Source organism: Chelonoidis abingdonii, chromosome 13 (assembly GCF_003597395.2).
Source record: "Chelonoidis abingdonii isolate Lonesome George chromosome 13, CheloAbing_2.0, whole genome shotgun sequence".
Taxonomy (NCBI): Eukaryota; Metazoa; Chordata; order Testudines; family Testudinidae; genus Chelonoidis; species Chelonoidis abingdonii.
The window spans coordinates 3,250,111-3,304,748 of NC_133781.1; the positions used below are offsets into that span (position 1 = coordinate 3,250,111).

Consider the following 54,638-nt stretch of genomic DNA (forward strand, 5'->3'; position numbering starts at 1 on the left):
CTTTTAGGTCGATTAAAGTTTAAACATGGAAGGACTCTTGTTTGCTGAGGCCTAAAACCAGGAAGGCTCCATACCCTTGCGGCCTTCCACCCTCCTGAGTTACTTAGGGTTATGCTTTGTGACACCAACAGTGAGAGACCTTGTCAAAGGCTTTCTGCAAGTCTAAGTACACTATATCTGGGGGATCACCCTTGTCCACATGCTTGTTGACCCCCTCAAAGAATTCTACTAGACTGGTGAGGCACAATTTCCCCAACAAATTGTGTTCATCTATGTGTCTGATAATTCTGTTCTTCACTATAGTGTCAAGAAATTTGCCTGGTACTGAGGTTAGGCTTCCTGGCCTGTAATTGCCAGGATTGCCTCTGAAGCCTTTAAAAAAAATGTATGTTAATAAGCTATCCTTCATTCATTCACAGAAGCAGATTTAAATGATAGGTTACATACCACAGTTAGTAGTTCTGCAATTTCACATTTGGGTTCCTTCAGAACGCTTGAGTGAATACCATCTGGTCCTGGTGACTTATTATTGTTTAATTTATCAATTAAATATAATAAATAATAATAATAAACAATAATAATATCCCTTTTCCCTTCATTCCTGAGAAAGAAAGGACTGAGTTTTATAGACTGATAGAGTCCAAGACCAAAAGGGACCATTGTGATCATTTAGTCTGATGTCCTTTATAACACAGTCATAGAAACTTAATCAGTGAGTCCTACACCTAGCCCAAAGCTTGTGATTGAGCTAAAGCATATCTTTTGGAAAGAGACCTCCAACCTCAATTCATGCTGGGATTTTAAAAATTTGCCCAGCTTCCTTAGAAATCCCAAGCTTCAAATGAATCCAAATCGGATGTCTTTCTAAGGCCTTGTCTACACACAAATACTGTACTACCTAAACTACACCCGTATAGTGAAAGTGACACACCACTCCCCTAGTGTGGAAACAGTTAAATCAATAGATTATTCTTGTATTTGACGAGGATAAAGCAGTACTCATCTAACTGTGTCTACACTAGGGGTTGAGATGATATAACTAGAAAAATCACTCCTAACTGAAATAGTTAAGCCCATACAAAACCTGTGTGATCAGACCTAAGAAATACAATAAAGAGAGCCAAAGTCTGATCTTTCTAAAGTGTCTAGTTTGCAACTGGTAAGGTTCCAGAGCTTGGCAAAGATTATTAGTTTGGTGTCACCTTTAACCATCAATTTTTTTCTGCTGACTGGGAAAGACATGTATGGGGAGACTGTAGCTCTCTATTGGTTGCACTTTGTTTGGGGTATTGTTTTACTTATAAAAAAGCAGCATTCTGGGTGATTTAGGTTGGAGTAGATTCGAGAGCAACAACACATGCTCTGTTGCCAGTGTGTTTCATTGTTTCTTTTGTAGGAAAAAAAGAAGTTTGTTAAACTAAGCAAAAATGTATTTATGAGTGACAGGGGATGGATCATTTGATGATTACCCGTTCTGTTCATTCCCTCTGGGGCACCTGGCATTGGCCACTGTCAGAAGACAGGCTACTGAGCTAGGTGGACCTTTGGTCTGACCCAGTATGGCTGTTCTTATGTTCTCAACCATGAAAACTTAAAAAAATTTCAAACGCCTTCCATTTCCAAAGTAGATTCATTTTTTCCTGAAGTTTTCCATAGATTTTGTTTTCACTCAAATGTTGTTCTTTTCCAACACTGGTCAATCACAGAAACTGAAAATATTTCCATTCTTGGAATAACCCAACAAACGATGTGACCAAGCTAGCCAATCGAAACTGGCAATCTGAAAACCAGAAATGGCTGTGGATAGCCAAAAAATAGCCAGAGTTATGCCAGCTGGTGCTACAAGCCATTTTTGGAAGGGATATTGAACCTCTTGCTCCAGAGTTTGGGCCTATCTTTAGCTATTAGAGACCAGGATGAAATCGAAATTAGGGGGCAAATTATCCCATGTCTGCCACTGTGAAGTTCTTACACTTTCCTCTGAAGCAGCTGCCGCTGCTTATTATCAGAGATGGGATATGGGCTAAATGGGTTGCGGATGGTTCTGATCCAGTCTGGTGCCTGATACCTATGTTTCTATGCCAAACAAATCCTCTGCCCATCCAGAAAGTGGGGGGAAAAGTCAAGGAAATCTTAGTGGGTTTTGCCAAAACATAATTCTTTTTTTTTTTTTTTTGGGGGGGGGGGGAGAATGCAGCCTTTCTCACCCAAATTTTTGAGTACAAACTTTCAACCACCTCGTCTTGCCAATTTTTCTCACAAGTCTCATGACACTTGGTGTTTTCTTAAGCTCCTTTCCCATTCACCTCCTCCCTGAATGCCAGGTGTCAGGTGAGAAGCTTTAGGAAAATAGTTTATTTCATGCTGTGCAGGGGCAGAAAAACGTTTCACTGCACAACTGTTACAGGCTCACAACCTGGAAGACAAATAAACAGAACCCAACATTAATTATTTTGAAAATGTCTTGATCTCTAAGCCAATGTCATGATTTTTGGGGGAGCTGGCTCATGACTTTTGACTGCTTTGGGTTAGCAGTATTGCAGCTGTGATACTGATATGTACATAGGCCTGGCTCACCCATTCCAATGGAAATTGCAATAGGAGCAGGTGGACAACTCCTGGAGGCTCTCCTTGCAGAGTTGTCCTCTGAGCATTCTGTTGGAGGACACAGCCAAGAACTCTTTGATGGTGCCAATCTTCAAGGAAATTCTGTATGGACACAAGAGTGACTCTGAATCCATTCAAGGGTTTCGTCAAAGAAGCTATGACCTTGATTCCGTCACAAAAGGCCAGTGATATGTCATTTAATATTAGGACTGGCCCTAAACTCCAAATTAACCTTAACTAAGAATTTCACATGCAACGAAAAACTTTTCTTTGGTTTGAAATTTGTTGTGAAGCTTTTTTTTTTTAATGGGAAAAACATGGAAACAAAATGAACACTTTGGGTTTGTCTCAAATTTTTCTGTTTATAATAATCCACACACACAAAAATACAAAACTTGTTCACTTTGTTTCACATTGAAAAGGTTTGGTGGTGTTTTCAATTTGCAGAACAGGCTTATTCCTGGTTTACACTGGGGTGAGCGAGAAATTGGCCCTAGAGACATTACTCCTGGTTTACACCAGGGCGAGTGAGAAGAGAATGGGGCCTAGAGATTCCAGTGGGGTTACTCCTGATTTACACCAGGGTGAGGGGAGGGGAATAAGCCCCAGGGACTCCAGTGGGGTTACTCCTGGTTTACATGAGGTGAGCAGGAGAGGAATTGGCCCTGGTGACTCCAATGGGATTACTCCTGATTTATACCAGATGAGTGAGGGGGAATTGGCCCTGGTGACGCTAATGGGAGTTACTCCTGATTTACACCAGGGTTAATTAGAGGGGAATCGGTCCCTACATCTGCACACAGATACTGTGTCTGCCAGACTGAGTTGCCCAACTCTGTGAAAGACAGTGCTTTAACTGCGGCCAAGTTGCCCAGGTAGAGTTGGGCCCGCCGGAGAGCTGGTTAAATGACCCATTGGAAGTGCAACACTGCAGGGTCATTCCCTACTACTCCAGCCCCCTGGCTGGGGACCGCGGTGAGAGCCCTGTGATTCCAGCATCCCTGCAGATGACATTGATAGGGGCTTGATCCTCCTTGGAGAATAGCTTCAACCCCTCTCTGTATCTATCTCACACACTCTTCCCTTGGGCTTTTCTGCTGCTCGCTGCTCACTAGCTCCCGCATGCTCACCAGCTGCCTGTCGGGCCTCAGGTGTCTATGCTGGGTGGTTTCGCCACACTGGGGACATTTGTCTCTCACTCCTTCCAGCACTGGCTGATGCAGGAGCAGCGGAAGATGTGGCCACAGTGTCTAAAACAACTGGATCTTGGAAATACTCCAGATAGATGGCGCACGCAGCCTCGTTTTGGAGACAACCTGACAGGCCGATAGAAGCGTCACTGCTTTCCTAAGGGCAGCATGCAGTTGAAGTTCAATTTCTTACTCAGAGGTGGGGGTGGGAGGGGGAGGGGATGGGAGTCAGCACATGCTCTAAGCCAGTGGCCCTCAACCTTTCCAGACAACTGGGCCCCTTTCAGGAGGCTGATTTGTCTTGTGTTCCCCTAAGGTTCACCTCACTTAAAAACTTCAGCTTTGGCCCTGGGTGGCAGAGTTGTCTTTGGCTTATTGCCCTGGGCCCCAGTGAGTGTAACGCTGGAACGGGCGAACCCGTTAAACAAACTCGCCGACAGTTTGAGAACCGCTGATCTAGTACATAGAGCAGTGTAAACAAATCATTGTCTGTATGAAATTTTAGTTTGTACTCACTTTGCTAGTGCTTTTCATGTAGCCTGCTGTAAATCTAGGCAAATATCTAGATGGGTTGATGTACCCCTGGAACACGTCCTGGGTTCTTTCTCTGGCTCTGGGAGGGGAGCAGGATCTAGTGGGTTAGAGGCGGGGGCTGGGAGCGAGGACTCCTGGATTCTATCCCTGGCTTGGAGAGAGGAGTGGGGTCTAGTAGGATAGAGGTGGGGTGCTGAGAATCAGGACTCCTGGGTTGTGTTCCTGGCTCTGGGGGAGGGGAATGGCATCTAGTGGGTTAGAGCAGGAGGGGCTGGGAGCCAGGACTCCTGGGTTCTATTGGTGGGATGGGTGGGGGAGGGGGGAAGGAATGTGAGCTAGTTAATAAAAGTGGGGGAAGGAGATGAAGCAGCCTGGGTTTCTCTATCACTGATTATAACCTAGGCCCTTATTTTCAATAGACAGAGAGCAGCTCTCATTGCACCAGCGAGCTCCCCAGTACATTGCTATAGTCACACCAGTGCAAATTCCCCTAGGGCAGCCAAGTCCGCAGAGAGCAGGTACTGGCTTAGCTTCTCCAGGGTCCAAGAACGTCTCCTTTAGCTCTGCTCTCTTCTTTGGCACGTGGCAACAAGGGGCTCCAATAAAGCTGCCTCCACAAGGTTAGGGACAAACAGATAAAAAGGTCAAGTTTATTTATTTACAGGCTCTAACGCTACCGCTTGGGCTATTTACAGAGGATACAAAAGTAGAGCAAAATGGAAACAGGCTCAGAAAACAAACCGCAACACTCATAAAAACACTCCAAAGGGCCGACACCTAAGTAAAATACAGGACTATCAAAATGAAACTCGTTTGCTTCTATAACCATCAACCAGCTCAGCATCTAGGATCCTAGCCCTGGAGACAGGTTGTTCCCATCATCCCTCACCCAGGCAAATCCACAACACGGCCTGCCTCTGCTGTCCCGGAGGGACACGAGAGCATTTAGGGCGAATACTGAGACCATGTCGACATGGGAGAGATTTCCTGGCATGGCTATTCCACTCTGGTCTAGTTTAGCTATTCCATCCTAACTCCCCCAGGTGGAATAATTTCAGAATAATTACATGGAGTGCTGACTCCAGAGTAAAGTCACTTTTTATTTAACAATAGTGTGTCCACACTGGAGAGTTATTCTAGAAAAGCTATTGTACAATAGTTATTGCACTACAGCTACGCTGGTCATTTCCCCTCCCCCATAGACAAACCCTCTGCTGTCCTTCAGCCAAGATGCTGCCCAGCCGAACCACTAACTGCAGTATTGCTCTCAAGAGCAGCTTTTCAGAGAGCAAGGATGGTCCAGTGGTTAGATCACTGACTTGGGACTCCCCAGCTCTTGGTTCAGGTCCCTTCTCTACCACCGCCTTTCTGCGTGACCTTGGGAAAATCACTTAGGCCTGGGCTATGCTACCAATTTTTCCAGCAAAGCTTTGTCAGTTGGGAGAGAAACAAAATCATGTCCCCAGAGCTGTGCCGGCAAAACCCCCATGTAGCCACAGCTTACCCTGGCCAATGAGCCCTTTTGTTGGCATACCTTGTGTCATTCAGGGAAGTGGTTTAACTATACCAGGAAAACAGCTGTCTCCCCACGGGGTGGTGGGGACTCAGCCGGGATACTAGAGTGATGTATGTAGTGTGGTCTGTGTCCTAGCGTCTCTGTGCCTCTGTTCTCCATCTGTAACATGGGCATGTTAGCATTTACCTACCTCACAGGGGCGCGAGATGCTACAATGACAAAAGGGTTAGACAGAGTTTAAACAGGCCTCTTCTTACTGCATCATCATTCCCCATGTCTTTACTTTTTCCCCACTTTATACTCCTGATTACATGACGAAGGGATATAGCGTTTACAGGCTCAAAGTGCAGAGCAGATGTTATGCAATTCACCCTCACAGACCCAATGCAAGGTGAGTGGGTACCACTGTTATCCTCCCCATGTTACAGATGGGGAAACTGTGGCACAAGAAGGCAACAATGACTAACTCCACCCGAGACAGAGATTTCCAGCAGAGCGAGGATTGGAAACCAGGGCTTCCCCGGGCCCACCCGTGTGCAGTCCCCTCCAGACCAGACCAGACCAACCCTCTCTTATGCTTCTCATCTGGCTCGTGCATCATCTCCAGAGCTGAGTCCAGTTGCAGACTCACTGTCGGTCTTGACGATACAAAAAGAGCCTAGCTCCACACTCAGTTCCCAAGCTGAGTTTGTCGGACTGGGATTTAAAAGCAGGATCTTTCGACTTCTCCATTGAGGAGTCACTGAGAGACAACAAACCCAATACAATTTTGCAGTCACTTCCCCAAGTTAGACCTGCACTTCAGCTGCTTCTTTGTTCCCCTCAAGAGAACAGGCATAGTACATTTCTTTGGCAGTGCACGTGGCCAGAAATCTTTGTCACCTGCCTATTCATTTTCATCCCTCAGTTTTCATTTCCATAGCCCCACTGGTCTAGTTTTCCGATAGCCCCAGGACAAATTTATGGCGCTGCCAATTCCAAGATGTTAAAAAATCAAGAGCCAAGCTCCAAAAATCGTCAGACTGATTTAAAAAATCAAGAGGTTCTGTTTAAAAAAAAAATCAATTTAGGGATTTTTATTTTGCTTTCAGTTCACATTTGGGTCCAATTTTCAAGTTTTTCTCTTCAACCACAAAGGCTAGAAACTGTTTTAAATGAAAGCTCAGATTCACCCCTAATCACATGCCTCCAGGAGCTGGGGCTTAAAGGAAAACATCAAATGTCACAAGACTCATACTAAACTTGTGAGAGTTGGCAACCCTATGTTTAGTATCATTCAGCCCCATTTTCACAGCAACTCATCGGTGTGCGAAGTCATTGTATTATCACTGTATTGGAATAGCAATGCTACAAGGAGCCTGACACCAGCTCTGCTGAAAAAGTTTAACTAGGGAATAGGGTTTTTTGGTCTTGACATGGTATTTCAGTAATGCTGCCTACAGAGGTGTCACAATCTCTGCCATTCACTTTAGTGAGTTAAAACCTGCTCATGCCCTAGAAATGGAGGAACTGCCACACTGGATTAGGATCCACATAGTCCCGTACCCAGTCTCTCACAGTGGCCAGTGTCAGCAGCTTTAGATGAAGGTGCATTTATACAATTCCCTTCCCCAGGGGGAATTTTGTTCCTTACCTCCATCAGCCAGGGCCTGGTTCGTGCCCAGTGGCAGGAGCGTTATAACATGCCCGCATTTTTCGCCTTGGTCGTGGAATGGCAGAGCTTGTTACCTGCAGCAGGCCTGACTTTTCTGAAGTGACTATTGATTTTGGTTGCCTCCATTTTTGGAAGCATGACTTGAGACCCTTTCCGGGGACTGCTTTTCAGAGAGTGGGGGCTCAGCACCTTTCTGAAAACCAGGCCACTTTCAAAGGCGTCTTAAGCCACTTTGGAAAATGTAGCCCATTCACAACTAAAGTTTTTATGAAACACTTACTACTCAGCCCATTGCCACAGTAATACCAGTGGGAATGAGTTCCACAGGTTAATTACACACCGGGTGCAACTACTTTTTCTCTTTTATCATCTTTTAATAGGTGGCTTTTAAATTCCACCATGTGCTCCCTATAGTGGTTGTGTTATGGGAATGGCATGAAGGAAGGGGAGCACCCACTGTACTGTTCAGTCTTTCCATCATGCCACCTCCCCTCTACACTAAGTCCTGACCTTTATAAATCTATCCAAGACCCTGATATTCTTCTTTGCCCTTCTGCATCACATCTCTGTTTGTGCCATACCCTTTCTCCTGTGGGTAGAAGACAGTTGGCTGCAGTACCCAATAAGAGGGGTGGGTTGACACTTTAGGGAGTGGCCTTAGAGGCTGGCATTTTCAAAGGCAAGTGGCGTTGACCAAGCTGCCTAGTCTTCCCATTAATTTCAGCAAGAGCAGACTCAGGGAATCATTTCAGAAACCACCTCTATTACGTTTCCAGTGATACGCTCAGTACAGCCTTCTGTCTCCTTCGGCTGGATGCGGTTCAGAGCATGCTGTTCTGTGTCAGGTGCTCCCAATGGTATTGCAGCAGTAACACATCTGCTTCCAAAAAGCCTTCTTCATAGTGTACCAGTCTTTGGTACACCCCACCCTAACAGGCTCACCACTTTAGCTCCCCCACTCTGCCCACTTTAGCACCCCTGCAACAGGTCTGTTGCTCTAGGTAGCCGCCTCATAGACAGAGTTGGTTCATGGTTTGGGCATACCTCACACCTCTAGCTGCAGACAAATGTATTCCCATTCAGACCTGGTGCCTCTTTGTTGCCCATTCTTTGAAATGTCACTGGAGCATTTATTATTCCAAAGGGAAGCAATAGCAGGCAAACTGACCAGTGTTTCCAAGGGCTGACTGTGCCATGGAGCCCTTGGCAGATACGGTACCAATCTATCATCCCATCGGCCTTTCCGATTGGTTCAGCTTTCAGACTCTCAGATCCCTGTGACATGCCCTCAAACTGTCCACGAAGAGATACATCTCACAGTTTTTCTAGGGAGATGCCTCTGACAGCTTCTCAGAGTCACTGGCATGGAAACCCTGCATACAATTTGTACCAGCCCCTTTACTGAGCAGGCAGAAGCATCTGCACTATGCTTCCATCACCAGCAGAACAGCTCTCATTGTAGCACAAGAGCTTGTTCTAGCATCAGCCTTATGCGCTTCCCCAGAAACAGTGGTGACAGGTGAAAAACATGTTTCTTCTTTTAATTTGCACCATTCACAAACTTCCTTGAAGGCACATAACAAACCCACCCCAGATCAGGCATCCTTCAGCAGTGTGTTTACAGAATAATTGTTTAAAGCTGTGGAGGTTATTCTTCATCTTTCGCTATCACCCTCAGGTGAAAGACCAACGGATGCTGTAACAGTCTCTATGCTCATGACTGCAACAGCCCTGTGGCTCTTCCTGACAATGCCATCCCCTGAGATCTTGCTCCTTGTCAATGTAACATTCCTTCTGGTATTGATACTTCTCTGGTTCTTGCGGGTTCACTCCAAGTGTAACATTTCCAGTTCCAGCTGCAATACCACACACTGGTGTCCCACCAAAAAATACCCCATCCTTATTGCTGAACAAGATCATGAGTCTGAATCTTTTGGTCTTCTAGTTCACACACGAAGTTGAGTCTCAGGTTGTACAAAGGCCTCTGTTATGTAGGTATACCTCTCCTGATGCAGTTCCTTCTTGATATCCCATGTCTTTCCACCTGTCTTTCTATTTAACAGGTCTAAGTGTCTGTCTTCAAAGCATCCTGTCATCGTGGAACCCAAGGTACTAGCACAAAATTAAAGGCTGCAAATAATTTAACATCTAAGTTTAATGTTTGTCACTTAATCAGGTTAATTGATTTTATGGTTCCTCACCATATGCATGAAATCAAACTTCAAACCAAAAACAACAAAGGTTTTCTTCTGTCACTTCAAGTGTCTATTTCTTTAAAACAAGGAACCTCCTGGACCAAGTACCTCTGAATATTCAAACGGAACTCTAGATCAGCTGGCACTTGCATTCCGGTTCCAAGTTTCCCATCTTGATGATGCAAAACCCATTCATAGACTTTGTGGGAAGACTGTTTTTTTCACTGGGCTGGGGGTATTTATATTCTGAAGCGTCAAACCCCACTCTGTCAGAAACAGATGCTCCAAGCAAAAACCCAAATTTGAAAATGCTTGGGGATTCCAAATCTCATTTTCCTTTTCTTTCATGACCCAAGAAAAAGCTAGGATCATCCCAAAACACAAGAGTCCAAATGAAGCCTGGTTCTTTAGTCAGCTGTACAGTACAGTTTTCTGGGGCTTTTTATGGGAGGGTTAAAAACATATATTTAAGCCCAAATTGTTAGACCTCAGTGCCTAAACTGTTAGATATTAGACAGATGTTTAATGCACTACTGGAAGGCACTCAGATACTATGGTGATGAAAGTGGTATAAAAAACACTCAGATAGAATACTATCAGAGGGGTAGCCGTGTTAGTCTGTATCCACAAAAACAACGAGGAGTCTGGTGGCACCTTAAAGACTACCAGATTTATTTGGGCATAAAATTTTGTAAGTAAAAAACCCACTTTACTAGAATAGAATTCTCAGTTGGAGTTTTTCACTGCCTTCAGGTCAATGATACATTGACGCATCTAAATGAAATCTGCCTTGTTCTCAGGGGCACTGGGCATCCATAAAGACTATCAGTGTCAAGGAGAAGCAGCAGTATTTCATTTATTACTATCACGGGTGTAATACTTGGGGCCCCAGTCATGGGCCAGGAGCACAGCAGTTCTGAAAAATTAGGTCACTCATTTAGGCTGGAGTTTTCCAAAGATGTAATGATGTATGCAGTGTTGTTGTAGCCGTGTCGGTCCCAGGATGTTAGAAAGACAAGGTCTGTGAGGTAATATCTTTTATTGGACAAACTTCTGCTGGAGATAGACAAGCTTTCGAGCCACGTGGAGCTCTCCTTCAGGTGTGTGAAAGGTACTCTGGGGAAGTCTACACTGAAAACTCTGCATTGGCACAGCTGTAGCGCTTCAATGAAGACGTTCTACGCTGACAAGAGAGAACTCTCTCAGTGGCACAGTTAATCCACGACGCCAACATAGCACTGCTTACACTGGCACTTAGGTCAGTGTAACACCACTTGGGGTGTAAGCAATGTAGTTATACCAAAGTAATTCTGTGGTGCAGACCAGGGCTCAGAGTGTCACAGCTAAATACAAGATCAAACAGATAGTTCAGCATAAGAAATAAGCCCTTATTCTAAGGGACCATTCAAGGCAGAGTGTGACTAACGCCCTTGTAGTCACAGAACAAAAAGGGGGTTAATGGGTTACATAAATATAATAAGTCATAAATCCAGTGTCTTTATTAAGACCATGATTTTAAGTGTCTAGCAAAGTTATGAATTTAAACTCCCAGGCTCATGTTTTGAAGGTGTTCAGCAGGTCAGATATGGGGGGATTACTTTGTGACAAGTCTTCACACACTGGTGATAGAGTTGTTGTCTTTTATAATTTTTCTGTGTGAATTCATTTGAGAACAAAGTGATTGCCTGGCCACTACAACTATGTCGCTTAGGGGTGTGGATCATTCACACCCGAGTGATGTAGTTGATACCAAGTAATTCTGCAGTGTAGACCCAGTCTAAGTTTCCCAGATCTGAAGAAGAGCTCTATGTAGTTTATAAGCATGTCTCTCACCAACAGAAGTTGGTCCAATAAAAGATATTACCTCTCCCACCTTGGCTCTCTAATGATTTAATAAGTTAATCTGCATGCTTGCAAACACTTTGCACGTCATCATAAACTGCAGCTTCTGGCGAACAGAATCTTGGGAATCATTAAAAAAGGGGTAGATAATAAGAGAGAAAATATCATATTGCCACTATATAAATACATGATAAGCCCACATTTTGAATACTGCGTGCAGATGTGGTCACTTCATCTCAAAAAAGATATATTGGAAATGGAAAAGATTCAGAAAAGAGCAATAAAAATGATTAGGGGTATGGAACAGTTGCCATACAAGGAGAGATTAATAAAACTGGGACTTTTCAGCTCGGAAAAGAGATGACTAAGGGGGAATATGATAAGAGGTCTATAAAATCATGACTGGTGTGGAGAAAGTAAATAAGGAAGTGTTATTTACTCCTTCTCATAATACGAGAACTAGGGGTCACCAAATGAAATAAGCAGTAGGTTTAAAACAACAAAAGGAATTATTTTTTCACACAACGCACAGTCAACCAGTGGAACTCTTTGCCAGAGGATGTTGTGAAGGCCAAGACTATAACAGGGTTCAAAAAAGAACTAAATAAATTCATGGAAGATAGGTCCATCAATTGCTATTGGCCAGGATGGACAGGGATGGTGGTCCTAGCCTCTGTTTGTCGGAAGCTGGGAATGGGCAACCAGGGGATGGATCATTTGATGATTACCTCTTCTGTTCATTCCCTCTGGGGCACCTGGCATTGGCCACTGTTGGAAGACAGAATACTGGGCTAAATGGACCATTGGTCTGACCCAGTACGGCCATTCTTATGTTCTTATCTTCTAACACTGCTGTGCCCCCAGCAATGATGGGGCAAGACATGGGGCTACACAAACCTTGGAAAGCTGCAGGGAGATGGGTGGGTAGTTGAGTGTGGAGAGAGCGTCTCGGTGCTGTCTGAAGGGTGCTGACAACGCTGGGGAGGATGGCTGCTGAAGTGTCAGGGCTGCTGTCTGGGAAGCAGCCAGGGGATCACGTGGCTTGTACTGATCTCCTCATATTCCATCCCTGCCAGCTGGGCCCACTGCTGCTGCCTTCTGCTTTTCCCATGCGTTCCTTCCCTGCTGGGATCCAGTGCCAGGGGGCAGCGAAAGGCAAGTCAGGGAGGTGCCTTGCCTGCTCACATGTGGCAGAAAGAGGGAGCTGAAGGCAAACACTTGGGCGGGTTGTGCATGAAATTCCAGCTGGGATGTGGGAATACATGACAGCAGTTGCAAAATGCAAGGGTGATTTGGGATATGCTGGACACTTGGCGTTTGGATACATCAGCCTAAATGTGGATTTAAGTAGCCTCAAGTATTTGCAGCTACTTGCTACCACACTGATTCTTTCATTTCTTAAATGGTCTGGGGCTGAAGGGGAATCTCTCTTTGGGTATCAAGTAGTGTGCTGGGAGGGTGGGTAAGTCGGGATCTGTCCTACCAGACTCCCTCCTTCTTCATTACAGTACAGCAGGTGTTTAAAACACAGCATTCTCCTCTACCAATAACAGGAAAATAGATTTTTAAAAAAATATTTACAGAGTCTAAAACTATCACCGGTGTATTTACAAGGTTACAAAAATTTTAAAAAAGAAAAATCGAAACAGACTTGGAAAACAGTGTCGCAAGAGCAGTCAGAGATAGTAATTGATCCAAGATGGAACCAGAAATAGGGGACAAGCCAAATGAAATTAGTTTGAGTGATAACTGTTACCTATCTTTTCACTGAGGATCCTAACTAGAGGCAGTTGAAAAACAGGGTGGAACGGGAGGGGAAGCAAAAAAATAAAAATAAAAATGTCAGGTCCAGTTTTCAAAATTTCAAAATTCTAAAATTTGCCCAGAAGTTTTGAAAGTCCAGACAATGTTGGCCATGCTCTAGAGATGTTCAAACAGAAGAAGGGGGGAAAAAAAGGAGGGGGGGAGATTCACAATCAGTGTTGGAAAATTAATTTCTTGTCTTTTCTTTCTCATCAAAATTCAAAAGGTCAGCATAATTTTTCATCAAAATGTGACAAACGTTGACCAGCTCTAATTCTAACCTTCCCTCACCAACCTATGCTTGGTCTACAGGTACAGAGATGCCAGCCCTCCAGTAGCCCACGCAGTCAGAGGCTCAGCTTGCTAGGCTGTTGTGTCTCTGGACACTTGAACTCTGCAGGGTAGGGACTGAATTGTTCATTCCACTCTCTGGAGGAGAATGGGACTTTGCTGCTGCTCTCAGCACAGAATGCTTCCAGTCTCGGCCTATTTGCCTTTCCATTCTGGCCTGGGCCTCCTAAGATTCCTTTTACAACAGCACCGTGATACCTGTGTGGATCACGCAGAGTGAAGATGGAGAGCATCAGAGATGGAGATGGCTCAGCTACCGCCTTGCCCAGAGAGGGGCCAAAGCTGGTGACGAGCCCGGGAGAGGTCTGGTCCAGCGCTGCAGGGCTGAATAAGGATGTCGTCCAGCTGAATCGGAGGGGCCACTGGTACAGGCATTGGGGACGTGGAAAGAAGTGGAGGAACTAGGAGTGCCTGAAGGAAAGGCCAAAAGGATGGTAAGGAGAGAGGAGGTGGATGGCATGAATGCCGAAGGAAGAGAAGGACTGGGGAAAGGAGAAAGACAAGACCAGCTTCATAGTCATGGCCCCACTGCAGTATCACCAGCCTCATGACTTTGCAGGCCCCAGAACTATCAGGAAGTTGGCTTAAAAATACTAAATTCAGCGTTGGGATTATTTGCCTTCTTGTGTCTGAGTCGCCAGGGATCATGTTTTCCTGCCTTTCTCTGCAACCAGGAGAACGAAAAACTTTCAAACCTGAAGGTCTCATGAAAATCCCCTGGCTCCAGGAACTGAGGCTTTAGGGAAAATGGCAAATATCACGAGACTCACCATGAAACTGCAAGAGACTTAGCAGTGCTGGTGGGGATGGGGGGGCGGGAGGGCGTGGGGACAATGGGAGTGTTGGAGAGAAAGGCGAGATTCATGGGGTACCAGGAGGGGGAGAGTTGAGATTATGTGGTGCCAGGTGGGAGATTGGAGGGGGACAGGCAAGATTCATGGGGAATAAGGAGGGAGACAGGCAAGAATTAGGGGGAGCAAGCAGGAACAGTGAAGCTGCGGGGGGTGGTTAGTTTATCAGTGATGAGGCCGGGGCGCTGGATGGAGCAGGCGAGGGGAAGGAAGGGTGGGGGAAGCCACGGGATGGGAAGGACAAGGCCCAGGGCAGATCCAGCGGGTTGTTGGAGAGGGCGGGGATGGAGATGGGTGAGGGGGAGGAAGGGAAAGAGGGTAGGACGGGGAGGGGGGCAGAGGAGGTGCCCAGCGGGGAGGAGAAGGAGGCAGAGGAGAAGGCAGAGGAGGCCTGCAGGGGGTTGCTGGCGGCAGCAGCAGCGGAGTTCTTGGTGGCGGAGAGCAGTGAGGGCCTGTCGCCAGCATGGGTGCGCTGGTGCCGGTTGAGGTGGGAGCTGCGGCTGAAACACTTCCCGCACTCGGGGCACTTGTAGGGTTTCTCGCCAGTGTGCACACGCTGGTGGATGGTGAGCTCCGAGCGCTGGATGAAGCTCTTGCCACACTCAGAGCACTGGTAGGGCTTCTCGCCCAGGTGGGTGCGCTGGTGGGTGATGAGGTTGGAGTTGCGCTTGAATCCCTTCCCGCACTCAGGGCAGCGGTAGGGCTTCTCTCCAGTGTGCATGCGACGGTGGATGGTCAGGTCCGATTTCTGGATGAAGCCCTTTCCACAGTCGGGGCAGGCGTAGGGCTTCTCACCCGTGTGGATCCGCTGGTGTTTCACCAGGGCCGAGCGCTGCCCGAAGCCCTTCCCGCAGTCTGTGCACTTGAATGGCTTCTCCGCTGGTGGTGGCGGGGGCTTCCCCGCTGCCAGGCTCTTCCCACAGTCCATACACTGCTGGGCGCGCAGCCTGGGGTGCAGCACAGGGGCTGAGATGCCACCCAGGCTCTTTCCGCAATCAGTGCATTTGTGGGGCTTCCCTCCAGCTGCTGCCTGGGCCTTGGGGCCAGCGCCGCAAGCCACATAGCTCTTCCCGCAGTCTGTACACTGGTGGGGCCTCTCGCTGGCATGCACCCGCTGATGTTTGATCAGCGCCGCGCTCTGGCTGAAGCAGCGTCCACAGTCAGAGCACTTGAAGAGTTTGCCGTGCTGGTGGGCGGCCAGGAAGCCCTTGAGGTGCTCGGGGCAGCGGTAGGAGGCCTGCTCAGCAGCATGGATCTTCTGGTGCCGGTCCAGGTGGGAGCTGACGCTGAAACTCTTGCCGCAGTCGGGGCAGGTGTAGGGCCGCTCGCCGGTGTGGACGCGCTGGTGCCGCTCCAGGTCAGAGCGCTGGATGAAGCGCTTGCCGCAATCGCCACACTGGAAGGGGCGCTCGCCGGTGTGGATGCGCTGGTGCTGGGTCAGGTTGGAGCTCCGGCTGAAGCGCTTGCCACAGTCACCACACTGGTAGGGCCGCTCGCCGCTGTGGGTCTTGCGGTGCTTGGAGAGTGAGGCCCGCTGGGCAAAGCACTTCCCGCACTCCGGACACTGGTGTGCAGCCACCGCCTCCTCCTCGTCTTCCTCCTCAGCCTGGCAGGCCCGGTGACGGGCTGACGGGCCACCGCCACAGCCCTTGCTTCCTCCGCAGGCATGGTGGCGGCGCTGTTCCCCCAGGTGGGTGCGCCGGTGCCGGTCCAGGTGGGAACTGACACTGAAGCACTTGCCACACTGGCCGCACTGGTAGGGGCGTTCGCCGGTGTGGACACGCTGGTGCCGCTCCAGGTCCGACTTCTGGATGAAGCTCTTGCCGCAGTCGACACAGTGGAAGGGGCGCTCACCGGTGTGGATGCGCTGGTGCTGTGTCAGGTTGGAGCCGCGGCTAAAGCACTTGCCGCAGTCGTCGCAGCGGTAGGGCTTCTCCCCCGTGTGGATCTTCTGGTGCTTGGCCAGGATGGATCGCTGGCGGAAGCAGCGCCCACACTCCCCGCACTGGTGCGGCTTCTCAGGCGTCTGCACCCGCTGTGCTGCCCGCCCGCAGCCGTAGTCCTTCCCGCATTCAGTGCAGACACCTGCCCTCTGCTGCTGCTGCGACAGTGGGGGCTCTTTCCCCTTCTTGAGACTGGCGCGACGAGTGGCTTTGCCCTCTTGCTTCCCCAGCACGGGGCTCTTCTGCTGCAGTGGCTGCCCTTCCGACCGGCACTGGCTCCCGCTGGCTTTACCCTGATCAGGGCCCTCGGTTTTTCCTGGCAAGGCCTCGGGTGACTCGGCCTTCTCAGAGCCTTCCTGTGGGGGAGTCTCCTCCTCGTTGTCACTTGGCGCCCCGTCACCTGCTGGCAAACCCAGACACAAGTCAGTCCCTGCACTGAGGGGGAAGGGAGATCAGCCAAGGTGGGGATCAGCCCAGAGAGCTGCTGGGGAGATGGAAAATTCAGGATCTGAATCCCACTCCTCCCCAGCCCTTCCCCAGTGGAGAAAGAGGAGGGGACCTACTCTGCATCCATACCCCATTCAAGCTCTCAAGGGGAGGGGACTACTCCTAGGTGTTGTGGGAAACTGTGAGTGATGGCTGCCAGGAGGATCCAACAGCTGTTGGGAACAATCCTGACCTGAGTGAGATGTGGCAGAACTGGTGGTGGTGGTGGGAGGGTGATGGGGGAACCACCCATTCTGCCTTCGTTTATTCTGCACCTCAGTTGTCTACAGCTGCCTGCTCACTCTCACTTAAAACCATCTCTCCCTGCCTTGAGCTGGGACGGTGCCCACCCGCTTCTCTGTCCTGTCTCCAATCCCCACTCACCTTCTCCTGGTCTGCAGGACCACCCAACCCAGCCCCTGCCCTCATCTCGCTTCATACCACCTCATTCCCCTAGACAGAGCTGCACAGACACCAAACCTTCCACTTTCCACAATGGCTTAAAGCAAAGGTGGAGATTCCAGGCTAAGTAGCCTTGAAGTCGTAGGGAGAAAATTCGCTCTTATGCGACCATGGTGGGGGACACAGTTAAGGATGATTGCAACACGGTTTTGATTTCAAACTAATTCTCAAACCACTCTGAAATCCAGACGAACAGTGAGATCAGCTTGAAAACTGGCATTCCAGCTAGGGGTGCCACCTTTCTAATTGCTGGTAACTGGATCCCTGAGGCCTTGCCTCTGCCCCACCCATTCCCCAAAAGGCCCCACCCTTGCTCCACCCAGGAGCGGCGCCAGGGTTTTTGGCGCCCTAGGCGGGGGTCCGTCCACGCTTTCTGTCGTTAGCGGCAATTCTGCGGTGGGGGGGTCCTTCCGCGCTCCCCATTGTTGGCGGCAATTCTGCGGCGGGGGGGTCCGTCCGCGGCTCCCGGTCTTCGGGGCACATTGGCGGCGGGTCCCGGAGCGAGAGAAAGGCCCGCCGTAGAATTGCCGCCAAAGATCAGGAGCATGGAAGGACCCCCCGCTGCCGAATTGCCGCTGAGGGTGGCAAAATGCCGACCCCCCAAATCCTAGTGCCCTAGGCAACCGCCTAGGTCACCTAAATGGAAGCGCCGGCCCTGGCTCCACCTCATCCCTCGTGGCCCCATCTCCTTCCCTGCCTCATTCTCCAAGGCCTTTCCCCCATCTCTCCCTCCTCTCCCCTGTCGATTGGTGGATCGTGGCCACCTCTCACCTCAGCTGGGCTCCCTCTGCTTCGGGGCTAGGACAGGAGTTGCTGCAGCCTGACATGGAGCTTGTCTGCAGGTAGGAGGCAGCCCCAGCTGAGCAGGAGTTGACACAGGTTAATGACCCAACGCTGCCCCCCAGCCCCAGACACTGCCAGGTCCCCTTTTCTTGACCAGACTTTCAGTTGAAAACTGGGCACCCATATGGCACTTGGACACAGAAGCCAAAAACCAGACTGTCCAGGTAAAACCTGAATGGGTGCCAACCCTAACGACAGCTCAGGGATCATGTTTTCCTGCCTTTCTCTGCAACCAGGAGGACGAAAAACTTTCAAACCTGAAGGTCTCATGAAAATCCCCTGGCTCCAGGAACTGAGGCTTTAAGGAAAACGGCAAATATCATGGAACTCACCATGAAACTGCAAGAGACTTGGCAGTGCTGGTGGGGATGGTGACAAATTTGGAGTCATTGGGTCCAAGGGTTCCCGAGAGACAGAGCTCCCCCGGAATTCCCTGTTTGTCAAACATTACCTTTCTCAGAACAGGCACAACAGAAATGCAGCACAACGAATAAGCTGCCAAAACCAGTTGCTACAAAGCTCTTAGGCAGTGGCTCTCAAACTTTTGTACTGGTGACCCCTTTCATATAGCAAGCCTCTGAGTGCAACCCCCCTTATACATTAAAATCACTTTTGAATATATTTAACACCATTATAAATGTTGGAGGCAAAGCAGGGTTTGGGCTGGAGGCTGACAGTTCACGACCCTCCATGTAATAACCTCGTGACCCCCTGAGGGGTCCCAACCCCCAGTGTGAGAAAACCTGCTCTTAGCTATGCTTCCAGGAGGGGAGGAATGAATCACTGCAGAGCTCACAGAAAGAGAAGCTACTTTACAGAGGAGCCTGTAGCCTAAGGGGAGGGGCCACGGGCTAAGAGCCGGAAGGCTAGGCGGTCAAGTCTCCATTGGCTGCTGTTAATATTTCTGTGTGCTTCAGAGCTGTTATTGCCAAGGGCTCACAACCTTAATCAGAGATGGCAGAAGCTTCCTAACAATGGAGGGGGTTTCCCCTTCCCCCAGCCCTGCACCCACACCGCCTCTTCCCCCCAAAACCCTGCCCCCTCCCTGCATCCTTGTCCTTACACTGGTAAAAAAGTGGGAGGGCTATTAAAAGGGCTTTTTAAAGTGTGTATGTGGGGGGGCATAGCCCCTGACCTTAACCCGAGGGGAGATAACAATCGTTAACCTAATTTTACAGCTATGATTGCTGAGTTTGCACAAGGTCACTTCAAGCAGAGTTGGGAAAAGAACCCAGGTCTCTAATACAGCAGCCGACCTGATTCGAGGCCTGTCTACACGGCGCTGCAGGGCAGACTACGGGGACGTCAACTGCAGAGCGCATCAAAATTTTGCATTCTAACTCCCCCACGTAGACCCTGCTGGTGCAAACTAAGAAGTGTGCACTCATGTAATCCCGTTCCAGAACAGACAGCAATAACGTGGACTAGGTACCTTTTAGCTCGCTCAAGCATAGGGCACAGTGAAATATTTCAGTGCCCTCTGCAACTTGCACCCCTGTAATCAGGACTGTGGCCCATGCAGACAGGCCCTCAGACACACTGCCATTTAGAAGGAATATGCCAAACCTATGTGCTGGACTATTCTCTCTGTAGCCACTTCTCTCCCGATTAGTTCACACCCTCTGCCAGAGTCCAGAGCTTCTGACTCCCAGCCCTGCAGCACTGCCTGGCACGCATCCAGTAAGCCTGTCAGCACATCTGGAGATGCCACGCAAATTATGTAATTAACTGATTTGAATATTTGATTAACGTATTTGAATCCTATCACCATCAAAGCTATCAACTCTATGTTTCTACTGTCTCTGAAATGTCCATTTCTTCCCAGCTCTAAATATATAAATTCTATCAATAAGATAATTCCTCCTCAGTTCAGAAAGCTCTCAGCCACTCCTCCCACACACCCCCAACCCCGTCACAACTTTCCTCAAATTCCACTTTGTTCTGCTGCTCCTCCCCTCGCATCCCCACAAATCTCCTCAAATCCTGCCTTGTTCCCCTGTCCCTCCCCTCATATCCCCTGAAATCTCCTCACATCCACTTGTTCCCCTGCCCCTCCCCCCGCATCCCCACAAATCTCCTCAAATCCTCCCTTGTTCCCCTGCCCTCCTCTCAGACCCCCAAATCTCCTCAAATCCCCTGTCTCTGCTCCAGACCCTGCCTGCGATAGTTCCGAGACTGCAGCTTCTGACTCTGGTTTGTCCTGAACTTTGCTACTGGGTGACTGATGCCTGACCCTGATCTCCTGGTAACCTGGCCCTGTCTCCCTCCTGATACCTGACTCTCAGTTTGCTCTGTGGCCCGTCTCAGACTCTGACCTTCCAGTAGCTGACTTGGCCTGACTACTGCTCTGTTCACTAGGCCTGATTGCCCTCATCCCTGCCATGACAGTATGCTCAGACCATTTTTGCCTCTCCCCAACATCCATCCAACCCCTTCACAGATGATGAAAGGGGCTGGCCACCCTCCAATCAGCCACTCCCCCCCCGATGGCCTGGGACCTGCAGGATCAAGGCACCTCTCTGCAGGCGGAGGACCTCGCACTACAGACCCACTCTGTGCAGCGTGCCCTCAATGCACAGACCCTATGTGAGCAGCTAGCGCACTCACAGGGAGAAGCAGTGACACTCTGTGCCCAAACAAACCACCTATCACCTGAACCAGGCCCCACAGCGCCACTGTGTGAACAGTTCGATGGGGATCTTCGGAAATTCTGGGATTTTCTGGACCTATGCAGGTTGCTGTTCCTGATCCGCCCAAGAGTACCCACAGACCAGACTAAGGTGAGGCTAGTCTTCAGCCTGCTCTCTGGCAAAGTGCTCCATTGGGCTTCCCCGCTGTTGGTGCGGAACGGCCCTGCACTCTCCGACTGGGATGCCTTCCTGCAAGCCTTCGTGACCCTCTTTGATATGCACAGCAGAGTCTGCCCTCAAGAAGCTTTGCCAGGGGCAAGAGCTGGCCACCTCCTACACCTCACATTTCCGACGGCTCAGGGCTGATGTTGAATGGAAGGAGGCAGCCCAACTTTACCAGTTCCACTGGGGACTCAATGATGGGGTCAAAGACTAACTAGCCCATGTCGAAAACTGATGCACCTAGGTGCCTTTATTGACCTAGCCCTGCACATTGGCTCTTGGCTGTGAGAACGGAAGGAGGAAAGGGACAGGATACAGAGGGACCTAGACAAATTAGAGGACAGGGCCAAAAGAAATCTGATGAGGTTCAACAAGGACAAGTGCAGAGTCCAACACTTAGGACAGAAGAATCCCATACACCGCTACAGGCTGGGGACCGAATGGGTAGGAAGCAGTGCTGCAGAAAATGACCTAGGGGTTACAGTGGATGAGAAGCTGGATATTAGTCAACAGGGTGCCCTTGTTGCCAAGAAGACTAATGGCATTTTGGGCTGTATAAGTAGAGGCATTGCCAGAAGATCGAGGGACATGATCATTCAGCATTGGTGAGGCCTCATCTGGAGTACTGTGTCCAGTTTTGGGCCCCACACTACAAGAAAAATGTGGAAAAATTGGAAAGAATCCAGCGGAGGGCAATAAAAATGATTAGGGAGCTGGAGCATATGACTTATGAGGAGAGGGTGAGGGAACTGGGATTGTTTAGTCTGCAGAAGAGAAAAGAGTGAGGGGGATTTGATAGCTGCTTTCAACTACCTGAAAGGGGGTTCCAAAGAGGATGGATCTAGACTGTTCTCAGTGGTACCTGATGACAGAACAAGGAGTAATGGTCTCAAGTTGCAGTGGGGGAGGTTTAGGTTGGATATTAGGAAAAACTTTTTCACTAGGAGGGTGGTGCAGCACTGGAATGGGTTACCTCGGAAGGTGGTGGAATCTCCTTCCTTAGAGGTTTTTAAGGTCAGGCTTGACAAAGCCCTGGCTGGGATGATTTAGCTGGGGATTGGTCTTGCTTTAAGCAGGGGGTTGGACTAGATGACCTCCTGAGATCCCTTCCAATCCTGATATTCTATGATTCTATGAAAGGTATGTGGCCCGAAACTCCACATCTGCCCTCCACACCGAGGCCTGAAGAACTGAGTCCTGAACCCATGTGGATTGACCTAAGTCACCGACGTCTGATCCCGGAGAAGAGTGAGTGTCAACAACAGCTGAACCTCTGTTTTCACTTGGGGGGAGGGCGGGGAATGACCAGGACACACCCTTGCCTCCTGCCCAGCTCAGAATAACTTGGGAAATGGACCAGCCCAGGCCCAGTGTGTGTGTGTGAACTCCATGATCCGGAACCAACCCCATCCTCTAGTAGAACCCCACCTGGGAACCATGGTGCCTCTCCGTGTTTCCAGTTGCTACTGAGGTTGCAGGTCTTGGGGCAAGCACAGTAGGTCTCCCCATAGCTAGCGATGATAGACTCCAGGGCTGCTGCCAACTTTATAGCTGCTGAAGCAGCCAAAAGCCTCTAGGTCCACCCAAAACCCACATCAGACCTTGTGGAGATGACTGATGGGTCACCTTGATTGTTGGGATAATTCTTGGTATTCCTTGGTTGGAGCAGCATGACGCATGTATCTCCTGGTAGTGGAGGAACATCAGCTTCTCCTTCGAATATGGTCAGAAAGCATGTCTCCAATGATGCAACCAACCCCAAAATGACCCGTACCTGGGCCTCAGGATGGGAGGAGACTCTCAGAATCAGAACACTGGATGGTGGGATTACCCAGATGTGAGTGGCAACAGGCCAGAACCTCAGGCTCCCTGACAAGTACTGCAACTACCTGGATGTGTTCGAAAAGAAAAATGCAGACTCACTACCCTCACACAGAGACTTTGACTGCCTGATAGACCCATATGGCAGGGTAAAGGTGCCCCACTGGCAGATATACTCCATATCTGATCCAGAGCTGGAGTCGCTATGTGTGTATATCCAGGAGAATCTCACCAACGGCTTCATTTGGTGATCCACCTCTCCAGTGGGGGCATCAGCCCTCTTTGTGAAGAAGGATGGGTCACTACACTTCTGCGTAGACTATTGTGCACAGAACCAAGTGACTATTCATAACCAGTACCCTTTACTCCTTATTCTGGAATTGCTGGACTGCCCGAAGACCACCAGGATCTTCACAAAACTAGACCGTGGGGGAGGGGCATACAATCTAGAGCACATAAGACCTGGAGCCGAATGGAAGACCACTTTTTGTACCCAATATGGGCACTTTGAATACTTGGTGATGTCATTTGGCTTAACCAGTGCTCCTACAACATTTCAGCATTTTGTGAACGATGTGTTCAGGGATCTCCTAGACCAGTATGTGATTACCTACCTTGTCCATAAACTGGTATTTCCTGAGAACCTGGAGCAGAACTGCCACCGTGTCCTAGGGAGACTATGGAAGTATGGTTTGTAGGCCAAACTGGAAAAGTGCACCTCCAACCAAACCACCAATTGATTTTTGCGATGCATCATCTTTCCAGAGGGAATTAGGATGGATCCACAGAAGGTGGAAGCCATTTGCAACTGGACAGCACCCCGAACTCTCTGGGAACTTTGGCGCTTCCTGGGCTTTGCAAATTTTTATAGGAGATTCATCACTAATGTCTCTTCTCACTTAACTTCCCTCCTCCGCAAAGCTGTGTGATTTGCTTAGTCATCCAAAGCCCAGCTCGCTTTTGACCAGCTAAAGGCTGCCTTCACCATGGCCCCAATCCCAGCACACCGTGACCCAACTCATCCATCGGTAGCGGAAACAGATGCATCTAACGTGGGGCATGGGGTGAATCATAGAATATTAGGATTGGAAGGGAACTCAGGGTCATCTAATCCAACCCCCTGCTCAAACCAGGACTAACCCCCAGATTTTTACCCCAGTTCCCCAAATGGCTCCCTGAAGGATTGAACTCACAACCCTGGTCTTAGCAGGCCAATGCTCAAATCACTGAGATATCCTTCCCTCGCAGCAACTCAGACCCCCCATCAGTTCTGCACAGTTGTGCAATCTATTCCTGAAAATTTACCCCTGCTGAGATGAAGTATGGACAAACAGCTGCTTACCATAAAAACTTTATTTGAAGAATGGCAGCACGCAGTACAGGTCTTCACCGACCATAAGAACCTCCAGCACCTTCCCAACGCCTGAACATTGAACCAGAGGCAGTTAAGTTGGGCCTTGTTCTTTTTTCTTGGTTTGAATTTACAATCACCTACTGCCAGGAAAGCAAAATGGGAAAGCCAATGCTCTGTCACAGAAGTGGGAATTCTACCGGGGAATTGAAGAACTGACTTCTGAACCTCCCTACCTCCTCAAGCCTGGTAACTTTGCTAATGCCACAATTCAGCAAGACCTTCTCTCCCACATCCAGTCCTCCGTGAAAGAAGACCTGCTTGCCCAAGGGACATAGCCCATGGCACTGTGGCTAAGGTGCACCATGAGGGATGAGATAACGTACTTCGACAAGCACATATATGTGCCCCCAAAATGCCCCTGACTGAAGCTGTAATGGCTGTGCCATGACACTCCAATGGCAGCTCACTTTGACCGCTGGAAGACCTCAGAATGGTTGCCCATTTTTTCTGGTAGCCCTGCATGTGGATGGAGGTCCAGGCAAACGTGGACTCCTTTGAGTGCTGTGCACATACCAAGATACCCTGAACCAGAGCCCTTGGTGCCTTAGTACCCCTGGAGACTCCAGCTCGTCTTTGGTCAGCCATCAGCCCAGGTTTTACTGTGGAGTTCCCTCTGTCAGATGGCACACCATAGTCTAAACGGGTGTGGACTGCCTGACCAAAATGGCCCACTTCATCTCCTGCAACCAGCTGCCCTCTGCTGAGGCTATGGCCCAACTCCTACTCCACGGACTTTGAGCCACATTGTTTCCGATCAATGCCCAGAGTTCCCCACTTGCTCCTGGTGTGAATCGTTCAGGGTACTGGACATCCGCATATCCACCTTCACTGCATACCACCCCCAAATAGAAGGAAAAACTGAACAGGTGAACTAAATACTGAAGGATTACTTGAGGTGCCTTGTAAATTATCATTAAGATAACTGGTCTATGCTCCTGCCTTATGAAGAGTGTTCTTACAACAATGCTGACAATGCCTCCACAGGATGGGACCCCTTCCTTTGCTAATTACAGGTTCCAATCCAGCGTTACCAGCAGCCTCCCCAACCCCAGTCACCACCAACTGGGTCCAACAGACCCATCTCATTCAGGAAGAGCTCAAGAACCACCTAGAAGTGGCTAAGGTGGCCTACAAGAGGCATGCAGACCATCAGTGACAAGAAGCTCCAGTATTTACAGTAGGCCAGAAGGTGTGGCTTGCCACCATACACCTCCAGATCAGGCAACCCACTTGCAAATTGGACCACCAGCTCCTTGGACCCTTCCCAACATGCCAGCAAATTAACCACCATTAATTTCAAACTCCAGCTTCCCCAGTCTCTCAAAACACACTCAGTTTTCCATGTCTACCTTCTGAAGCCCAACACTGAGCTTGAATCACACCACTGCCTTCACCAGTTGAAATCCAGGGTCATGAGGAATGTGAAGTGCATGCTTTCCTCAACTCTCAATGGACACCTGTATTATCTGGAATGGCTATGGCCCCGAAGAACGCATTTGGGAGCCTGCCTCCCATGTCTACAGCCCTGATGCGATAGAAGAAATCCACAAGGCTCACCCAGACATGCCTGTGCCGGCACCATGATAAAGGGTTGGAATCTGGGTCCAGGGGGTTCTGGGCCACTGACACCTCTGTGTCATCACAGGAGGCTTAAATAGGGCTCCCATATGAGAACCATGTGAGGCTGTGCTCAGCGGTATGTACCGCCCAGCAGGATGGCAGTGGGGGCCCCTCACAACTCCCTAACTGGCAGATAACCAGTACTTAAACTAGGAAGCCATGAAGGGGAGCTGTCTGAGCAACAACACAGACTGCCTGTCTGTTTCTGCTCCAGACCATGCCTGCGATAGACCCTAGGCTCCGGTTTCTGACCCTGTCTTGTCCTTGACTTTGCTGCTCAACGGCTGTCTGTAACCTGGTGCCTGACCCCGATCTCCTGGTAACCTGACCAGGTCTGCTTCCAGACACCTGACTCTCAATTTGCTCTCTGGCCCGTCTTGGACTCTGCCTGACACTTGCTCTGACCACTAGGTCTGACTGCCCTCTTTCAAGTCATGACAAGTCCCTTCTGGCCTTGCACTCTATGAATTTAAAGCTATTCCAAAATAACTCCATTTACACATAAGCCCAGAGTGTGTCTGCATAGGGGTTCACATTAGTTTAATTAAACCAGTTTAAAACCAATTTAGTGCAACTTTGCTGTTTTGATATGGCTTAATTTTTGCCACATGGGCTCATTTTAGAGCACTGGATCTCAGAAATCCCTTGATCAATTTCCTTCAAATTTTCCCCACTCACCCAACAATTTTCAGGCTCATCTGACTTTATCTGTATGGAGATTTTACAGAGAAAGACAAAATTCTGGCCAGATCATCTGCTGGTAGAAATCAGTGTAAGCTCACATCCAGTCAAGGGAGGTATGCCAGCTGGGGATCTGTCCTTAGAACAGGGACTTACCTACAGGTTAAATATTGTGATGGGGCAAGGCCAGATGGCTACAGTAAAGTACTGAGAAACAGGTATGTTAGCCCCAGGCTAAACAAATCCCTAGTACCCTGGTAACCAAATGGCAGTTGCTCCAGGTTAATCAAGGCACCTGGAGCCAATTAAGATCTTTCTAGAAGGCAGTAGAGATAGCTACTTTAATTAGAACACCTGCAGCCAATCAAGGCAGGCTAATCAGGGCACCTGGGTTTAAAAAGGAGCTCACTCCAGTCAGGCAGGGAGGAGCCAGAGGAGAAGGAGCGTGTGTGAGGAGCTGGGAGCAAGAAGGCAAGGAGCTGAGAGTGAGAGAGTGTACTGCTGGAGGATTGAGAAGGACAAGCGTTATCAGACACCAGGAGGAAGGTCCTGTGGTGAGGATAAAGAAGGTGTTTGGAGGAGGCCATGGGGAAGTAGCCCAGGGAGTTGTAGCTGTCATGCAGCTGTTACAGGAGGCACTATAGACAGCTGCAATCCACAGGGCCCTGGGCTGGAACCCGGAGTAGAGGGCGGGCCCGGGTTCTCCCCAAACCTCCCAACTCCTGATCAGACACAGGAGGAGCTGACCCAGACTGTGGGTTCCACAAGAGGGGAAGATCACTGAGGTGAACAAATCCGCCAATAAGCGCAGGACCCACCAAGGTAGAGGAGGAACTTTGTCACAATATTTAATAACCACACACCTCAATGCTGGAGGAATAGGATCATGAACCCAGGTCGTTCTGCTCCACAAACATAGGCCTTGCCCCCGTGAACTAAAGGGGAACTCCCCCTAGCTGTAGCAGTAGTAGGTCTCTTATTTTCTCTGTCGGCCCAGCCACTAGAGCAGTGGTTTCCAAACTTTAACAACATGTGAACCCCTTTCACTAAAATGTCAAGTCTCGTGAACCCCCTCCTAAAAATGAATATTTCAAGGTATTTTCTCCTTTACCTGAGTATAAGTTATAAAAGCAGTGATCTTGTAAATATCAAATTTGTTTTTATGACATGTTTATTACATACTCTTTATTATTAATTGTTATTTATCATTACAAAATTTTTATTACATTATGAAAATGGCACCACTCTTGCAAGATCTCCCTTTTGTAGCTTGTATCACTTTGAATAAGCCTATTTTAAGACAAGGCTCCTATGTTTCATCAAGGAGTATCAGATGTGAAACAGCATGAAGGTATTTAAGAAGTTGACTCAAAGAATTCCTCCTACACAAGCATTCAGGTCTTGAGCAGTCCAGCCAAACAATGCATGTTACAACAAAGCTTAAATTTGTTCTTCATAATAATTTTAAAAACAATATTAGCTGCCTATTTAATTTTAAAAACAGCAAAAAATATCCATCTCCCTTTCCATTACACATAAGGAGCCTTGAAGTTTAAATCTCCTCAGTGTGATAGATATGCTTGCTTTGATCTGCTTAGCTCTTGGAAGTCCAGGCGCTACAGGCTGCTGGTCCCATGCTGCCTGGGGTCCCTAGGGACAGCTCTGTCCGCCATTAGGGAATTTTTCCCTGAGAACCCCCTGTAACATTTCACAAACCCCAGTTTGGGAACCACTGCACTAGAGTATAACACCACTCAGGTACAAATGCACATACACAGCATCTTTCTTCTCTCCATGCCACAGGCACCTCCCTCCATCCTCTCCATTAATGCTCCCTGCCCCCCCATCTGCCACTGACCTCCATCCTTGGGACTCCTTGTGGCTTTCTTGCGAGCCTTGCGCTTGCCCTCCTGGCTCTGCTCCCTCACCAGCTCCCGCAGCATCTTCTCCACCTGGCTCCGGCCGGCGGTCTGCAGGATGAGACCCAGTTGCCGACGCAAGTCAGGGGTCATTCCTCCTTCACTGGGCCCAGCCGTGGCTGAGTTCTGCACCTGGGCTGGCTCCAGCTGGCCCTGCTCTGACTCCATCTCTATACCTGAAAGGGAACCAGGCTATCAGCATGCTGCTCTGATGTGAGGGAAAGTGAAGTAGCCTAGAGGGATCTGTGTATAAATTAGGAGTAATGCACTTGGGTTGCTGAGACTGATTCCCTGTGTGAATGAGGAGTGTTCTCCATGGACCGCCCCTTGATTTACCCTGAGGAGCACTTCTGTAGTGTGAAGAATGCACAGGCATGTTCCTACCCTACCCAGAACAACTTACCGGACACCAATCCTCTCCTCCTGTGGGACTCAGCAAAAGCGGTTATCCGGGGCCAGCTGATCGCAATCTCCTCCGCTAAGGGAAACACAGATTGGACTAGCGTTAGAAGGACAGCCCAGACATCAGAAGTGCTTAGATACGAGGGCAAAAACCCCAACCCAGATTAATAGATGACATGGGTAAAGGAGACAGAGACAGGTGGTTAGGTTAGATTTTCATGATTTTAAGGCCAGACGAGACCTTTATGGCCATCTAGTCTGATCTCATATATCACACAGACCAGAAAACCTCTCATATCTTGAGAGAGCCCATATCTTGTGGATGAGCTAGAACAACTCTTTAGAAAGAGAGCTAAGGTACTTACACAGCCCCCATTATCAGAACATCTGAGCATCCCTCAGCCTTCGCTGCTCTCATCCACACAACACCCCTGTGAGGTAACACAATGCTATTATCCCCATGTTACAAATGGGAAACTAGGGCACAGAGAGAATAAGTCCCTAGGAAAAAATCTGTAGGAGAGCAGGGAACTGAATATGGATCTTCAGAGTCCCAGCCTAACACCCTGCCTGCTGGACCATCAACAGACAGCCAAGCTTCATTCACAGACCCCAAGAAGTAGAGACTTCACCCCAGCCCTATGTTACTGTTCCCTTCTTTGTTGAAAATATGCCCCTTATTTTCCATTCGGACTTATCTAGCCTCAGTTTCCAGCTGCTGGATCTCTGCCTGCCTTTGTCTGCTAGATCAAGGAGCCCGTCTGCTGTCAGAAATCTCCTTCTCAGATTGGTATTGATAAACCACGATCAAGTGACCCTCTTCACTTTGGTTATCAGCTACACAGAGGAAGCTCTAGAAAGCTGAGTAGGGAACTCAGAATGGCAAGATCTAAGCTTAATCCTGTGCTCTCTGAATTCGATGGAAAAATCCCCACTGATGCAGGAACAGACTTCTAGAAAATATGAGAGTCTGAAGAACTTAGCCCAGCTACTTGGATTCTTCCATGGCTTCCTACCAGCCATGCTAATGGAGGAAGCTGATGTAGCGCCCTTTTTCCAGAAGCAGGAAAATCAAGAGGCTCCCTTCTGGCCCTGGAATCTGTGAGTCTAGGATGAATGGGCTGGTTACAGGCTGATCACATCCATTAGCTCTGGTTTTATCATGCAGGCCAGGACAGCTGCTCCTAGTGACTGTAATAAGGAGTGTGGCTGCCTAATGGATAGTCCACTGGACTGGGACTTGGGAGACCCAGGTTCTATGCACAACTCCAGCCAACTGGCTAACCTTGAGTGAGTCACTGCCTTGTTCCATGCCTCAGTTTCCCCAATTGTTAAAGGGGATAAAAATAGTGACATCCTTTGGCAAATGCTTTGAGAACTCCTGTTGAAAAGTGTGCTGTATCAAATTACATCAATTTTCCCTGCTCTCTCTGGTTGCTTAGTGGCTCTCATACAACATCCTCTGCGACGCTGAACAGTCATCAGATCAGGTGGAGTAGCCATGCCCAGAGCTATGCAGCACAGGCACCTCGGACGCAGCAATACCCTTTTCCTTATGTAATGTGGCTCCTGAGTGGTTAACCCAAATGGTCCATTCCCCCTCTCGCCACCACGGCTGTCAAAATAGCCAACGGCCCTCCCCGTGGTGTGTGACATCAGTGGGCCATCCCAGATCAAAGAGTCCTCACGGCAGCTGAAGAAAACAGCTCTAGCTTTTAGCATCCAGGTCAGCAAGGCATTTAAGTAGGTGCCAAACTTTAAGTGCATGAGTAGGATTCCAATAGGATATTCATGTTCTGAGAACCACGCACACGCTTAAATACCTGGCCTTACTTATGTGCTTCAACAAGGATTTAGGGGCTGAATTTTAACATGGTGATTTTAAAGAGGTGGGCGGTGTTATCTCCTATTTCCAAATACTAAAATTTAATGGCAGGCGACTATCATTCCCAAAACAAACAGCCTGAGATCTGGACTCACAGCTCAGTATGTTCATTGGTTTGCTAGGACATATGACCACCTCTGAGATGGCCTTCATTCCCTAGCTACCTTTACTTATCCCTCCTTCTGTAGGGTACAGGAATTGGGTGACATGCCTTTAAATTGCTTGTGAGTGCTCACAAACATGAAACTGGATTAATCACACATGTGGCTATTTCATGGTGTTGCTAGAGGGCAGAGTTAAGGTTGTTTGGGTGACTTAGCTGTGCATATCCATACCTCAATGTGTGTGCTGGATTTCTTTTTAAGTTTAACCTTAACTGAACCTCCTGGAATTATAATGTTTGGTTTTGGGGATAACATCCTTGTAATGTATCTTACCCTCAATTCCTGGTATGTACGATTATCAACCATAACTTCATCTGGATGTAGGTTTTAATCACACCTTGACACAGAATTGTGGTTCAGAATCTCAGTATTCATTTAGATAAAAACAAATATTGAGTTCCTTATGACTGCGGAGAGCCCGGAGCAAATGAGCCCTCAGCTACTTCACTCATTTGGATCAGGGCTAGGTGGACGCCTTCATTCTGTGGTTGTGACGATGGTATTTTCTCCAAGACAGCACAGAGTTCAGCATCTGGCTGCAGCCGGATACTGTTTTCTGTTTCCCTCCCCTGCCGGGATCTGTCGGCAGCTGCCTCTTGCTCTCTAGTTTTCACTGCAAAAGACAGTGAATTGGGTTACAGCACAGGAGACTGGGAACTGGAGCTGGAGTCCTTCTTGCAGCCATGAAGAGGAGGGGGAGTGAAAATTGAAGGGTAGTAAGTGAGGCAGCGGGGAGAGATATGCCTCTGAAGCTGTCAGCACCTCCCTCTTTCCCTGGCACAGGTGAGGAAGAAGGGGTCTCTTAATTGCATTATCTAGATAACATCATGGGAGTGGAGCTGGGCTGCTTGGAGAGCACAGCAAAGAAATTCATCCTTGGAAATTACTGTCAAAAATAACCAATGGTCTCATTGATTTTAGTCTCACTTCGGTTGCTGGGTTGAGTGTGCAAGTGCCAGGCAGTACTGGCAGCCAGTGATACACAGAAGCTCAAACTACGATCTGATGGTCCCAGTTGGTCAAACTCTGTGACTCTAAAGGGATACCACCCAGTTCCTAGCCACTTCCCCTTCTAACTGAATAGCCCCATGATTTTTTGTTAGAGTTGAAAGAAAGCGAATGATTTTATAAGGCAGACAAGGAGACATAGTCTAGCTTTATGCTTAAAGGCATTTGCTGCGATTTCAGAGACCAGGGTTTCATTCCCAGCTCTGCCTCTGACCCTTTCTATAAATTGCCTTACTGTTTGGTGCCTCAGTTTCCCCATTTGATAATAATTCTTGTCTATTTAGCTCTTCAGGGAGGGACTACCTCTTACTGTGTGTCTGTGCAGCGACCAGCATGACAGGGCCCTGACCTCAGTCACGTTGTGTCCGTGCAGTGCCTGGTGCAACGGGAACCTGACCTCGGTCACTGTATGTCTGTGCAGCACCCAGCGTGACAGGGCCCTGACCTCAGTCTCTGTGTGTCTATGTAGCGCTCAGCATGACAGGGCCCCAATCTTGGTTACTATGTGTCTGTTCAGCGCCCAGCGCAACAGGGCCCTGATCTCGATCACTGTGTGTCTGTGCAGCGCCTGGTGCGACGGGGCTCTGATCTCTGTCACTGTGTGTCTGTGCAGCGCCTGGTGCGACGGGGCTCTGATCTCTGTCACTGTGTGTCTGTGCAGCGCCTGGTGCGACGGGGCTCTGATCTCTGTCACTGTGTGTCTGTGCAGCGCCTGGTGCGACGGGGCTCTGATCGCGGTCACTATCTGTCTGTGCAGCGCCCGGCGTGACGGGGCCCTGATTATGAGCCTCTGTACTATAAAAAATGATGTGGGTATAAAAAGCCTTGGGTAGGATTTCAAATAAACACCTCTGCCACTCACACCTGCATAAAACTACAGCTGCCAAACGTGGAGAGGTTAAAATCTGCAGCTTGAGAAAGGGCTGTTGGTATCCGGGGTAAGGTCACGGAAAGCCACAGTCTTCAAGGCCCCTGGCTCTCAGCCCCTGTTGAGAATGAACGTTTAATGAAAAGCAGCTGGGTCTGGAATCTGGCTAGAAGGCTGAGTTGGAGCAGCTGCCTTTTTGTCTTGACCTACATTTCGGCCTCTTCAGAAGTGTCATGCTGCTCCTGTGCAGGTCGGACAGCTCCAGGCTGCTCTCTGGGGCTACACAAATGCAACTTCAAGAGGCCAGATCCCCAGCTGGTGTGACTTAAAACAACTCCATTGAAGTCAAAGGCCTGATGCTGATTTACAACTGAGGAGTATGCGGCCTCAGTGGCTTACTCTTGACATACCCCAGGGGGAGCAAGAGGGGAATGAAGCCCAGTGGGAATTTTCTGTAATATTTTTATGAAGCCTCAGTGTGCCTCACTGTCCCTCTGTACATTGCTTCGCTCCCCAGTGGGTGCCAAAGGATTAATGCTGCTCCTGGAATGGCATAGAAGGCGTGTGCATGTCACCACCCAGTCTGGGGTGAAAATGCATATGGTCATTAAAGAACGGTCTGAAACTGACTCAAATCAGAGGATCCAGCAAGACAAAGGAATGCCCCAACCACTGAACAATGAACAGCAAGAAAACCCAGGCCAACAGAGCAGGAGAACATGGTGTCAGGTGACTGGAAGGAGGCAGCTCTTTGTGGGGGTCAGGAGAAGGAGCCAGGGATGGGGTTCATTCACAGCTTGGCTGGCCCATCACGGCACTGCTTTGGCCAGCATGGACCCAGCTCTTTGTGCTGCCCTAAGGACTTCCACATTCTGTACCTAGGGGATTAATAAACTGATACCTTGCTTTGCAAAGGCTGCTTGTGTCGCTGCCAATATACACTGAGCATTGCATCCTGAAGGGGCACTGTACAGGCCTCCTGCAGGAATCAAGCTGGGCTGGATTCACTGCCAGGAGCCCTGAAGAGAGACAGGGAGCACTCGTGCCAATGCTCCAGTCTGGGAGCCCTGGAGGACCCAGCGGCGCTGTGCAGGTCCTTGGGGCCCAGCCCACTAATGGGGTCACTCCCAGGGGACCGGTGAGAGGCTGGGGCATAGACCAGACTGTGTGATAGCAAGGGACATGATGGTGGCCATAGATGTGGGCGGGAGGGGGGGATGATAGCAGGCTTCAAATACTTGAAAGGCTGCCCTGAAAGGGTGGAGGAAAAGTTGTTCTCTCTTGCCACAGAGGGCAGGAAAAGAGACATTGAATTATAGAATATCAGGGTTGGAAGGGATCTCAGGGGGTCATCTAGTCCAACCCTCTGCTCAAAGCAGGACCTATCCTCACACAGATTTTTGCCCCAGATCCCTAAATGGCCCCTCAAGGACTGAACTCACAAGCCTAGGTTTAGCAGGCCAATGCTCAAACCACTGATACCCTCCCCACAATGGGTTCAAACTGCAGCGAAGCAGCTTTACATTAAATCTCTGCACAAACTTCCTCACTATAAGAACAGAAGGACAATGGCACAGACTGCCTAGGGAGGTCGTGGAAGCTCCTTCACTGGAGGTTTTCAAATGGAGGCTGGATAGTCAACTCTCTTGGATGGTTTAGATACAACAAATCCTGCATCTTGGCAAAGGGTTAGGCTGGATGACCCCTTGTGGTCCCTTGTGACCATATGGCTCTATGATTCTACGATACCAAGTGACTCCAGTGTAGGTACCCCAGGGTGGGGGAGAGGCAAGCCAGGCTCATGAGATGATCAGATGTTCTTATCTGCTGACATCTGCACAAAATGCTCCATTCTTTGGTTGTCACCGTACGGACTGTGGCTGCACCATGTTTGGCGAAAGGCCTGACTCTGTTGACACTCTTCACGCTGGCTGCCTGTTCACTGCTACGGACATTCGTCTGCTTTAGTACATGCAATTACATGCTTTTTCCTACTTGGGAGCCTAACATCAGGCTCCTAAATCCCCATTTCGAGTCCTAAATGGGCAGCCTTATTGTCACTCACTTCTCTTTCTCTTGCCCATCACCAAATCCAGACAGGTGTGTTTAGAGTCCACACGGATTTAGAAGCCTCACTTTGTATCTCCGGGTTTCAACATTAAGGCTAAAGTGCTGCTCTTACACCTTGTGGGCCAGCTCCCCAGCTGGGATTAATGGGCCAGAGCTCCACTGGAGTCAATGGGGCCAGATTCCCAGCTGCTGTCCCTCAGCCAAAGCTCTGTTGGAGTCAATGGGGCCAGATCCCAGCTGGGGTCAATGGGCCGTAGCTCCATTGGGTCAGTGGGGCCAGATCCCCAACTAGTGTAAATCAGTGTTGCCTCATTGACTTGAATGGATTATGCTGATTTGCACAAGCTGTGTATTGGGTGTGTGGTCATGGCTTATCCACTGGGAAAGCCAGGCATCTGTGGTACTGTGCCCCCATAAGAAAATCAGGGATTTACACCCCAGAGATGAAATAACAGCTAAGGCAGAGAACAAATCATAAGGCACTACTAGCCTATTGATTGTTAGTGTGTTCTAGTATAATGTCGATCCCCCAGCCGCAATCAGGACCACATCGTGCAGGATGCTGCCTAGACACAGACACACGGTGAGACATAGTCCCTGCCCGGAAGAGTGGATCCTCTAATTAGAGAGGACAAAGGATGGGAGAAGAAACAGAGTCACAGAGAAGGATCAGGATGTGCCCAGGGTCCCACAGCAGGGCCCAGAAAAGAATCCAGGTGCCCTCAATCCCAGCCTATCTCCTCTGGGCCCAGGTCCTCTCTGAAGAGGCAGCTTGTTCTGGGAAGATGTATATAAAAATGAACCTGGAAATGCAGCTCTGCTGCCCCATGGAAGGCCCTGGGCAAGCAGAGCTCAGCACTGCTGCTGTGGGAGGACATGGAGAGGGGACCTCCTGGTCCCCACAGGTTTTGGAGACGATGGGGCTGACCAAGGGACCAGGGAAGGGCCCTGAGCAGAAGCCGAGCCGGGCACTTCCTATGCCTCCTGGAAAGTAGCATGGGCAGGATCCTTACCCAGCGAGATCACGTTCTCGTAGTTCTCCTGCATGGCGAACCTGCAGGGGGCCCTGCGGTGAGACGTGACCCTCGGTGGAATACACAGCCGCCTCCTCAAAGGTCACCAGCTCCTGAAACAGTCAGAGACCCCCCTGAGTCAGAACCTGCTGCCCCAGCCACAACCCCCAGCCCAGTCACAGTTCCCCTCTACTAGGGGCGATCCCTACTGCACAGTGACATGGTGGCATGACCACATTCATTCCTCTGCCAAACCACTGCCTCGTCCACATCCCCGGTCTGCTCCTTTGCATTGTTTCCCCCACCCCGGTCGCTATACTGGGACACAGCGAACAGGAAAGGCATGCACAGACTGACAGTGATGAAATGGGAATGTTCTGCAAGATTCTCATGGCTGTTTCCCTCTGTACTTTGCATCACTTCTCAGTAGTTGGGAGGGGATGAAGTTTGCTCTCAGGGCAGGACTAAGAGACTCAGGTATTAGTGTGAGTCGTTATGGACTGCATGGGTCATTAAAAGGCCTACCCATCACAATGGAAAACACGAGAAAACGATGGCAAATCCTAATGGGCAGCACATCGACACCTCACAACCAGCCATCCAGAGAAAAGAGTTGGACCGAGCCTCGCAGCAGGACTAGGAGTTGACCAGCAGGGCATGGAGCAGGGTGTTCTGGGAGAAGCTAACTTTGCTTTTCCGTGCTAACTTCAGGACTTCCAGGGCTGTGTTCAGGGGACTAACCAATCCTGCTCTGGTTTTAAAATACTGCTTGGGTGTCACTGCAAATCCTGCATGAGGTGCGCTGGGCCCTGCAGAGTGGACAGAGACGAAGCCCTGGCTGGGATGATTTAGCTGGGAATTGGTCCTGCTTTGAGCAGGGGGTTGGACTAGATGACCTCCTGAGGTCTCTTCCAACCCTGATCTTCTATGAGTCTATGACAGGTCTCTGCCCTGGAGCCTGGCTCATCTGCATTCGGGTGTGCAGCAGGGAGGCTGGAGCCCAGCGGCTCAGCCTGGGAGGAAGTAAGACTCTGAAGGATGAGTGGGACCTCCTGGGGTCTGGCCACTGAAGGGTTCCTACAAGGGACTGTTGAAAAGCTGGGGCGTAGCACTGGTCCCCTAGATCTGTGACACCAAGTACAGCAGCTAAGGCACTAGGGCGTATGGCAGGGCTGAGGGGTGGTGCTCGGGATGCAGCAAAGGGAAGCTGTGGAGACAGCCAGCTGTAATTGTAGGCGAAAGAGGAGGCTGGTAAGAGTCAAGGGCTGCCTTGTAGAGCTTCCTCCAGTGAGGCAGAGGGCTGGCTCCAAATAGCAGCTACAAATGTGAATTCCCCCACTGGCTGCAGTTCAGCTCTGTTCAGCTCAGCTGGAAGCAAATTTGGATCCCTTGCACCTCCATGAAGCATAGGGAAGAAAGGGGAAGGAACGACTTTGGTCCATTTCTCACAGCAGTTCCCCCAGAGCCTTTCCCTGCAGACAGATGTGCTAGACTCTGTGATGCTGGGAAACATGACCTATGGAGGAAGGCTGAAAGAACTGGGTGTATTTAGTTTGGAAAAGAGAAGACTGAGAGGGGACATGATAGCAGTTTTCAGGTATCTAAAAGGGTGTCATCAGGAGGAGGGAGAAAACTTGTTCACCTTAGCCTCTAATGATAGAACAAGAAGCAAAGAAGGGGCCAATGGGCTTATATTGCAGCAAGGGAGATTTAGGTTGACATTAGGAAAAGTTCCTAATGTCAGGGTAGTTAAACACTGGAATAAATTGCCTAGGGAGGTTGTGGAATCTCCATTCTTTGGAATATTTAAGAGTAGGCTTATGATGAATGTCGATCAGGGATGGTCTATGACAGTATTTGGTCCTGCCATGAGGGCAAGGGACTGGACGCAATGACTCTCGAGGTCCCTTCCAAATCCCTAGAGTCTAATGAATCTAAGAAACCCTGGGCCTCACTTTATTCCAGCACAGATAGCCTCCCACGGGGACCACCGCCCCAGACATTGGTACCCCTTCCAGGCACAGAGCTCTCGCGTGCAGACCAAGGAAGCGCTCTGGCGGGATCCCACGTCGCGGACACTGTCCCCAAGGCAGCGCACTCCCAGCAAGGCGGGCCCATCCGGCAGAGGCAGGAAACATGCTTTTCCTCTCGCCTGCTCCGCCCCTCTCCCCAGGAAGCCAGTGTGCCCGGGGTGCGCTCAGGGAATGGGTCTGGGCAGGGCTGAGAGCCGGACCTCCCTCCCACTGATCGTCCTGCTGCCCTATCCTCAAATAACGACTCTCTGTCGCCCCCTCCCTAGGTGGGAGACTCGGGTCCCTGCCCCTGGCCCGGGGCGTTCGCTCCCCGGAGCTGGCTCGGCTCCTGCAGGCGCTCAGGGGGGCAGAGCCGGAGGGGACAGGGCGGGCAGCAGCTCTGGGACTCGCAGACGCCCGCCCCCCGGGAGCAGACTTGTGGCGAGGAAGGGCCCTTGGTGCAGAGTCACTTTCCTGCCCGACCCCAGCCCTTCCCCCGGGTCTCTCCCCTCACCTGCAGGCTCCGGCTCAGGGGCTGGTGTCGGCAGAGCCCGGGGCTGCCCCAGGGGCTTGTTCCAGCCGCCGGAGAGAGTCCTCCCAGCTGGGCACAGAGAGGGGTTAGCACAGGTCTGTCCCCGCACAGACCCGCTGGGGAGCAGCACCGGCACAACCTGGGCTCCCGGCTCACTATGGATGCAGCAGCCACCGTGCGACCTGGGAAGTGCAACCCCGGATACAATGAGCAGAAAGAGAGGCAGAGAACAGCTTCCCCTCCCTGCGCCACATCCAGAGCCCTCTGCTGGTAACAGCTGATGGAATCCAGGCCCTTCCCCCACTCCTTCCCGAGGAAGAAATTGGGCACAAGAATGAACCAAGACGCTTTTTAAAAGTGTAGCAGCAGGGGGCTGCGCGGACGAGGGGGGGAACTAGGTAGAACTCTAACAGGGAGGCAGAGAGAGTCGCTGTGGGATTAATCCTGCGCCTCTGACTGTAGCAAAGCCCCTGCTTCAGTGTTTGACAAAAGCCTTTCCTAGCACTCTTTGCCTCGGTCGCAGGACAGTACCAGAAATTGCTGCACCCTAAGTACAGCTAGCATGACCCAGCAGCAGGTGTGAGAAATCGGGACACTTTTTTTTGCAGAGGCTGGGGTGGATATAGTCGCAAAGCCCCTAATATCGGGTCGGTCCCGATAATTACAGCCCTGCAGGGATACACAATTTGTATCCATATCTGATCTGCAAACATGGTCCACGGATATAAAGCGGATAGCCCCAGATTTGCAGGGCTCTATTGATACTATCAGGACGTCTGCTTACCCCCATGGCTTAAGGAGAGTTTGCATGCACAAGCAGCAGGAAGCCTCTTAGGGTTGCCAGTTGTGGTTGGACGTATTTCTGGAGGTTCCATCACACAGGGACGGACTAACCTTTTGTGGGCCTGGCACCAAACATATTTGTGGGGCCCCATGTGGGCAAAGGAGCATGGTGTGGGGAGGTCGGTCTGTCCCCAGAGCAAAGGGCCAGCCAGGGGTAATATGGCATAGCATGGTGGGGCTGGCCCTGCTTCACCCAGCCCAGTGCAAGGGCATGGTACAAATTGGCAGTTGCCAGATGCACACTGGCCTGCCCAGCCCTGTGCTGCCAGTGTGCCCCTTCCCCTCAGGGCTGGGCCCATGCCATGCCACACAGCCCCAGCTCCCTATGCCCAGCATCCCTCAGAACTGCTATGCCCAGGAGGCCCACACACGGACCCTCCACCACAAATGCACAGTGGCCTGCACACCACTACCCCTGCCCAGCACCCCCACACACAGCCGCACCACTACTGTCCAATGCACTTCTCCACAGCCCACCACCACAACTACACAGCACTCACTCGGACCCTGCACTGCTCAGCATCCCAGCACACAGACCTCCTCCGCTGTCCCCCAAGAGACCCCCCACTGGCCAGCAGCCCCTGACACACCTCCAGAGACCCACTCCCTCACACCCTGCCCCCGGCCACACTCACCGGCCCTGCTGGAAGGTGACAGCATTTGCCAGGCAGAGCTGGCAGCATAGCCAGGGTCGGTCCACTGCCAGGGCAGGGAATCACTCCGGGAGTGGCGCAATTAGCCAGGCCAGCGTCTGTCCCCACCCTGGTCGGACTCCCTCAGGACCCTCTTGCCTGGAGATAGGCTGACCATATGTCCCTGTTTGGCCAGAACAGTTCCCTTTTTAAGCTCTGTTCCAGTTATCCTGACTTTTTTTTGACAAAAATGGGCTTTTATCCCGTTTGTTCTTTCCAATTGATCAATTGGCAAGAGCAAATGAAGAAATGCCCAGTTTACCAAAAGTCTGGTGTGCCCCCAGCGAGGCATGGAGGAACGTGTCTGCAGGGGTGGCGATGTGAGGTGTTAGGCAGCAGAGCTTGGGGGGGTCAGCCCCAGCCCCAGGTAGAGTGGAGCGTGGGGGGGTTAGGAACCAGCCCAGCCCCTGGCAGCAGTGTGGGGAGGGTGTCAGCTCCAGCTCCTGGCAGTGGTGTGCGGAGCTGGGGGAAAGGAGGGGTCAGCCCCTGTCCTGGCAGCGGCATGCGGAGCTCGGGGGGCTCAGCCTAGGGTGACCAGAGAGCAAGTGTGAAAAATCGGGACAATGGGTGGGGGGTAATAGGAGCTTATATAAGAAAAAGGCCCAAATAGCAGGACTGTCCCTATAAAATCAGGACATCTGGTCACCCTAGGTCAGCCCCAGAGTTGGATTTAGAGTTAGTGGGGCCCTGTGCTTAGCTTCATTTTTGGGGTCCCCTCTTGGGACCCAGCCAAGAAAAAGAACATTCTCTTATTTTCCTCCCCCCCTCACACGTTTTTCATTCTTTTTTCTTCATCCTCCTCCTATAAGTAATAGGAAGTAAATGAAAATAAAGTGCGGTACCTTGATTGGTTTTGTAGTCTAACTTATTTTTCCACAGACCGCTTGAAAATCGCTGGGGGTCTCAGTGACCACTTAATGATCTTTCCAAATATTGTCTGTTCTGTTAGCTAACTATTGTAAAGTGCTTTGGATAAGACCACTGTATAATTTTTTTTTAAAACGTTAAGGTGTGGGGTCTGGCCAAGACTTAGGGTGCAGGAGGAGCTTCAGGGCTGGGGGTGCAGGGTCTGGGAGGGAGTTAGGCTGTGGGAGGGGGCTCTGAGCTGGGGCAGGAGGTTGGGGTGTGGAGCACTTACCTGGGGCAGCTCCCATTTGGTGCGAGGGGTGCAGGTGGGGGGGGGGGGGGTGCGGGAGTCAGGGAGGGCATAGCTCTTGTGTTATGGGAAGGAGTAAATAACACTTCCTTATTCAATTTTTCCACATGAGTCATGGTTTTGTAGACCTCTTTTAGTCATCTCCCCTTTCAGTGATCTCTTTTCCAAGCTGAAAAGGCCCAATCTTTTTAATTTCTCCTCATATGGCAGCTGTTCCATACCCCTAATCATTTCTGTTGCCCTTCTCTGTACCTTTTCCAATTCCAGTTCCAATTTCCACATCTGCACACAGTATTCAAGATGTGGATGTACCATGGATTTATACAGAGGCAATATGATATTTTCTGTCCTATTAACTATCTCTTTCTTAATTATTCTCAACATTTTGTTCACCTTTTTGACTGCCGCTGCACATTGAGTGGATGTTTTCAGTGAACTACCCATGATGACTCCCAGATCTCTTTCTTGATGGGTAACAGCTAATTTAGACCCCATCATTATATATGTATAGTTAAGATTATTTTTTACCATGTGCATTCATTTGCATTTATCAGCACTGAATTTTCATCTGCCAGACACGCAGTTTTGTAAGATCCCTTTGTAACTTTTTGCAGTCAGCTTTGGACTTAACTATCTTGAGTAATTTTGGCATAAGCTTTCGTGGGTAAAAAACGCACTTCTTCAGCTGCATGGAGTAAAAATTACAGATACAGGCATAAATATACTGGCACATGAAGAGAAGGGAGTTACCTTACAAGCTGAGAAACAATGCTGACAAGGCCAATTCAGTCAGGATGTATGTGGTCCATTCCCAATTACTGATGAGAAGGTGTCAATCCCAAGAGAGGGAAAATTGCTTTTGTAGTGAGCCAGCCACTCACTGTAGCTCTGCAGTTTCTTTGAAGTCTGTTTTTGAAGTTTTTTGTTGAAAGATGGCTCCTTTTAAACCTGTTATTGAATGTACAGGGAGATGGAAGTGTTCTTCTACTGGTTTTTGTATGTTATGTTGTATGTTGATTTTGTCCTCACCCACAACCATTTCAGATTTGGCGACCTTCAAGTCAGCGGCACTGCTATGGGTATTCACATGGCCTCAGAGTATGCCAACATTTTTATGGCTGATTTAGAACAACGCTTCCAAAGCTTTTGTTCCCTAGCACCCCTTCTCTACTTGTGCTACATTGATGACATCTTCATCATATGGACCTACGGAAAGGAGTCCCTTGAAGAATTCCGCCTGGATTTCAACAATTTCCACTGCACCATCACTCCACCATCAATCTCAGCCTGGACCAGTCCATGCAAGAGATCCACTTCCTGGACTCTATACCGGAAACCTACAGACTGCTATACTTACCAACATGCCTCCAGCTTCCATCCAGACACATCACACAAACCATTGTCTACAGCCAGGCCTTAAAATACAACCGCATTTGCTCCAATCTCTCAGACAGAGACAAACACCTTCAAGATCTTTATCATTCTTAAAACTACAGTATCCACCTGGGGAAGTGAGGAAACAGATTGACAGAGCGAGACAGGTACCCAGAAGTCACCTACTACAGGACAGGCCCAACAAGGAAAATAACAGAGCACCACTGGCCATCATGTACAGTCCCTAGCTAAAACCTCTCCAGCACATCATCAAAAATCTACAACCTATCCTGGAAAATGATCCCTCACTTTCACAGCCCTTGGGAGGCAGGCCAGTCCTTGCTTACAGACAGGCCCCCTAACCTGAGGCAAATACTCACCAGCAACTACACACCACACCATAGAAACATTAACTCAGGAAACAATCCCAGTAACAACCTCATTGCCTACTCTGTCCCCATATCTACTCTAGCGATACCATGAGAGGACCCAGTCATATCAGCCGCACCATCAGAGGCTCATTCACCTACACATCTGCTAATGTGATATATGCCATCATGTGCCAGCAATGCCCCTCTGCCATGTACATTGGCCAAACTGGACAATCTCTACATAAAAGAATAAATGGACACAAATCAGACATCAGGAATGGTAACATACAAAAGCCAGTAAGAGAACACTTCGATTTCCCTGGACATTCAGAGAAACTTCAGGGCTACAATTCATTTGCAAACTTAAATTAAGTTTTTGGAGAGTGGCGGGGACAACTTCCTGGTACAAGTGCTGCAGGAACTGACTAGGGGCCATGCTCCTCTTGACCTGCTGCTTACAAACAGGGAAGAATTAGTAGGGGAAGTAGAAGTGGGTGGCATCCTAGGCCAGTGGTCTCCAAACTTTTTTGATCACGCACCCCTATCAGTAAAAATTTTTTAAGCACGTACTCTCTACCGCACTGGATCTACCATTTTTGCGAAATTTTTTTTAAAAAAAAAAAGCCACACAGACTCCTGCCTGAACTGACAAAGTAAAAAAAAAAGCGCTCCTCCTGCCCCCAAGGATCCTGATACAAGTGTTTTAAGAACCAACCAGGGGCCATGCTCCTCTTGACCTGCTGCTTACAAACAGAGAAGAATTAGTAGGGGAAGTAGAAGTGAGTGACATCCTAGGTCAGTGGTCTCCAAACTTTTTTGATTGCGCAACCCTATCAGTAAAAAATTTTTGAGCACCCCTCTCCCCCCGCCATACCAGGTCTACCATTTTTGCCAAATTAAAAAAAAAATAAAGCCACTCAGACTCCCGCCCGAACTGATGAAGAAAAAGAAAAAGCACTTCGCCTGCCGCACACCTCCAAGGATCCTCTTGCGCACCCCCTGGGGTGCGTGCACCCCACTTTTTAGACCACATCCTAGGCAGCAGTGACCATGAGATGGTTGAGTTCAGGATCCTGACAAAAGAAAGAAAGGAATGTAGCAAAATATGGACCCATGGACTTGAGAAAACCAGACTTACACTCCCTTAGGGAACTGATGGGCAGGATCCCCAGGGAGGCTGTTCTGAGTGGGAAAGGAATCCAGGAGAGCTGGCTGTATTCTAAAGAAGCCTTATTGACAGCGCAGGAACAAACCATCCTGAAGTGCAGAAAGAATAGCAAATATGGCAGGCGACCAGCTTAGCTTAACAGTGAAATCTTCGGTAAGCTTAAACTCAAAAAGGAAGCTTACAAGAAGTGGAAATTTGGACAGATGATTAGGAAGGAATAGAAAATATTGCTAGAGCATGCACGGGTGTAATCAGGAAGGCCAAGGCACAATTGGAGTTGCAGCTAGCAAGGGATGTGAAGGGTAACAAGAACGGTTTCTACAGGTATGTTAGCAACAAAGAAGGAGGTGAGGGAAAGGGTGGGACCCTTACTGAATGGGGGAGGCAACATAGTAACAGATGATGTGGAAAAAGCTGAAATACTCAATGCTTTTTTTGCCTCTACCTTCACAGACGAACTCAGCTCCCAGACTGCTGCACTGGGAAGGAGGTGAGCAGCCCTCAGTAGTGAAAGAACAGGTTAAGGACTATTTAGAAAAGTTGTACAAGCACAAGTCCATGGGCCCAGATCTAATGCAGTCAAGGGTGCTGAGGGAGTTGGCTGATGTGATTGCACAGCCATTGGCCATTGTCTTTGAAAACTAGTGGCAATCGGGGGAGGTCCCAGACAATTGGAAAAAGGCAAATATAGTGCCCATATTTTAAAAAGGGAGGAAAGAGAACCCAACCTCACTTCAGTCCCTGGCAAAATCATGGAGCAGGTCCACAAGGAATTCATTTTGAAGCACTTGCAGGAGAGTAAGGTGATCAGGAACAGTCAACATGGATTCACTAAGGGCAAGTTATGCCTGACTAACCCAATTGCCTTCTCTGATGAGATAACTGGCCCTTTGGATATGGGGAGAGCGGTGGATGTGATATATCTTGACTTTAGCAAAGCTTTTGATATGGTCTCCCACAGTATTCTTGCCAGCAAGTTAAAAAAGTATGGATTGGATGAACGGACTGTAAGGTGGGTAGAAAGCTGGCTAGATTGTCGGGCTTAACGGGTAGTGAACAACGGCTCCATGTCTAGTTGGCAGCCAGTATCAAGTGGAGTGCCCCAGAGGTCAGTCCTGGGGCCAGTTTTGTTCAACATCTTTATTAAGGATCTGGATGATGGGATTAATTGCACCCTCAGCAAGTTCTCAGATGACACTAAGATGGGAGTAGAGGTAGATATGATGGAGGGTACGGATAGGGTCCAGAGTAATGTAGAAAAATTGAAGGATTGGGCCAAAAGAAATCTGATGAGGTTCAACAAGGACAAGTGCAGAGTCCTGCACTTAGGAAGGAAGAATCCCATGCATCGCTACAGGCTGGGGACCGACTGGCTAAGCAGCGGTTATGCAGAAAAGGACCTGGGGATTACAGTGGATGAGAAGATGGATATGAGTCAGCAGTGTGCCTTCGTTGCCAAGAAGGCCAATCGCATATTGGGCTGTATTAGTAGGAGCATTGCCAGCAGATTAGGGGAAGTGATTATTCCCCTTTATTTGGCACTGGTGAGGCCACACCTGCAGTATTGCATCCAGTTTTGGTCTCCCCACTATAGAAAAGATGTGGACAAATTGGAGAGAGTCCAGTGGAGGGCAACGAAAATTATTAGGAAGCTGGAGCACATGACTTATGAGGAGATGCTGAGGGAACTGGGGTTATTTAGTCTGCAGAAGAGAAGAGTGAGGGAGGATTTGATAGCAGCCTTCAACTATCTGAAGGGGGTTCCAAACAGGATGGAGCTTGGCTATTCTTAGTGTGGCTGATGACAGAACAAGAAGCAATGGTATGTGGGAGGTAAGGTTGGATATTAGGAAACACTGTTTCTCTAGGAGGGTAGTGAAGCACTGGAATGGGTTACCTAGGGAGGTGGTGGAATCTCCATCTTTAGAGGCTTTTAAGGCCCGGCTTAACAAAGCCTTGGCTGGGGTGATTTAATTGGTGTTGGTCCTGCTTTGAGCAGGGGATTGGGCTAGATGACAGAATCACAGAATATCAGGGTTGGAAGGGACCTCAGGATGTAGCCATGTTAGTCTGTATCCACATAAACAATGAGGCATCTGGTGGCACCTTAAAGACTAACAGATTTATCTGGGCATAAACTTTTGTGGGTAAAAAAACCCTACTTCTTCAAATGCATGGAGTGAAAATTACAGATCTAGGCATAAATACACTGACATAAGAAGAGAAGGGAGTTACCTTACAAGTGGAGAACCAGTGTTGACAAGGCCAATTCAATCAGGGTGGATGTGGTCCACTCCCAATAATTGATGAGGGGGTGTCAATCCCAAGAGAGGGAAAATTGCTTGTGAAGTGACCCAGCCATTCCCACTCCCTATTCAAGCCCAAATTAATGGTTTTAATCATAGACTAGAATATTTTTACCCCAGTTCCCTAAATGCCCCCCCGGATTAAACTCACAACCCTGGGTTTAGCAGGCCAATGCTCAAACCACTGAGCTAACTCTCCCCCTGAAGACTCTGCCAACCCTAATATTCTAGTCTGTAGTGTGTCCACGCTTTGTGTATATGGAGGAAAGGAGCAGGGCTGGCTCCAGGTACCAGTGCAGCAAGCAGGTGCTTTGGGGTGGCAAAGGGGAAGGTCCTGCAATGGAGCTGCCCCTCACTGCTTGGGGTGGCAAAAACCCTGGTGCTGGCCCTGGGAGAGAGAGTGGGTTTTTTGGGGGCTGAGCTCATGGTCAGCATGCTGTCTTGTAAGTTCAGACAGCAGCAGACCTCTCCCTTCCTGGCCTCTCTCTCACACATAGCATTCCACAGTAATAGTTGCTTTGTCTCAGAGCAGATAAGCAGCCGGCTGTCAGAAACAGAGCTTTCAAAGGGCATATCCGCATTCTTGCAGTGATTACAAAACAATGGTAAGAGTGGATACTTGATTTAAAGGGATTATGGGACATTTCCAGAGGCTGATCAGAGCGTAGTAATGCAACACCTCATCCACACTGGCGCTGCTGCACTCCACTGGGGGCACAGCAGATGTTATTCTGCTCTCTGAGGTGGAGTACCAGCAGTGCTGTAGCCACAGAGTCAGAGCGCTCTATGTGCCTTACCAATGTGGATGGGTAGTAAGCTAGGGCGCCCAGGGCTCCTTTATAGCAATGTAACTCACAAGTTGCCAAGCCCTCAGTTAGGAGTCTTGTGAGGTGCTGCAGAGCTGAAATCACTAAAGAGCTGAAGTTACTGAGAGCTGAAATCACTGAGAGCTGTATTAAGCTGTGGGGGTGGGCTGAAGACAAGTTGGTGAATGGTTAGCGGAGAGGCATGGCCAGCAGGATGGTTGGTGGAGAGGCGCAGCTGGTGGTGAAGACTTCAGCAGAGCCCCACAGAGAGGTGTGGCAATCAGCGGAGCATGTAAGCTGCCCAGGGCCGGTGCAACCATTTAGGCAAACTAGGCGGCTGCCTAGGGTGCCTAGTGATTGGGGCCCCTAAAAGTCCCCTCAGGCGAGGAAATGGAGTGGAGGTGAGCTGGGTGGGGGGATGCGCGGGGAGGGCTGCCAGCAGTAATGGGGGGAAGGCGCACAGGGGAACAGCTCCCCGCCCCAGCTTACCTCCACTCTGCCTCTTCCGCTGAGCACCCAGCCCCAGCTCTAAGTCTCCTCCAATCGGCGCCACACGCCTGGGCGGGGAGGACAATTAGAGCAGCGCCAGCGTGCTCAGTGGAGGAGGCAGAGCCGAGGTGAGCTGGACGGGGGAAAACCCAGGCAGGGTTAGCTGCCGTGGTGAGGGGGAGTCTCCCCAGGCAGGGTTAGCGGCTGTGGCTGTGGCAGGGGCGGGGGAGGTCAGGTCTCCCCAGGCAAGGTTAGCTGCTGTAGAGGGACAGGGGGAGTCTCCCCGGGTGGGGTTAGTTGCTGTGAGGGGATGGGGTGGAGAGGTGTCAGCTGTTGTGGTGGTGATGGAGTAGCTGCTGGGGGGCTCCCTGGGTGGCTGAGTTAGCTGCCATGGGGGGGCGGGGTTAGCTGGGTGGGGGGTGGAAGATGGAAGTTTTGCCTAGGGCATGAAATTTTCTTGCAGCGGCCCTGAAGCTTCCCCCATACTTCCCACCACCACTTCCACCCAGGAAGGGAGGTAAACTCTGCAGATGACGTTCTGAACTCTGGGGGCTGCGCTGACCAAGGACAGAAACTGTAGGTGGGTTGCTGGACTTAAGACCCTGAGGGGAAAAGGACATTGACAAACTTACTTGGGGGTGGGTCTTTTGCTCGTGGTTTGTGTTATGAATCCTGGTTGTGGTGCTTCCCTAACTTAATGCCACATTATTTCCCTCCTTTATTAAAAGGCTTTTGCTAGACTCAGACTCTGTGCTTGCAAGAGGGGAAGTATTGCCTCTAAGAGGCGTCCAGGGGGATGGTAAGTAATTGTCCCAGGTCACTGGGTGGGGGCTCAAATGGGTTTTGCATTGTGTTATTGAAACAGAATCCCTGAATCTGGCCCATGTTGCTGCCAACTCTAATGGGCAGGGGTTACATGTGTTTCTGAAAGATCTGACCTAGATCAAGCAGGAATTCATGCAGAGGAGGCCCATGGTCCTGTCTATCCTTGAACTGTATGAATCTAGGCCTGGGTGCTGTGGGGAGAACACTGCTGCCTGGTAATAAGGGAGGCCAGGAGAGGGACTGGGTGACTTTAAGGCATTTGATCAATGGTTTTGAATCAGCATTTTAAAATTCTTATTGTTGCTTTTTCTCTTGCTGGGGTATTTTTTGGCCTTGATCTGTAGCTGACTGAATGGATTCCCCCTCACATGAGGCGTCCTTGGGGACTGAACCTGGACCCAAAAGCATGCGGCTCAGTGCCAATAGCTAAAAGCTGGATTGTCATTGCGTTTGCAGCCATGGACAGCTAGTGATATTACTGGTGCTGCACCACTGTAGACCTGAGCCTCTGAGCAGGGGCTGGAGCAGCCCCACTTCCTCTGTGGGTCAAGCTAGAGTGGGGAACACTTAGAATTCACTGTGCAGCTACCTTCTCTCTCAGGTCCCAGAGATGCCAGTTACCCAGCCCTGGGTCAGGAAGGCCCTCAGCCTTCTAGCCCCCTCCCTGTGGCCCTTAGTAGCCCTTCCTCACCTAACCCAGTGGGGGAGACAGGGAAGGAGGAGGGGGTGCAGGAGTACTGTGCAGATGGAATGTGGTGGGGTTCGCTCTGCATCTGGGCAGCTTGGGTTGAGTATCATTTAACTCAGTGTTTCTTGGTCTTTCCAAGGGAGGGACCCCCCTAGTTCAGGTCAAACATTGTCACCACCCTCCTTACATTTACTGTACAAGTAGAAAAATGTGTTGGTGATATGCCTGTTGCAGAGAGGAGCTGGCTAGTGCAGCTGGCTGCAGAACCAACCAGGCATTCAGGGAACACTCTGCTGGGATTGTCTGTGCCCTGTGCTCAGGGGCTGGTTTCTCCATCGTACACAGCCTCCACATCCACCCCTCTTATTCCTGCCCTTTACTTTCCCTTCAGCCTAGCCTATCCAAACTAGCTTCCTTGCCAAACCCATGGCACTAACAGGCTGTTTACTGCCATCCCGTTGATCCGTCTGCTGGTGCATTCTACCGCTTTCCCTACCCTGGGTCTGGCCAGTTTATTTCCATTGTTGGCTGTTTGGGACAGGGATCATTGACTGTTCTGTCTTTGTACAGCACCTAGCACAGTGCAGCCCTCATCTGCTCCCGTAAGAAATGTGACTGATAAATAAACAAGTCTAGATAATTGGTTTGTGGGCATGTTTCAGGAGGTTGGCAGAGAATACTGGACTGTGGAGGATAAAAGACAGAGATTTGTCTTTGCTTGAGGTTGTGATAGAATTTTCAATCCCTGGCAACCTCCCCGATTGCCTTTCTTGACTCCTCACCCCTGGGGAATCACAACACATCACAGCCTGACAAACAATGTAACTAAGGGCTGGTATATCCTGAAAACTGACATTGACAGAACTCCGTCCCTCCGCGGTGTGAAAACTCCACAGCCCTGAGGGGTGGAGCTGTGCTGACCTAACCCTGGTGTAGACAGTGTCAGGTTGTTGGGAGAAATCTCCCAACTCTTGGGGAGGTGGATTAACTACAGTGATGGGTCACTGCCCAGAGCGCCTACACTGCAGCATGTGCAGACAGCGAGGCATTCACTGTTGTTCTAAGTTTGCTTGCAGTACAGTATGTAGTCACTAGATGTCTCTGCGGGCCGAGCAGCAGTCCAGAAAAGGTGCAAACAAAGGCCCTGACCCTGGGCTATGAAACTTGTGGAAGCCTAGCTCGTTGGTGGCTGCAGGATGGAGTTAAAAGGAGGCGTCCAACACAAACCTGAGCCTTGCAGGCATGCTCCAGAGAGGAAGGAGGGTTCTGTGGGGAGGGCGATAAGCTACGTCCTAGGAGAGCGGCGGTTAGTGCCCTGCTCTGTCCCAAACACCAGGTGTGACCCTGAGCACCGAACGTAGCCTCTCTGTGCTTCAGCTCCCTAGATGTAAAAGGAGGATACCCGCTCTGCCCTTCCTCCCCAGGGTGGGTGGGTGGCTGAGGAGAAATGCATCCAGGATATTACCTCACCCAGCGTGTCTCTCTCTGAAGGTGGCAAGTTACTCAGCTGCAATGGTGATGGAGGCCATGCAAGTGCCCGCCATAGCAGCCTGACTCTGGGCTTAGCTGCTTCAAGAGCCCCCCAGAATGGCAGGACTAGAAGCCCCCATGCTCTGCCGTGTGGGAGGGGCCTCCTCTGAGGCGGGGTCTCCCAGGAGCTGAACCCCCTGAGCTGGTTTTCTTTTTAAAGGCCTAAAGCTCCCAGCTCTGTAATGTACTTACCTGGCCCCCATCACCAGAGGATCCAAGCACCTCACAAGCTTTAATGTGAACGACCCCACACCAGTGCAAGGAACTTTGTAATGTGGAGAGTGCCACAGGCATGTGAAGGCTGAGGCCACACCTAAAGGTTCAGTATAGCTAAGGCTTTATTCTGGAGCGGGAATCTCAGGGTCTCCAGTAATTGCCACCCCCCTGCCCTGGGAATAGAATCCAGAACCTTCACTGTTACTGGCCTCTCTGTGCCTCAGTTACCTCTCTGTACATGGGACAATAGTCCTGCTGTATCTCCCAGGGGTGTTGTGAGGAGAAATCATAGAATCATAGATGATTAGGGTTGGAAGAGACCTCAGGAGGTCATCTAGTCCAACCCCCTGCTCAAAGCAGGACCAACACCAACTAAATCATCCCAGCCAGGGCTTGTCAAGCCAGGCCTTAAAAACCTTTAAGGATGGAGATTCCACCACTTCCCTAGGTAATCCATTCCAGTGCTTCACCACCCTCCTAGTGAAATAGTGTTTCCAAATATCCAGCCTAGACCTCCCCCACTGCAACTTGAGACCATTACTCCTTGTTCTGTCATTTGGTACCACTGAGAACAGCTGAGCTCCATCCTCTTTGGAACTCCCCTTCAGGTAGCTGAAGGCTGCTTTCAAATCCCCCCTCATTCTTCTCTTCTGCAGACTAAATAACCCCAGCTCCCTCAGCCTCTCCTCGTAAGTCATGTGCCCCAGCTCCCTGATCATTTTTGTTGCCCTCTGCTGGAATCTCTCCAATTTGTCCGTGTGTGTGTGTGTGTGAGTGAGAAACTGGACACAGTACTCCAGGTGTGGCCTCACCAGTGCTGAACAGAGTGGCATAATCATTTCCCTCATTCTGCTACATTAAAACTTGTGAGGTGCTTGGATCTTTCAGTGATGGGGGTCAGGTAAGTAAGTTACAGAGCCAGGAGCTTTGGGACTTTAAAAAGAAAACTAGCTCAGGGGGTTCAGCTCCTGGGAGACCCCACCTCAAGGAGGCCCCTCCCACACTGCAGAGAACGAGGGCTTCTAGCCCAGCTGTTCTGGGGGGCTCTTGAAGCGGCTGAGCCTCGTGTCTGGAGTCAGGCTGCCTATGATGGGCACTTGCATGGTCCCCATCACCATTGCACCTGGGTGACTCACTGCCTTTAAAGGAAGGCTGGGTGAGGTAATATCCTGCATGCATTTCTCCTCCCTTACCCCAGCAAGGAAGGGCAGAGCACTTCTCTTCCTTTGACACCTAGGGAGCTGAAGCACAGAGAGGCCATTTACGGTGCTCAGGCTCAGCGGAAGAGCAGGGCACTAACCGCAGTTCTCCTAGGACATAGCTTATCACCCTCCCCACAGAACCCTCCAGGGATTTCCCTAGGAACCCGCCCCCCAAATTTCCCCAACATCGCCCTCCCCCAGTTACATGCAGTGTTGCCAATTTAGTCATTCGTTTCAAATTTGAAGTGAAATTGCAACATTAATACACACTTTAAAAGCATGTACAGAGTATGAGAAAATACTTGTACCTGAGAAAGCATTATGGGTTTGAAAAGCCTGAACAAAGACTAGCGTCCTCATAGAGCTGTTACTTATGACAATGTCGGCACATTTGTGTATTGGCCAACCTAATAATTTCAAATCATTATTTATAAGCAAGATCTGACTGAGCTCTCCCCTGCCAGTTCGTAGCGAGCCAGGGATGGATGTAAAGGTTTCAGGACCAGACTGTATTTACATGAACACACCTAATCTGCCTAGGTATCCAGCAGACAGAGCTGTGTCGTCCAAGTGATCAATTTTGGCTGGTGTTGGGTCACAAATCACTTAAGTATTAAATGTGGGGGTCCTGAAATGTTGTTATCTTGATTGTATGAGTAAAGGGCAGCAAAACTGTACTTAGCCTGCCTGAATGAGGGGGTCTCCCTCAGTGCTTAATTTGTGCTAGCAGGGGTGGATCCAGGCCCCAGCATGCCAAGTGCGTGATTGGGGCGGCATGCCATCGGGGGCGCTCTGCCGGTTGGCATGCCTGCGGGAGGTCCACCAGAGCCGCCTGCCGCTCTCCCGGCGACTGGCAGAGTGCTCCCCACGGCATGCCGCCATGCTTGGGGCGGCGAAATGTCTAGAGCCACCCCTGGTGCTAGGGCTTGCCAGGGCTGAGCCCCGGCACCTCTAGGCTTGGTAGTTTGTAGCCCTGGGACCTTTGGGTTTGTCACATCAGTTATGAAAATAACAAACTTGCTTGAGCTCTGGTACCTCTTTCGTTACAAATTAAGCACTGGTCACCCTCAACTGAACTGCACTTGCTAAGCAGGAGGTTTGGGTGCCAGATGCTAGTGAAGAGAAAGAGGGTGGTCTGGGCTCTGCCTAAAAGTCACAGGCATTATTTGACTTGCCCCTCTCTACTGTTTAGAGAGAGAGCTGATTAGGCTTCATAGAAAGTCTTTTCACAGAATCATAGAATATTAGGGTTGGAAGGGACCCCAGGAGGTCATCTAGTCCAACCCCCTGCTCAAAGCAGGACCAATTCCCAACTAAATCATCCCAGCCAGGGTTTTGTCAGGCCTGACCTTAAAAACCTCTAAGGATGGAGATTCCATCACCTTCCTAGGGAACCCAGTCCAGTGCTTCACCACCCTCCTAGTGAAAAAGGTTTTCCTAATATCCAGCCTAAACCTCCCCCACTGCAACTTGAGACCATTACTCCTTGTTCTGTCATCAGGTACCACTGAGAACAGTCTAGATCCATCCTCTTTGGAACCCCCTTTCAAAGGGTTTGTTAAGTGACCACTAGAGCTGAAATCACTGATAATCCAGTCTAAGTGCTTAGACCTGTTGGGACAGTGTCTCTGTGGAAGAGATGGCCCAGCCTGCACTAGCAGCAAGGTTCCCACATTGAGAGCTGAAATCACTGAGAGCTGGGTGGAACCACAAGAGACCGACTCGCAGAGGTCACAGTAGCAGGTGGCAGCAGAAGGTGACAGTGCAGGGCCATTGGGGATGGAGAGGTAGAGTGAATGGTGGCACGACAAACAACAGCGGCCAGAGCACTGGACTATGTTTTAGTAACTTCACTCCGGAATGGTAGATTTGTGACTGGGAAACGTATATAACTATATGTTTCCTCATAGATTTTTAAAATGCATTATTTGCCAAGGTCGTTATCCATCCCTATTGTCCACTCCCAGCTTCTAGCGAACAGAGGCTAAGGACACTCAGATCATGGTGTTGCATTCCTGCCCATCCTGGCTAATAGCCATTGATGGACCTATCCTATATTAACTTATCTAGTTCTTTTTTGAACTCTGTTATAATTTTGGCCTCCACAACATCCCTGGCAAAAAGTTCGATGGGTGACTGTGTGTTGTGTGAAGAAATACTTCCTTTTGTTTGTTTTAAACCTGCTGCCTATTAATTTCATTGGGTGACCCCTGGTTCTTGTGTTAAGTGAAGGGGTAAATAACACTTCCTTATTCATTATCTCCACACTAGTCAAGATTTGATAAGCCTCTATCATATCCCCTCTTAGTTATCTCTTTCCCAAGCTGAAAAGATATAGGTTGGGGACGCATCAGTTGGAAGCGACGGAGGAGGAGAAGGACCTTGGGGTATTGGTTGATAGCAGGATGACTATGAGCCGCCAATGTGATATGGC

The 54,638-nt window shown here is 49.7% G+C and overlaps 1 protein-coding gene across 2 annotated transcripts; it reads right to left on the reverse strand.

Annotated features, from left to right (window-relative positions):
* Positions 1–4,952: 4,952 nt before the first annotated feature.
* On the reverse strand, positions 4,953–38,746 carry LOC116824942 (uncharacterized). 2 transcript variants are annotated; one of them, XM_075071955.1, is made up of 5 exons: positions 38,521–38,746; positions 35,995–36,107; positions 28,988–29,062; positions 28,524–28,760; positions 4,953–16,886 (listed from the first exon to the last, which is right to left on the reverse strand). In XM_075071955.1, the coding sequence occupies exons 2-5, from the start codon at positions 36,026–36,028 to the stop codon at positions 14,701–14,703; spliced, it is 2,532 nt and encodes an 843-aa protein (XP_074928056.1). In that variant the 5' UTR covers positions 36,029–36,107; positions 38,521–38,746; the 3' UTR covers positions 4,953–14,700. The 2 variants fall into 2 exon arrangements, with proteins under 2 accessions (XP_074928056.1, XP_032636473.1); XM_032780582.2 differs by having other exon boundaries at positions 4,953–16,889; positions 38,521–38,704.
* Positions 38,747–54,638: the final 15,892 nt, after the last annotated feature.

Coding starts and splice junctions, on each gene's coding strand:
- LOC116824942 (XM_032780582.2), bottom strand. CDS start 36,028: ATGCAGGAGAACTACGAGAACGTGATCTCGCTGG. Junction 29,063..35,994: donor CGAGAACGTGATCTCGCTGG/GTAAGGATCCTG, acceptor TGTTTCCCTTAG/CGGAGGAGATTGCGATCAGC. Junction 28,761..28,987: donor GAGGAGAGGATTGGTGTCCG/GTAAGTTGTTCT, acceptor GTTCCCTTTCAG/GTATAGAGATGGAGTCAGAG.